The 72,089-nt window shown below is 50.9% G+C and overlaps 1 protein-coding gene across 1 annotated transcript; it reads left to right on the forward strand.

Annotated features, from left to right (window-relative positions):
- Nucleotides 1-33,792: 33,792 nt before the first annotated feature.
- On the forward strand, nt 33,793-57,933 carry LOC137306203 (C-X-C chemokine receptor type 3-like). Its single transcript, XM_067975300.1, has 2 exons — nt 33,793-33,873; nt 49,750-57,933. Exons 1-2 carry the CDS (start codon nt 33,835-33,837, stop codon nt 50,869-50,871), a joined length of 1,161 nt encoding a protein of 386 aa, XP_067831401.1. The 5' UTR covers nt 33,793-33,834; the 3' UTR covers nt 50,872-57,933.
- Nucleotides 57,934-72,089: the final 14,156 nt, after the last annotated feature.

The following is a 72,089-nucleotide window of genomic DNA, read 5'->3' on the forward strand; positions in this document are numbered from 1 at the left end:
TTAAATCTACATATAGATTGTTCAAACCAAATTAGCAATAATACTGTGGGGGAGGAACTCCTGGAGTGTGTACGTGATGGTTTTCTAGACCAATACATTGAGGAACTAACTAGAGAACAGGCGATCCGAGACTGGGTATTGTGCAATGAGAAAGGATTGATTAACAATCTTGTTGTGCGGGGTCCCTTAGGGAAGAGCGACCATAACATGATAGAATTCCTCATTAAGATGGAAAGTGAAGTAGTTGAATCCGAAACTAGGGTCCTGAATCTAAATAAAGGAAATTACGAAAGTATGAGGTGTGAGTTGGTTAGGATAGATTGGGGAACTTTACTAAAAGGGATGACAGTGGATAGGCAATGGCTAGTATTTAAAGAACGTGTACAGGAATTACAACAATTATTCATTCCTGTCTGGCGCAAAAATAAAACAGGAAAGGTGCTCAACCGTGGCTTACAAAAGAAATTAGGGATAGTATTAGATCCAAAGAGGAGACATATAAAATTGCCAGAAAAAGCGGCAAGCCTGAGGATTGGGAGCAGTTCAGAATTCAGCAAAGGAGAACAAAGAGATTGATTAAGAGGGGAAAAATAGAGTATGAGAGTAAACTAGCAGGGAACATAAAAACTGACCGTAAAAGCTTCTATAAATATGTCAAGAGAAAAAGATTAGTGAAGACAAATGTAGGTCCCCTACAGTCAGAAATGGGGGAAATTAAAATGGGGAACAAAGAAATGGCAGAACAATTAAACACATACTTTGGTTCTGTTTTCACAAAGGAGGACACAAATAACCTGCCAGAAATGTTAGGGAACCAAGGGTCTAGTGAGAGGGAGGAACTGAAGGAAACCAGTATTAGTAAAAAAATAGTGCTAGGGAAATTAATGGGGCTAAAGGCTGACAAATCCCCAGGGCCTGATAATCTACATCCCAGAGTACTAAAGGAAGTGGCCCTGGAAATAGTGGATGCATTGGTGATCATCTTCCAAAATTCTATAGACTCTGGAACAGTTCCTACAGATTGGAGGGTGGCAAATGTAACCCCACTATTTAAAAAAGGAGGGAGAGAAAAAACAGGGAATTACAGACCAGTTAGCCTAACATCAGTAGTGGGGAAAATGCTAGACTCTATTATAAAAGATGTGATAACAGAACACTTGGAGGGTATTAACGGGATTGGACAAAGTCAGCATGGGTTTATGAAAGGGAAATCATGCTCAACAAATCTACTGGAGTTTTTTGAGGATGTAACTAGTAGAATGGATAGGGGAGAACCAGTGGATGTGGTGTATTTGGATTTTCAGAAGGCTTTTGATAAGGTCCCACACAAGAGGTTAGTGTGCAAAATTAAAGCACATGGGATTGGGGGAATATACTGGCATGGATTGGTTGACAGACAGGAAACAGAGAGTAGGAATAAACGGGTCTTTTTCCGGGTGGCAGGCAGTGACTCGTGGGGTACCACAGGGATCAGAGCTTGGGCCCCAGCTATTCACAATATATATCAATGATTTGGATGAGGGAACGGAATGTAACATTTCCAAGTTTGCAGACGACACAAAGCTGGGGTGGAATGTGAGCTGTGAGGAAGATGCAAAGAGGCTCCAATGTGATTTAGACAAGTTGGGTGAGTGGGCAAGAACATGGCAGATGCAGTATAACGTGGATAAATGTGAGGTTATCCACTTTAGTTGTAAAAACAGAAAGGCAGATTATTATCTGAATGGTGATAGATTGGGAAAAGGGGAGGTGCAACGAGACCTGGGTGTCCTTGTACACCAGTCGCTGAAAGTGAGCATTCAGGTGCAGCAAGCAGTTAGGAAGGCGAATGGTATGTTGGCCTTCATTGCAAGAGGATTTGAGTACAGGAACAGGGATGTCTTACTGCAGTTATACAGGGCCTTGGTGAGACCACATCTGGAGTATTGTGTGCAGTTTTGGTCTCCTTATCAGTGGAAGGATGTCCTTGCCATGGAGGGAGTGCAACGAAGGTTTACCAGACTGATTCCTGGGATGGCAGGACTGACGAATGAGGAGAGATTGGGTCGACCAGGCCTATATTCACTAGAGTTTAGAAGAATGAGAGGTGATCTCATCGAAACATGTAAAATTCTAACAGGACGAGACAGACTAGATGCAGGGAGGATGTTCCCGATGACTGGGGAGTCCAGAACCAGGGGTCACAGTCTCAGGATACGGGGTATGCCATTTAGAACCGAGATGAGGAGAAATTTCTTCACTCAGAGGGTGGTGAACCTGTGGAATTCTCTACCACAGAAGGCAGTGGAGGCCAAGTCATTAGATGTATTCAAGAAGGAGATAGATATATTTCTTAATGCTAAAGGGATCAAGGGATATGGGGAAAAAGCAAGAACAGGGTACTGAGTTAGACGATCGGTCATGATCATTTTGAATGGCGGAGCAGGCCCGAAGGGCTGAATGGCCTACTCGTGCTCCTATTTTCTATGTTTCTATGCTTCTATGTCACTGTTGTAATGTAGGAAGCGGCAGACAATTTGAGCACAGCAAGATCCCACAAACAGCAACGTGATAATGACCAGATCATCGTTTTTTTTAGTGATGTTGGTTGAGGGATAAATATCGGCCCCAGGACACCGGGGAGAACTCCCTTTGCTCTTCTTCGAAATAGTGGCCGTGGGATCTGTTACCTGAGAGGGAGGATGGGGGGCCTGGGTTTAATGTCTTAGCGATTTGCCTGCCATCTCATAATGCAGCTGGAGCAGTGGGACAGCAGAGTGAAGGTGGTACAGGCTCGAGGTGGGAATGATTCCAGAATGTTCTCCACACAAAGCAAAGAGGGACATTTGGAATAGATTCTGTTGAGCAGCGGGGCAAAATCCTGGGAATCAATCAGGCGAAAGTCGGTGTTTGGAGAGGAATTGTAGGGTCTTTATGGATAGATGAGACGGAATGGGCTAAATAGTTCCCCCTAATCTCTGATCCTATAAGCAGCAGCTTCTGAAACATTGCAATCTTCGACAGCACCTCCCAAACCCGCCACCTCAACCACCGAGAAGGACAAGGGCAGCAGGCACATGGGAACAACACCACCTGCACGTTCCCCTCCGAGTCACACACCATCCCGACTTGGAAATATATCGGCCGTTCCTTCATCGTCGCTGGGTCAAAACCCTGGAACTCCCTTCCTAACAGCACTGTGGGAGAACCTTCACCACACGGACTGCAGCGGTTCAAGAAGGCGGCTCACCACCACCTTCTCAAGGGGCAATTAGGGATGGGCAATAAATGCCGGCCTCGCCAGCGACGCCCGCATCCCATGAATGAATTTTAAAAATGCAAACACATTATATATAACCCAGCTTTGAACCTGTCCAACTCAAACTGCCTTTGAACCAGGGAAATTATTAATCCACAGTTAAAATCACACAGTAACCTCCCAGTTTTCAATTGGCTTTTAATTTCATCAGAGGGCGCAGTTTGATAAAATTACATAAACCTGTCAATTAATCTCCCCGGTTAATTACAAACTGAAATTCTAACTTCTCATCCCCGCGATTAGCAGTTAAAACAGGGCACTGTTCCTTTAACAGTCAATGTTACTGGAACAATCACGTGTGACCTCTCTCCGACCCCATGCTGTGGGGGTCCCGTCTGACCCCATTACACGGAATGTGCAGCTCAGAAACGGGCCATTCAGCCCAATGGGTCTCTGCCGGTGTTTATACGCCACACGAGCCTCCTCCCGCTCTAATTTGCAGATGATACAAAGATGGGAGGGAAAGTAGAGAGTGAGGAGGACATAAAAAACCTGCAAGGGGATATAGACAGGCTGGGTGAGTGGGCGGAGATTTGGCAGATGCAATATAATATTGGAAAATGTGAGGTTTTGCACTTTGGCAGGAAAAATCAGAGAGCAAGTTATTTTCTTAATGGCGAGAGACTGGAAAGTACTGCAGTACAAAGGGATCTGGGAGTCCTAGTGCAAGAAACTCAAAAAGTTGGTATGCAGGTGCAGCAGGTGATCAAGAAAGCCAACGGAATGTTGGCTTTTATTGCTAGGGGGATAGAATATAAAAACAAGGAGGTATTGCTGCAGTTATATAAGGTATTGGTGAGACCGCACCTGGAATACTGCATACAGTTTTGGTCTTCATACTTAAGAAAAGACATACTTGCTCTCGAGGCAGTACAAAGAAGGTTCACTCGGTTAATCCCGGGGATGAGGGGGCGGACATATGAGGAGAGGTTGAGTAGATTGGGACACTACTCATTGGAGTTCAGAAGAATGAGAGGCGATCTTATTGAAACATATAAGATTGTGAAGGGTCTTGATCGGGTGGATGCAGTAAGGATGTTCCCAAAGATGGGTGAAACTAGAACTAGGGGGCATAATCTTAGAATAAGGGGCTGCTCTTTCAAAACTGAGATGAGGAGAAACTTCTTCACTCAGAGGGTGGTAGGTCTGTGGAATTTGCTGCCCCAGGAAGCTGTGGAAGCTACATCATTAGATAAATTTAAAACAGAAATAGACAGTTTCCTAGAAGTAAAGGGAATTAGGGGTTATGGGGAGCGGGCAGGAAATTGGACATGAAGCTGAGTTCGGATCGGTCAATGCCCTGTGGGTGGCGGAGAGGGCCCAGGGGCTATGTGGCCGGGTCCTGCTCCGACTTCTTGTGTTCTTTAGATTTGTGGTTGGGATCAGATCAGCCATGATCTTATTGAATGGCGGAGCAGGCTCGAGGGGCCGATTGGCCTACTCCTGCTCCAATTTCTTATGTTCTTATGTTCTTAATTACCTCATCCCACTCTGCCCCCACCGTTCTCCCCCTATTCCCTTCTTTCCCCCTTGTATGTATCAAACCTCCCCTTAAACGCTGTCTGGAGTGTGGAGGTGAGAAAGGCAGGGATGAGGGTCTCAGCAGCAGATGAGCTGAGGCAGGGGCGGAGACGGGCGATGTTACGGAGGTGGAAGTAGGCGGTCTTGGTGATGGAGCGGAGATGGGGTCAGAAGCTCATCCCGGGGTCAAATCGGACGCCAAGGTTGCGAACGGTCTGGTTCAGCCTCAGACAGCGGCCGGGGAGGGGGATGGAGTCGGGGGCTGGGGAACGGAGTTTGTGGCGGGGAACGAAGACAATGGCTTCAGTCTTCCCAATATTTAGTTGGAGGAAATATCTGCTCATCCAGTACTGGATGTCGGACAAGCAGTGCGACAAATCAGAAACAGTGGAGGGGGGGGGAGAGAGGTGGTGGTGAGGTTGAGCTGGGGGTGACCAGCGTCCATGTGGAACCTGACGTGTTTTCAGATGGTGTCACCGAGGGGCAGCATGTGGATGAGAAATAGGAGGGGGGCCGAGGATAGATCCTTGGGGGGACTCCAGAGGTTACAGTGCGGGAGCGGGAGGAGAAGCCATCGGAGGTGATTCTCCGGCTACGACTGGAGAGATAAGAATGGAACCAGGTGAGGGCAGTCCCTCCCGGCTGGACGACCGAGGAGGCGAGGCCTTGGAGGAGGATGGTGTGGTTGACCGTGTCAAAGGTCGGAGAGGCACCTTGGGGAAGATAATTTGTGATTTAGGTCAGTTTTGGCTGCTGAGAGAGGTCGGACGAGAGATCGGGGATTGAGAAAGGGAGCAAGGTGAGCGATGGGCTTGATGCTGGAAAGAGTTGAGACATTCTGGAGGGAAGGGAGGTTGGCATTTGACGAGGGTTCTTGTTTGAGGAGGTGTGGGGGGGGTGATGGCGATGGCTTTGAAGGGGGTGGGGGGCAGGGAAATATCGACGATGTCATCTCGAATGAGGCATCCAGTGTCCGGGGGGTGGGGGGGCGATTATACGCGACTACGAGTTCAGGAGCTGAGGGATGGCTTCAACTGGAGAAACTTCACTCGAGCAACATAGGAGCAGGAGCAGGCCATTCAGCCCCTCGAGCCTGTTCCGCCATTCAATGAGATCACGGTTGATCTGTATCTTAACTCCATCTACCCGCCTTTGCTCCATCTCCCTCGATACCCTCACCCAACAAAAATCTAACCATCTCAGTTTTGACGTTTCCAATTGACCCCCGGCCTCAACAGCTTTTTGGGGGAGAGAGTTCCAGATTCCCACTCCCCTTTGTGTGAAGAAGTGCTTCCCGACATCACCCCTGAACGGCCTGGCTCTAATTTTAAGGTTCTGCCCCCTTGTTCTGGACTCCCCCCACCAGAGGAAATAGTTTCTCTCTATCGACCCTGTCGAATCCCTTAAGAATTTTTAAGGCTTCGATTACATCACCCCTCAACCTTTTGTACTCAAGGCAATACAAGCCAGTTTCATGCGGCCGTTCCTCGTAATTTAACCCTTTAATCGCTTGAGAGCCAGTCGGATACTGTGATGGGGAGTGTGGGGGCCAGGGGAGGGGAGTGCGGAGATTGGTTGGCCTTCCTGGATCAGCGGGGAGGGAGCATTCAACGGTGAGTTCTTGTCCCAGCCAAGGGAGATGACCGACCAGGGTGAATCTCAGAGAGAGTCGGCCGAGCCAGCTCTGAGAGACACGGGTCAGCCTTTCCCCATTCTGACCTGCGTTGTGTTCCCAAGGTATGAAGGTTTCGGTGGCCAATTAGGTCCCTCACTATTGGCCGACGGTGGCATGGGAGCGCCCCCTGCTGGCTCGGAAACGGAATCGCACCATAGCGTTGGACCAAGCTCGGAAAGGAGGTGGTCACAAACGAAAGAAATTGCATTTCTATCGTGTCTTTCACGGAACCAAAGCACTTTGGAGCCAATGAAGCCCTTCTTTGGGAGCTGGTCACTGTTGTAATGCAGGAAACTGCAGTTGTACAGGGCCTCGGTGAGGCCACATCTGGAGTATGGTGTGCAGTTTTGGTCTCCTTATCTGAGGAAGGATGTCCTTGCCATGGAGGGAGTGCAACGAAGGTTCACCAGACTGATTCCTGGGATGGCAGGACTGATGTATGAGGAGAGATTGGGTCGACTAGGCCTACATTCACTAGAGTTTAGAAGAATGAGAGGTGATCTCATCGAAACATATAAAATTCTAACAGGACGAGACAGACTAGATGCAGGGAGGATGTTCCCGATGTCTGGGGAGTCCAGAACCAGGGGTCGCAGTCTCAGGGTTCGGGGTATGCCATTTAGAACCGAGATGAGGAGAAATTTCTTCACTCAGAGGGTGGTGAACCTGTGGAATTCTCTACCACAGAAGGCAGTGGAGGCCAAGTCATTAGATGTATTCAAGAAGGAGATAGATATATTTCTTAATGCTAAAGGGATCAAGGGATATGGGGAAAAAGCGGGAACAGGGTACTGAGTTAGACGATCGACCATGATCATTTTGAATGGCGGAGCAGGCCCGAAGGGCCGAATGGCCTACTCTTGCTCCTATTTTCTATGTTTCTATGAAACGTGGCAGCCAATTTGCGCACAGCAAGCTCCCACAAACAGCAACGTGATAATGACCAGATCATCTGTTTTTTTTTTAGTGATGTTGGTTTGAGGGATAAATACTGGGCCCAGGACACCGGGGGAGAACTCTTTTTCGAAATAGCGGCCGTGAGATTTTTTTTACGTCCAACTGAGAGGGCAGACGGGGCCCTCGATTTATTCTGGTGAATCTGCGCTGCGCCCCCTCCAAGGCCAATATATCCTTCATGAGGTGCGATGCCCAGAACTGAACCCAGTATCTCCAGGTGAGGGGGAAGAGGGTCTGATGTTAGCTCATCGGAGGATGAAAATACAAACTGTATAATATATATTTGTCCCACCTCCTTCTGCCCTCTCCATCCCCCAACCCATTTATATCCCTCCCCCATTGTATCAAGCACACTTGGGACTCCAAAAATAACTCAACCCAACACCAATTGGTCATCGCTCCTTGACACAGCAGGGGGCTCACACCATCACGAGCAGCCACGAGGTGTCGCTTGGGGAAAACGGAATTCGGGGAGGGGGGGGTGGAAGGGGAAGGAGAGGGGCGAGGTGAAGGAAGGGGCGAGGGGAGGGGGAGGACGCAGAACACAGCTGCCGAGCGGGAGCAGGAGCTTTGCGAAAACTCGGCCCTTTTTTGCCGCCGACATCCAGAGGCAGATCAAGGGGGACAGCACGGCATGTAAAACAGTCACAGCGATTTCGAAAAAGAAACTTCCGCCCACCTCGCGGCCAAATGACCTGCTTCTGAAAGGCAGTCGCTGCGCTGCAGACAGAAGTGGCAGCCATTCTGAGCACAGCAAGATCCCACAAGAAGCAAGCCCGTCCAATGAGAAGTCAATCTGTTTTTTTTGTTTTGGATGAGGGAGGGATGTTGGCCCCAGGAGACCGGGGAGAACTCCCCCACCCCTCCTCTTCTTCCAGTCGGGCCTTGGGATCTTTAACATTCACCTGGAGGGCCGATTGGCCTACTCCTGCTCCTATTTCTTATGAAAGGGCAGATTGGGATTAAGACCCCATTAGACGGACGTCCCTCAGCACCACAGACCATAAAAACAATTTATATTAGAGCTGCCTGTCGTGCATCGTTGGGTTTAGAAGCATAGAAAATAGGAGCAGGAGTAGGCCATTCGGCCCTTCGAGCCTGCTCCGCCATTCAATATGATCATGGCTGATCCTCTATCTCAATGCCGCATTCCTGCTCTCTCTCCCCATACCCCTTGATGCCTTTTGTGTCTAGAATTGACTGCGACGGTCACAGAAAGACCGAGACAGCCCAACTGAGCTGAATTGGCGGCAGAGAGACTTGTTTTTTTTTTGTCTTTATTAAAGAAACAAAACAGGAAGCTGTTTCACACCTCGATTGTCTTTCCCTGGTGCAGTTTCAAGCTGTTTAGAAGCTCGCCATACGCAAACAAACAGGTTTTGTCACGGCTCATGCCATACGGTTGGCGTCCGTACTCTGTCAGAATGAGGAATTGCCTCCAGACAGACTCGAGCCATCTTCGAGTTAGAGTCTCTGGTTCTACCCAACTACTGGATCAATAAACAAAAGGACTTGCATTTCATCACCTCAGCACATCACACCCGAAGACGTGCTTTCTCGAAGCGTAGTCACTGTTGTAATGCGGGAAACGCGGCAGCCAATTTGCGCACAGCAAGATCCCACAAACAGCAAAGCGATAAATGACCGGATCATCTGTTCGTAGTGATGTCGGTTGAGGGATAAATATCATTCCAGGACACCGGGGAGAACTCCCCCTCGAAATAGTGGCCATGGGGTCTTTTTATGCGGAAGACGGCACCTCCAACAGTGCGGCACTCCCTCGGTACTGGCACTGGGAGTGTCGGCCTGGATTATGGGGCTCGATCAAGGTCTCACATGAGGACCGCAATGCCACCAGTTTTCTTGTCCCGGGGAATTGCAGGCCAGGACACTCTGAGACGAGATCGTGTGATAACCCTGAGGGAATAGATTGTGCAGAGTTGGAGTTAGAAGTTAGGTAGACAAGGCAAAACCCAGAGGATTACGAGCAGACGAGACGACTGCAGTTGTGTACTGTATCCTATTCCGCTTTGGTCCGTCTGCTGCTGAAACCCTCATCCGTGCCTTTATGACCTCCAGACTCGACTATTCCAACACTCTCCTGCCCGGCCTCCCGTCCTGCACCCTCTGTAAACCCCAGCTCATCCAAAACTCTGCTGCGCCCCCCCCCGTATCCTAACTCGCACCAAGTCCCGTTCACCCATCACCCCTCCCTGTGCTCGCTGACCTACATCGGCTCCCGGTCTGGGAACACCTCGATTTTAAAATTCTCATCCTTGTGTTCAAATCCCTCCTCGCCCCCCCACCCTATCTCCAGCCCCTACAAACCCTCCGAGATCTCTGCGCTCCTCCAATTCTGGCCTCTTGCGCATCCCCCGATTTCCATCGCTCCACCATTGGCGGCCGTGCCTTCAGCTGCCTGGGCCCTGAGCTCTGGAATTCCCTCCCTGAACCTCTCCGTCTCTCTCTCCTCCTTTAAGACGCTCCTTAAAACCTACCTCTTTGACCAAGCTTTTGGTCACCTGTCCTAATATCTCCTTATGTGGCTCGATGTCAAATTCTGTTTGATAATCGCTCCTGCGAAGCGCCTTGGGAGGTGAAAGGCGCTATATAAATGCACATTGTTGTCGTCCTTTTACGCAGGGGCCATGTTCAGAGCTTTGTCTGGGTCCCCATCAGTTAGTCGGCTTCCGCACAATTGGGCATGTCAGCTTGTGGTGAATTGTGGGAGCTGGGTTACACTCTAGTCCTGTGTGGTTCAATATATGTGAAACAGCCACACACGCAGGGTTAGAGAGAGCCATGAAGGGACTTCCCCATCTCCAGATCGAAGAAATTATCTTAAAATCTTCACAGCCTTATTGTTCTTGGCGAGAAGGTGAACGGAATCTTCGAACAACATCGGAACATAACCACTATGTTACCGTACATGGGTACGGTAGCATAGTGGTTATGTTACTAGGCCTGGACTAAAATCCAGAGTCATGAGTTCAAATCCCGCCACGGCAGCTGGCGAATTTAAATTTAATTTTAAAAAAAATTCAATTAATTAAATAAAATCTGGAATTAAAATACTAGTATCAGTAATGGTGGCCATGAAACTACCGGATTGTCGTAAAAACCCATCTGGTTCACTAATGTCCTTTAGGGAAGGAAGCCTGCCGCCCTTACCCGGTCTGGCCTATATGTGACTCCAGACCCACAGCAATGTGGTTGATTCTTAATTGCCCTCTGAAATGGCCTCGCAAGCCACTCAGTTGTAAAATCTCGCTACGAAAAGTCATAATAAGAATAAAACCGGACGGACCACCCGGCATCGGACCACTAGGCACCGGACACGACAACGGCAAAACACCAAGCCCAGTCGACCCTGCAAGGTCCTCCTTACTAACATCTGGGGACTTGTGCCAAAATTGGGAGAGCTGTCCCACAGACCAGTCAAGCAACAGCCTGACATAGCCATACTCACAGAATCATATCTTCCAGCCAACGTCCCAGACTCTTCCATCACCATCCCTGGGTATGTCCTGTCCCACCGGCAGGACAGACCCACCAGAGGTGGCGGTACAGTGATATACAGTCAGGAGGGAGTGGCCCTGGGAGTCCTCAACATTGACTCTGGACCCCATGAAATCTCATGGCATCAGGTCAAACATGGGCAAGGAAACCTCCTGCTGATTACCACCTACCGTCCTCCCTCAGCTGATGAATCAGTCCTCCTCCATGTTGAGCACCACTTGGAGGAAGCACTGAGGGTAGTAAGGGCACAAAATGTACTCTGGGTGGGGGACTTCAATGCCCATCACCAAGAGTGGCTCGGTAGCACCACTACTGACCGAGCTGGCCGAGTCCTGAAGGACATAGCTGCTAGACTGGGCCTGCGGCAGGTGGTGAGCGAACCAACACGAGGGAAAAGCTTACTTGACCTCGTCCTCACCAATCTACCTGTCGCAAATGCATCTGTCCATGACAGTATTGGTAGGAGTGACCACCGCACAGTCCTCGTGGAGATGAAGTCCCGTCTTCGCACTGAGGACACCATCCAACGTGTTGTGTGGCACTACCACCGTGCTAAATGGGATAGACTCAGAACAGATCTAGCAGCTCAAAACTGGGCATCCATGAGGCGCTGTGGGCCATTAGCAGCAGCAGAATTGTATTCCAGCACAATCTGTAACCCCATGGCCCGGCATAATCCTCACTCTACCATTACCAACAAGACAGGGGATCAACCCTGGTTCAATGAGGAGTGTAGAAGAGCATGCCAGGAGCAGCACCAGGCGTACCTAAAAATGAGGTGCCAACCTGGTGAAGCTACAACTCAGGACTACATGCATGCTAAACAGCAGAAGCAACATGCTATAGACAGAGCTTAGCGATTCCACAACCAACGGATCAGATCAAAGCTCTGCAGCCCTGCCACATCCAGTCGTGAATGGTGGTGGACAATTAAACAACTAATGGGAGGAGGAGGCTCTGCAAACATCCCCATCCTCAATGATGGTGGAGTCCAGCACGTGAGTGCAAAAGACAAGGCTGAAGCGTTTGCAACCATCTTCAGCCAGAAGTGCCGAGTGGATGATCAATCTCGGCCTCCTCCCGATATCCCCACCATCACGGAAGCCAGTCTTCGGCCAATTCGATTCACTCCACGTGATATCAAGAAACGGCTGAGTGCACTGGATACAGCAAAGGCTATGGGCCCCGACAACATCCCAGCTGTAGTGCTGAAGACTTGTGCTCCAGAACTAGCTGCGCCTCGAGCCAAGCTGTTCCAGTACAGCTACAACACTGGCATCGACCCGACAATGTGGAAAATTGCCCAGGTACGTCCTGTCCACAAAAAGCAGGACAAATCCAATCCGGCCAATTACCGCCCCATCAGTCTACTCTCAATCATCAGCAAAGTGATGGAAGGTGTCGTCGACAGTGCTATCAAGCGGCACTTACTCACCAATAACCTGCTCACTGATGCTCAGTTTGGGTTCCGCCAGGACCACTCGGCTCCAGACCTCATTGCAGCCTTGGTCCAAACATGGACAAAAGAGCTGAATTCCAGAGGTGAGGTGAGAGTGACTGCCCTTGACATCAAGGCAGCATTTGACTGAGTGTGGCACCAAGGAGCCCTAGTAAAATTGAAAGTCAATGGGAATCAGGGGGAAAACTCTCCAGTGGCTGGAGTCATACCTAGCACAAAGGAAGATGGTAGTGGTTGTTGGAGGCCAATCATCTCAGCCCCAGGACATTGCTGCAGGAGTTCCTCAGGGCAGTGTCCTCGGCCCAACCATCTTCAGCTGCTTCATCAATGACCTTCCCTCCATCATAAGGTCAGAAATGGGGAATTTCGCTGATGACTGCACAGTGTTCAGTTCCATTCGCAACCCCTCAAATAATGAAGCAGTCCGAGCCCGCATGCAGCAAGACCTGGACAACATCCAGGCTTGGGCTGATAAGTGGCAAGTAACATTCGCGCCAGATAAGTGCCAGGCAATGACCATCTCCAACAAGAGAGAGTCTAACCACCTCCCCTTGACATTCAACGGCATTACCATCGCCGAATCCCCCACCATCAACATCCTGGGGGTCACCATCGACCAGAAACTTAACTGGACCAGCCATATAAATACAGTGGCTACGAGAGCCGTTCAGAGGCTGGGTATTCTGCGGCGAGTGACTCACCTCCTGACTCCCCAAAGCCTTTCCACCATCTACATGGCACAAGTCAGGAGTGTGATGGAATACTCTCCACTTGCCTGGATGAGTGCAGCTCCAACAACACTCAAGAAGCTCGACACCATCCAAGATAAAGCAGCCCGCTTGATTGGCACCCCATCCACCACCCTAAACATTCACTCCCTTCACCACCGGCGCACTGTGGCTGCAGTGTGTACCATCCACAGGATGCACTGCAGCAACTCGCCAAGGCTTCTTCGACAGCACCTCCCAAACCCGCGACCTCTACCACCGAGAAGGACAAGAGCAGCAGGCACATGGGAACAACACCACCTGCACGTTCCCCTCCAAGTCACACACCATCCCGACTTGGAAATATATCGGCCGTTCCTTCATCGTCGCTGGGTCAAAATCCTGGAACTCCCTTCCTAACAGCACTGTGGGAGAACCGTCACCACACGGACTGCAGCGGTTCAAGAAAGCGGCTCACCACCACCTTCTCAAGGGGCAATTAGGGATGGGCAATAAATGCCGGCCTCGCCAGCGACGCCCACATCCCATGAACGAATAAAAAAAAACAGGAGGAGGCCATTCAGCCCCTCGTGCCTGCTCCGCCATTTGATAAGATCATGGCTGGTCTGTGATCTAACTCCATATACCCGCCTTTGGCCCATATCCCTTAATACCTTTGGTTGCCTTAAAGCTATCTATCTCAGATTTAAATTTAGCAATTGAGCTAGTATCAATTGCTGTTTGCGGAAGAGAGTTCCAAACTTCTACCATCCTTTGTGTGTAGAAATGTTTTCTAATCTCGCTCCTGAAAGGTCTGGCTCTAATTTTTAGACTGTGCCCCCTACTCCTAGAATCCCCAACCAGCGGAAATAGTTTCTCTCTATCCACCCTATCTGTTCCTCTTTGTGTTTCTGCCCTGAACCGATCTTCAGCCAACAGGAGAACAGTGTTTACATCGAGCGAGTGTCGACTTCTGCCCATCCCCCAACCCACCATCGTCACTGCACCTCTTCCTGTGCTGGCCACATCCTACAGGGTTACTATGATGGGCTGGAGAGGGGTTAGGGCAGAGAGCAAGTCCCATTCTTGTTTTGCTCGGGGTGATTTACCTCACATCTCCTGAAAGTGCAGGACACCCCACTCTCCTTCCCACTTTTGCTGGGGCACCAGTTCCGCGGGCGACGCTCGCCTTTCTTTTCTCGCCTCCTTTCCCGGTGATTCGTCGGCGGGCTATTTGACTGCAGAGGGCATCGCGCCGCTCCCCCAGTCCTCCTTCGACCTCCGCCGGCTCCCGCTTTTCCAGCGAGGTCGCCGGAGGGCGATCGGGGAGCAGGAACACCTTACCGAAACACCCCTGCCCGCGCCCCCTCCCCCCTCTCCCCTCCTCCCCACCCCCCCGCCCCGCCCCGGCTTTCACCTCTCCCCAGGGTTCCAAGGGCACTGAGGCCAACCATTGCACAACGAACAACCGGAGATTCAGCCATCGGGGTGCCAACTGGAGATGAAAACTGAGACTTCCTTGTTCTGTTTGGGTCTGATACCCAGCCACGCCCCCCCCCACAGTCGAATAGCCCATTGATGGCTCACCCGGAAAGAATGCGTGGGGTATCCATATGCGGACAGCGCCCTCGGAACCATGCCCCAGTGAGGGGGGCGCGGGGGCACTGTATACTTCAGCTATTGAGGTGTTAATAGCACCAAGAGCAACGACAGGACAAACTAAGACACGGAATAGAATTGAAAAGCAGAGAAGTTATGTTAAACTTGTATCTAGCCTTGGTTTTTCAAATTCATTCATGGGATGTGGGCATCGCTGGCAAGGCTGGCATTTATTGCCCATCCCTAATTGCCCTCGAGAAGATGGTGGTGAGCCGCCTTCTTGAACCGCTGCAGTCCGTGTGGTGAAGGTTCTCCCACAGTGCTGTTAGGAAGGGAGTTCCAGGATTTGGACCCAGCGACGATGAAGGAACGGCCGATATATTTCCAAGTCGGGATGGTGTGTGACTCGGAGGGGAACGTGCAGGTGGTGTTGTTCCCATGTGCCTGCTGCCCTTGTCCTTCGAGGTGGTAGAGGTCGCGGGTTTGGGAGGTGCTGTCGAAGAAGCCTTGGCGAGTTGCTGCAGTGCATCCTGTGGATGGTACACACTGCAGCCACGGTGCGCCGGTGGTGAAGGGAGTGAATGTTTAGGGTGGTGGATGGGGTGCCAATCAAGCGGGCTGCTTTGTCCTGGATGGTGTCGAGCTTCTTGAGTGTTGTTGGAGCTGCACTCATCCAGGCAAGTGGAGAGTATTCCATCACACTCCTGACTTGTGCCTTGTGGATGGTGGAAAGGCTTTGGGGAGTCAGGAGGTGAGTCACTCACCGCAGAATACCCAGCCTCTGACCTGCTCTTGTAGCCACTGTATTTATATGGCTGGTCCAGTTAAGTTTCTGGTCAATGGTGACCCCCAGGATGTTGATGATGGGGGATTCAGCGATGGTAATGACATTGAATGTTAGACCACACTTGGAGCACTGTGAACAGTTCCGGTGTCCATATTACAAAAAGGATGTAGAGGCACTGGAGAAGGTGCAAAAAGATCAAATCAGCCATGATCTTATAGAATGGCGGAGCAGGCTCGAGGGGCCCATTGGCCTACTCCTGCTCCTATTTCTTACGTTCTTAAGATTCACAAGGACGATACCAGAACTGAGAGGATATATTTATCAGGAAAGGCTGAACAGGCTGGGGCTCTTTTCTCTAGAAAGGAGAAGGCTGAGGGGTGACCTGATAGAGGTCTTTAAGATTATGAAAGGGGTTTGATAGGGTAGACGTAGAGAAGATGTTTCCTCTTGTGGGGGAGACCAGAACTAGGGGGCCATAAATATAAGATAGTCACTAATAAATCCAATAGGGAATTCAGGAGAAACTTCTTTACCCAGAGAGTGGTGAGAATGTGGAACTCGCTCCCACAAGGAGTAGTTGAGGTGAATAGTGTAGATGGATTTAAGGGGAAGCTGGATAAACACATGAGGGAGAAAGGAATAGAAGGATATGCTGATAGGGTGAGATGAAGTAGGGAGGGAGGAGGCTCGTGTGGAGCATAAACACCGGCATGGACCAGATGGGCCGAATGGCCTGTTTCTGTGCAGTCAGTCCTATGCAAACCACATGCAAATTCTATGCAAATGCTATGTAAATTCTATGCAGATTATATGCGAATCGCGTGCAAATCTCGAGCCAGGAAACCAACCACAAGCCTGTAACAGAAAGAGTGCAGCTGCAGATTGTGCCCATGTAAGGCAGTCAGGGCCAAACGAACCACAGCCGCCCCCCCCACCGACCAGCCCCTCGCGCCATCTCACGGTGCGGGGGGAGCCCTGCCAGGACCCTTTGCCTTGAATCCACGTTCCCTCACCCCCTCCCAGCTTGCTACGTTCAGAGCAGGGGCGCCGAACCAGAAAGGATTAGAAAAAAAACCCAGTCCGCGCAGCCATCGGTGGAGGAGCAGGCCCCGGGCGACGATGCCCCCCGTGGTCGAACAGCCGGGCGGCGCACCGGCTCGCTTGCGAGCGGGCCTCTCGGGCGGAGCGCAGCGCCGGAGCCGCGGCCACCTCCGCGCCGCTAACGGGCGGGTTTCACGCCGCAGTGCCTCCGAGAAAACCCAGCGTCAGAAAGGTAACCTCCAGAGCTGAACCAAGCAGCGTCCGTTGGCCCAGGGAGTTTCCCTGACTCTGGCCCAGCCCAATCGCCATCCCACCTCTCAGTGAAAATGCTGTCCACGCACCTGGGATTGGCTGCTTTAATAGTTTGAGAAGGGACTGTCCCGATACTGTACTGCTGACTTGCTGTCTCTCACTTAGCTGCGCTGTGTCTTCCCTGAGAAAGAAACGGCATAAAAATAAGTAACTCGAAACCACGACAAGGCCAGAGCGGGGAAATTGCCTGCAGAGAGCGTAGCGTTTGTGTATGGATCGGGCTTGTTATTCTTAAGTCAGTGTGTGTCTAACAAAAGGGAGAGGCAAATCTTCACATCATCAAACTCAGTCAGACTGCAGAACAACTCACAGGCAGTAGTTTCCGAGTAAAGCTCCCTCTACACTGTCCCGTCAAACACTCCCAGGGCAGTTACAGGGGGTTAGATACAGAGTAAAGCTCCCTCTACACTGTCCCGTCAAACACTCCCAGGGCAGTTACAGGGGGTTAGATACAGAGTAAAGCTCCCTCTACACTGTCCCGTCAAACACTCCCAGGGCAGTTACAGGGGGTTAGATACAGAGTAAAGCTCCCTCTACACTGTCCCGTCAAACACTCCCAGGGCAGGTACAGCACGGGTTAGATACAGAGTAAAGCTCCCTCTACACTGTCCCGTCAAACACTCCCAGGGCAGGTACAGGGGGTAAGATACAGAGTAAAGCTCCCTCTACACTGTCCCATCAAACACTCCCAGGGCAGGTACAGGGTTAGATACAGAGTAAAGCTCCCTCTACACTGTCCCATCAAACACTCCCAGGGCAGGTACAGGGGGTTAGATACTGAGTAAAGCTCCCCCTACACTGTCCCATCAAACACTCCCAGGGCAGGTACAGGGGGTTAGATACAGAGTAAAGCTCCCTCTGCACTGTCCCATCAAACACTCCCAGGGCAGGTACAGGGTTAGATACAGAGTAAAGCTCCCTCTACACTGTCCCATCAAACACTCCCAGGGCAGGTACAGGGTTAGATACAGAGTAAAGCTCCCCCTACACTGTCCCATCAAACACTCCCAGGGCAGTTACAGCACGGGTTAGATACAGAGTAAAGCTCCCTCTACACTGTCCCATCAAACACTCCCAGGGCAGGTACAGGGTTAGATACAGAGTAAAGCTCCCTCTACACTGTCCCGTCAAACACTCCCAGGGCAGGTACAGGGTTAGATACAGAGTAAAGCTCCCTCCACACTGTCCCATCAAACACTCCCAGGGCAGGTACAGGGTTAGATACAGAGTAAAGCTCCCTCCACACTGTCCCATCAAACACTCCCAGGGCAGGTACAGGGTTAGATACAGAGTAAAGCTCCCTCTACACTGTCCCATCAAACACTCCCAGGGCAGTTACAGCACGGGTTAGATACAGAGTAAAGCTCCCTCTACACTGTCCCATCAAACACTCCCAGGGCAGGTACAGGGTTAGATACAGAGTAAAGCTCCCTCTACACTGTCCCGTCAAACACTCCCAGGGCAGGTACAGGATTAGATACAGAGTAAAGCTCCCTCCACACTGTCCCATCAAACACTCCCAGGGCAGGTACAGGGTTAGATACAGAGTAAAGCTCCCTCTACACTGTCCCATCAAACACTCCCAGGGCAGGTACAGGGTTAGATACAGAGTAAAGCTCCCTCTACACTGTCCCATCAAACACTCCCAGGGCAGGTACAGGGTTAGATACAGAGTAAAGCCCCCTCTATCGATGGATGATGACATCTCCTATTCCCCGACCAACACACAGCTTTGCTAATCTTCTCGCGCTGTATTCTCCGCCGAGCAGCATCAGGATGAAAGTGGGACATGTCAAAAGAAGTCCTCGCTCAAGACAGGGGGAGCACACACGATGGGGAACGAGTCTATTCTGATACTTACGCACTGGCTCGTCCAGACAACTGGGCACGGTCTTTTCGATAAACACGGTGTGGTGGGCCCATTCGGTGGGCCGAGGTAGCCAGCCGATTTGTCACCGGCAATGCGTGTCTGACATCTGTGGGGCATACAGGTCCGTATTGACTGGACCGTGGCTGATTATAGCTAAAACCCGGTCATCGACCAAGGGTTTAAAAGGTGACCCATTAACGGCAGCCTCTTTGGCCGCCCTTGACGGTCAGGGAGTTACCAACAGAATGCGGGGTCAGTTCCCTTTGTGTGGACCGTGCCTTTTCCGATAAAACACGGCCGCTGCCCGCCTGATAACGCATCCCGCAACAGTCTAAAGACATCGGGTGAAAGGGTTGGTCAAGGTGGCCTGCCTTTCCCCTCCTTTTATTTGCTGAACTGGGTTAGTTTGGGACTCTGTCCGTCGAGGTTTCACCTCGTCCTTAACCCCTATTAAAAGTTCATACAGGGGTGTGGCCAATTCGGCAAATCGAGGGATAAAATTCCGTCAGTATCTCACCAGGGCCAGAAATGACCTTAACGCTGTCTTGGAAACTGGCAGTGGCAGTCGCTAAATAATGTCCACCTTATCCTGGTCTGGGCTCTGTCCTGAATAATGTCCATCTTATCCTGGTCTGGGCTCTGTCCTGAATAATGTCCACCTTATCCTGGTCTGGGCTCTGTCCTGAATAATGTCCACCTTATCCTGGTCTGGGCTCTGTCCTGAATAATGTCCACCTTATCCTGGTCTGGGCTCTGTCCTGAATAATGTCCACCTTATCCTGGTCTGGGCTCTGTCCTGAATAATGTCCACCTTATCCTGGTCTGGGCTCTGTCCTGAATAATGTCCACCTTATCCTGGTCTGGGCTCTGTCCTGAATAATGTCCACCTTATCCTGGTCTGGGCTCTGTCCTGAATAATGTCCACCTTATCCTGGTCTGGGCTCTGTCCTGAATAATGTCCACCTTATCCTGGTCTGGGCTCTGTCCTGAATAATGTCCACCTTATCCTGGATTGGGGAAGTTGTGGTGAATGCTCCCATTCTAATAACACCCTGCTGTAACAAGGATGCGAGGGTGGCCTTTATGTACAGATGGCTTCCAGGAGGGATGGGATACTGTTCTTGCAAATGAATGTGGGGGAGTGGGGGCTCCATTTACACTCTCCCCTCCCTCGATCCGGACAATCGTGCTTACTATCCGCAAATACCGACATCCATTTTCACGTGACCCCGGTTCTGAACGTCTATAACAGCGTGGATCACAGGCCTGGTAAAGCCACCATGTTGGAACTCCACTGTCGACTTTGTCAGGGGGTGAACTCCCTTCGTTGACCGTCATGCAGGGCCAGGAGACGCTGGCCACGAGTTCACGGGTGGGGTTGGAGAGGCTGAGGGGCGAGTGGCCACCAACACTGTTCTGGTCTGTTCGGTCAAGGCCGTGAAAAGGGCTATTAACTAACCAATCTCTGGTCGGCAGAGGAGGGGATGGTTAGGCCCTGATTCCTGGCCTCTCCGACCCAATGCCTCGTTTCTAGGTTGTCTACAATCCCTCGCAAAATGTCCCGTCTTGCCTCAATTCAATGCCTGTGGGACGCATGCCTTCAATTTTGGCCGTCGGTCCCTTTCTCAGGTCCCCCTCCTCTAACTCGGGGTGCGCTCGTTTAAAGTCTCCCCGTGCCCGTGAATTATCCCTTTCTTTAACAGAGCCAAGCTCTCTGGCCGACACCAGCCGTGAATCGGGCTTTACCAGCTCTGATGCGTGCACCATTTTGACGTTCCCATCCTAGGGCCGCGATCCTACGCGTTGTGACGTTGATTGGCCCCTTCTCCTCATGACTCGGATTGTCGTCCGCGGAACGATAAGGGGCAGCCTGTCCTTCCAGTCCGCCCCGCCCCAGGCAGTCTCTGTCCATACCCTGACCCACGGTAACGGCTGAAACCGCGGCATTGTGGCGTTCCCAATTTGCCCTGTAGCTCGTAGACCTTGAGTTGACCAGGCGGTACCTCACATCATTGCTGGACATAATCGCCACGACTACATCTGCCCCACTCAACTAATCCAATTGCTTTTGAATGGCCCATCCTGGGGCAATATGACTCTGCTGGCAGCTGTACAATGTTGCCTGGACTCCTTTACGGTTATCCCTCCTGGACCAATGTCCCAGCAAGATTGGTCGGCCTTAGGACCTTATGCGAAACCAAAAAAATTACCACCGTTAGTCACATGCTGCTGCGATCGCCAGTTTGTAGGGTTCCTGCACTAATCCATTGATCGATATGCGATTCCAGCATGGTACTTTGGTGTTTTATTAATCTTTACACAACGGTCAGGTTGTGCGTTGGCTAAGCAGTTGCGAACAGTACAGTAACTCTCGCAATGAGGCTCTCTTTGATGCCACTTTTGAGGGCGGGCACAGGGAGTGGTATTGGCACAGGCCTCCCGATGGGGGTGAGGTGACCAGTAAGAGGCCGTGTGCCTTCCGAACAAAGGGAGACGAGTCCGCCTACTCCTTATCTCGACCTTTCACCCGCAGAAGAACGACTGAGAGGCCCTCAAGACGCCACATCATTCAGTCGGCCATTCCACAGCTCACAACTCCAGACGGGGACGGGGGGCTGCCTCTCCAACCTATCTGGTTCTGCTTTTCCCAAGGCTGGAGCCGGCAACTTTAGGCCTGAAATCGCACATCGCATGTCTGCTCTGAAGCTGACAACTCTAGGGCTGCACTGTCACGTTTAAGATTGACTTTTGGTGGTTTGGATAGTGAGTACATCTTGTGGCTAGAACTACATCTTATTGGTGCAGCTACTGCTACTGCTGCATTCGTAATTTCTGTTAATTATATTAGAATCAAAAATGCTTTGTTTCTCGTCTTGACAGTTATTGGCTTTGTAAAACACACTTGTGTAAGTTAACGACTGTACACTGTCTGATTAAGACAAAAGGCGATCGTTTCAAAACAGTGAAGGTTGCAAAGTTACATGCGGTTCACGAGGTCAAATTGTGCGAACGGTCGTCTATGCTTGATTAATAAACGAGTGACTACGCAAAAAGCACGAGATGAAGGTTTGACACGGAGTGATATAATCTATCATGACATCGTGTGAGAATACAAGATTTTCAATGGGCCAAGTGTCAAGAGACAATATTTATCAATCTCCCGGGGACCCCCTGTAAATACTGACACACTCCCGGGGACCCCCTGTAATTACTGACACACTCCCGGGGACCCCCTGTAATTACTGACACACTCCCGGGGACCCCCTGTAATTACTGACACACTCCCGGGGACCCCCCTGTAATTACTGACACACTCCCGGGGACCCCCCTGTAAATACTGACACACTCCCGGGGACCCCCCTGTAAATACTGACACACTCCCGGGGACCCCCTGTAATTACTGACACACTCCCGGGGACCCCCCTGTAAATACTGACACACTCCCGGGGACCCCCTGTAATTACTGACACACTCCCGGGGACCCCCCTGTAATTACTGACACACTCCCGGGGACCCCCTGTAAATACTGACACACTCCCGGGGACCCCCTGTAAATACTGACACACTCCCGGGGACCCCCTGTAAATACTGACACACTCCCGGGGACCAACTGTAAATACTGACACACTCCCGGGGACCCCCTGTAAATACTGACACACTCCCGTGGACCAACTGTAAATACTGACACACTCCCGGGGACCCCCTGTAAATACTGACACATTCCCGGGGACCCCCTGTAAATAGTGACACACTCCCGGGGACCCCCTGTAAATACTGACACACTCCCGGGGGCCCCCTGTAAATACTGACACACTCCCGGGGACCCCCTGTAAATAGTGACACACTCCCGGGGACCCCCTGTAAATACTGACACACTCCCGGGGACCCCCTGTAAATAGTGGCACACTCCCGGGGACCCCCTGTAATTACTGGCACACTCCCGGGGACCCCCTGTAAATACTGACACACTCCCGGAGACCCCCCTGTAATTACTGACACACTCCCGGGGACCCCCTGTAAATACTGACACACTCCCGGGAACCCCCTGTAAATACTGACACACTCCCACGGACCCCCTGTAAATACTGACACACTCCCGGGGGACCCCCTGTAAATACTGACACACTCCCGGAGACCCCCTGTAAATACTGACACACTCCCGGGGACCCCCTGTAAATAGTGACACACTCCCGGGGACCCCCTGTAAATAGTGACACACTCCCGGGGACCCCCTGTAAATACTGACACACTCCCGGGGACCCCCTGTAAATACTGACACACTCCCACGGACCCCCTGTAAATACTGACACACTCCCGGGGGACCCCCTGTAAATACTGACACACTCCCGGAGACTGAGCTGTACCGACCGGGAAGATCCCACTCTCCGCGTTTAGTTTCTGCTTCCAGTTTCTCTCTGCCCACTCCCCTCTCCCACTCCCAGGCCGTCGGTGTTCGTGATGGGGCCCGGGAAGGGGAGGGCGAGGAGCACTATTGCACCCGGGCCCGAGAAAGTCAAAGAACTAGGCCGGGCTCCCGATCCTGCTCACTATTTTTGTGTTTGGGATCGGGCTGAGCCTTTTTGAGGCTCTGGGACCAGTACTGAATGAAGTGTAGCCATTTGGAGATTTGCCCATCGTCCTCTGTAGATAGAGGGGGTAGGGGGAGGTGGGTGTGTGGAGATGGTACCGACACGGCTTACAAGTATGCAGGTGTCTCTTTGCTGCGTCGTGAACCAGCCTCTGACCACACAGGCGATGCTTTTACAACTCCCCTTCACCACAACACACAGCGTGCACAGTGCTGAGTGTTCCCTTGCAGGCCAGGTTGAAACACGAGACGTAACGACGCTGGTGAGATATACATCTCAGCCAAAAAAAAAAGTAGCAGTGCGATTTCTCTGCAAGTTATCAATGATCAGGGTTCCTGTTCACATCCAGCTAACTCAGGTATCAGCAGAAGGTGTGAATTACTGTGTGGATTGCTTCTGCTAGACGATTAAAGGTCAGGTTATTTGAAACATCCCCTCCTCTTACTTCTGTAAACAATTTTACAACACCAAGTTATAGTCCAGCAATTTTATTTTAAATTCACAAGCTTTCGGAGATTTTCTCCTTCCTCAGGCAAATGTTTCGAAACATTTGCCTGAGGAAGGAGAAAATCTCCGAAAGCTTGTGAATTTAAAATAAAATTGCTGGACTATAACTTGGTGTTGTAAAATTGTTTACAATTGTCAACCCCAGTCCATCACCGGCATCTCCACATCATCCTCTTACTTCATTTGGGTCTCCTCTTTGTAAATGGTTTTATTTCTCTCTTGATTCCAAGCTCACCGTCGACTCGAAGGAGACTTATAGTTTTCTGCGGCATTAAATGGTGGTGACCACTGGGTGGTCTCGTCAAACGGTAATTAGCCCCTTTCCAGGTCGCCCATCCAGAAAGACCCGACACTTCCCCCAAGTCATAACGTCCAACTATCTCGTGACTGATTCCAGGGGCTTTACCTCCATTCCTCAACCCAGAGTCCATCCCATCTCTCACTCACACCCCTACCCCAGAGTCCATCCCATCCCTCACTCACTCCTCAACCTCAGAGTCCATCCCATCTCTCACTCACTCCCCTACCCCAGAGTCCATCCCATCCCTCACTCACTCCTCTCCCTCAGAGTCCATCCCATCTCTCACTCACTCCTCAACCCAGAGTCCATCCCATCTCTCACTCACTCCTCAACCTCAGAGTCCATCCCATCTCTCACTCACACCCCTACCCCAGAGTCCATCCCATCTCTCACTCACTCCTCAACCTCAGAGTCCATCCCATCTCTCACTCACTCCTCAACCCAGAGTCCATCCCATCTCTCACTCACTCCTCTCCCTCAGAGTCCATCCCATCTCTCACTCACTCCCCTACCCCAGAGTCCATCCCATCTCTCACTCACTCCTCAACCCAGAGTCCATCCCATCTCTCACTCACTCCCCTACCCCAGAGTCCATCCCATCTCTCACTCACTCCTCAACCTCAGAGTCCATCCCATCTCTCACTCACTCCTCTACCCCAGAGTCCATCCCATCTCTCACTCACTCCTCAACCCAGAGTCCATCCCATCTCTCACTCACTCCTCAACCCAGAGTCCATCCCATCTCTCACTCACTCCTCAACCCAGAGTCCATCCCATCCCTCACTCACTCCTCAACCTCAGAGTCCATCCCATCCCTCACTCACTCCTCAACCCAGAGTCCATCCCATCTCTCACTCACTCCCCTACCCCAGAGTCCATCCCATCTCTCACTCACTCCCCTACCCCAGAGTCCATCCCATCTCTCACTCACTCCTCAACCCAGAGTCCATCCCATCTCTCACTCACTCCTCAACCCAGAGTCCATCCCATCCCTCACTCACTCCTCAACCTCAGAGTCCATCCCATCCCTCACTCACTCCTCAACCCAGAGTCCATCCCATCTCTCACTCACTCCCCTACCCCAGAGTCCATCCCATCTCTCACTCACTCCTCAACCCAGAGTCCATCCCATCTCTCACTCACTCCCCTACCCCAGAGTCCATCCCATCTCTCACTCACTCCTCAACCCAGAGTCCATCCCATCTCTCACTCACTCCCCTACCCCAGAGTCCATCCCATCTCTCACTCACTCCTCTACCCCAGAGTCCATCCCATCTCTCACTCACTCCTCAACCCAGAGTCCATCCCATCTCTCACTCACTCCTCAACCCAGAGTCCATCCCATCTCTCACTCACTCCTCAACCCAGAGTCCATCCCATCCCTCACTCACTCCTCAACCCAGAGTCCATCCCATCTCTCACTCACTCCTCAACCCAGAGTCCATCCCATCTCTCACTCACTCCTCAACCCAGAGTCCATCCCATCTCTCACTCACTCCTCAACCCAGAGTCCATCCCATCTCTCACTCACTCCTCTACCCCAGAGTCCATCCCATCTCTCACTCACTCCCCTACCCCAGAGTCCATCCCATCCCTCACTCACTCCTCTACCTCAGAGTCCATCCCATCTCTCACTCACTCCCCTACCTCAGAGTCTATCCCATCTCTCACTCACTCCTCAACCCAGAGTCCATCCCATCTCTCACTCACTCCCCTACCCCAGAGTCCATCCCATCTCTCACTCACTCCCCTACCTCAGAGTCCATCCCATCTCTCACTCACACCCCTACCCCAGAGTCCATCCCATCTCTCACTCACTCCTCTCCCTCAGAGTCCATCCCATCTCTCACTCACTCCTCAACCCAGAGTCCATCCCATCTCTCACTCACTCCCCTACCTCAGAGTCCATCCCATCTCTCACTCACACCCCTACCCCAGAGTCCATCCCATCTCTCACTCACTCCTCAACCCAGAGTCCATCCCATCTCTCACTCACTCCCCTACCCCAGAGTCCATCCCATCCCTCACTCACTCCTCTACCTCAGAGTCCATCCCATCTCTCACTCACACCCCTACCTCAGAGTCCATCCCATCTCTCACTCACTCCTCAACCCAGAGTCCATCCCATCTCTCACTCACTCCTCAACCCAGAGTCCATCCCATCCCTCACTCACTCCTCAACCCAGAGTCCATCCCATCTCTCACTCACTCCTCAACCCAGAGTCCATCCCATCTCTCACTCACTCCTCAACCTCAGAGTCCATCCCATCTCTCACTCACTCCTCAACCCAGAGTCCATCCCATCTCTCACTCACTCCTCAACCCAGAGTCCATCCCATCTCTCACTCACTCCTCAACCCAGAGTCCATCCCATCTCTCACTCGCTCCCCTACCCCAGAGTCCATCCCATCTCTCACTCACTCCCCTACCTCAGAGTCCATCCCATCTCTCACTCACACCCCTACCCCAGAGTCCATCCCATCTCTCACTCATTCCTCAACCCAGAGTCCATCCCATCTCTCACTCACTCCCCTACCCCAGAGTCCATCCCATCTCTCACTCATTCCTCAACCCAGAGTCCATCCCATATCTCTGACATTCCTCTACTGCAGAGTCCTTTCTATGTCTCTGTCACTCCCCTACCCAGTGTCCATCCCATGTCTCTATCAGTCCTTTACCCCTGACTTACTCAGGGGTTCATAATCTCCGTTGTTTACACCACTGGCCAACGGAAGGTGACACAGCTCTGTCAAAAACCAGTGCAAGGAGTAAATCATCACACGCATGCGTCCATTCGGGTCCTGCCCCTAACACTACGACCTACCTGAAGTTAAAGAGGTTCAAGTCTCTTAGTGTCCACCAGGGTGGAAACAATGTCGTTCAACCTCTTGAATCTCTTACGATGTACTTACTTTCTAATTGAAGGGTGAAAGGATGGCTCTTCAGAGAGATAAGATCAGCCAGGGGCTCCTGCTCGTAATTACCATCCATTAAACCCTTCCCTCAACTCCCCCCACCCTCCCCTCCCGGGTGGAGGACGGATCAGATTCGCCCGCGATGCACATCACAGTCAAACAGCCCGCTCGGGGCCCAAAGCTCATGCTGGCAGAAGGGACCTTGTAGGATGACTGGTACAATGAGAGGACACTAGAGAGACAAACGAAACACTACAGTCTGAGGGAGAATCTAAGTTCTAGTCATAACACACTTTAGGAAGGAAGTCAAGGCCTTGGAGAGGGTGCAGAGGAGATTTACCAGAATGGTCCCAGGGATGAGGGACTTCAGTTCTGTGGAGAGACTGGAGAAGCTGGGGCTGTTCTCCTTAGAGCAGAGAAGGTTACGGGGAGATTTAATAGAGGCGATCGAAATTTTGAAGGGTTTTGATGGAGCAAATAAGGAGAAACTGTTTCCAGTGGCAGGAGGGTCGGTAACCAGAGGACACAGATTTAAGATAATTGGCAAAAGAGGGGGGAGGAAGAGGAGAATTATTTTTACGCAGCGAGTTGTTCTGATCTGGAATGCGCTGCCTGAAAGGGCGGTGGAAGCAGATTCAATAATAACTTTCAAAAGGGGAATTGGATAAATATTTGAAGGGGAAAAATTTTCAGGGCTACGGGGAAAAGAGCAGGGGGGGGGAGTGGGACTAATTGGATAGCTCTTTCAAAGAGCCAGCACAGGCACGATGGGCCGAATGGCCTCCTTCTGTGCGGTATCACTCGAAGATTCTGTCTCAGTGATAGAGGGGGACTGCGATCTGTTGGCTGATGCACTGATTGAGGTGTAATTCCTCCGTTAAACCTCAAAGGTCTTATCTCCTATCGAGAACCCAGATAATCTTCAACAACTCTCTGTCGCCCTGTTTGAGGTTGTCTCCTTCAGATTGATAACGGCAATCGCAATTTAGTAATGATTTACAAGGCAGCTCGAATCAGTCAGCAGGAGATTAAATCAGTCGAAAAATTCACAAGACTGTAAGAGGCGCTCGGCCAAACCTTACCTTCCTGTGAAAAAAAAGGTTTGTTGCATCTCTAACCAAGTAGCATTTGCTCCTCCAATGGGCCCAGTGGAGAAAGCACCGGTCAGTGTGGTGTTGAGCTATTCAACCAGGAAAGTCCTAGTGTCCACCGGCCTGCGTTGAGTTAGCTGATCATCTACAGGAGGAAGGAGGGGAGGGGAGAGGCCGGGCAGTCAGGGCCACTGAAATTGGCCTCACGTGGGCACTCCTGCTTGGAAGGGAGCCGCGCGCAGTCTCAGGCGAGGGCGCCAAGCCTTCGGTGCTCGGATAGCCTGCCGTCCAGGAGATCTCAGACGAAGGGTGGCCATTGGACATGGCTGGGGACGCCCTCCGCAGGCCAATAGCCTGGCGAGTGACCCCAGCAAGAGAGAGCGCCTTTGGGCAGGGAGAAGGTAAGAGTTTGTTGTTTTCAGATGAGCCATGCCCTGTGGTTCTGAGGTCCATGGATTAATTATTTGCAGCAGGTCGTACCATGACATGGAAATAATCTCGATAGGGCTACGTCACGGCCATGCGGTTTCATGACTCTCACCAATTACAATTCTCAAACCATCGACTCGTGTGATTGATGCATCTCGCAAGTGTAAACATTATCATTGAATCTGCTTCCACTACCCTCTCAGACGGTGCCTTCCAGGTCATAAATCCATGGTTAGGCCTCAGCTGGAGCATTGTGTCCAATTCTGGGCACCGCACTTTAGGAAGGATGTCAAGGCCTTGGAGAGGGCGCGGAGGAGATTTACCAGAATGGCCCCAGGGATGAGGGACTTCAGTTATGTGGAGAGACTGGAGAAGCTGGGATTGTTCTCCTTAGAGCAGAGAAGGTTAAGGAGAGATTTAATAGAGGCGATCGAAATTTTGAAGGGTTTTGATGGAGTAAATAAGGAGAAACTGTTTCCAGTGGCAGGAGGGTCGGTAACCAGAGGACACAGATTTAAGATAATTGGCAAAGGAACCAGAGGGGGAGATGAGGAGAATGTTTTTTACGCAGCGAGTTGTTCTGATCTGGAATGCGCTGCCTGAAAGGGAGCAGATTCAATAATAACTTTCAAAAGGGGAATTGGATAAATACTTGAAGGGGAAAAATTTGCAGGGCTATGGGGAAAGAGCAGGGGGGGAGGATAACGAAGGAAAGAATAGGGCCTATTAGAGACCAAAAAGCTAACCCATGTGTGGAGGCGGAAGATGTGGGTATGGTTCTTAATGAATACTTTGTATCTGTCTTCACAAAAGAGGGGGATGATGCAGAGATTGTAGTTAAGGAGGAGGAGTGTGAAAAATAGTGGGAGAGGAAGTATTAAAGGGTTTAGCATCTTTGAAAGTAGATAAATCGCCAGGCCCGGATAAAGTGGGCTGTTAAGAGAAGCAAGGGAGGAAATAGCAGAGACTCTGACCATCATTTTCCAGAGGGACCTTGGAGTGCATGTCCACAGATCCCTGAAGGTAGCAGGACAGGTAGATAAGGTGGTTAAGAAGGCATACGGGATACTTTCCTTTATTAGCTGAGGCGCAGAATATAAGAGCAGGGAGGTTATGCTGGAACTGTATAAAACACTGGTTAGGCCACAGCTTGAGTACTGAGTACAGGTCTGGTCACCACATTACAGGAAAGATGTGATTGCACTAGAGAGGGTACAGAGGAGATTTACGAGGATGTTGCCAGGGCTGGAGAATTTTAGCTATGAGGAAAGATTGGATAGGCTGGGGTTGTTTTCTTTGGAACAGAGGAGGCTGAGGGGAGATTTAATTGAGGTGTATAAAATTATGTGGGGCCTAGATAGAGTGGATAGGAAGGACCTATTTCCATGAGCAGAGGGGTCAATAACCAGGGGGCATAGATTTAAAGTGATTGGTAGAAGGATTAGAGGGGAGCTGAGGAGAAATTTTATCCCCCAGAGGGTGGTGGGGGTCTGGAACTCACTGCCTGAGAGGGTGGGAGAGGCAGAAACCCTCAACTCATTTAAAAAGTACTTGGACGTGCACCTGAAGAGCCGTAACCCACAGGGCTACGGACCAAGTGCTGGAAAGTGGGATTAGGCTGGGTGGGTCTTTTTCGGCCAGCACGGACACGATGAGCCGAATGGCCTCCTTCTGTACCGTAAATTTCTGCGATTCTATGAAAGAGCAGGGCGGGGGGGGGGGGGAGTGGGAGCAATTGGATAAGCTCTTTCAAAGAGCCGGCACAGGCACGATGGGCCGAATGGCCTCCGTCTGTGTTTCTATGATTCTGCTAATTTTGCACGATTGTTTTTGATGATTAAACGACAGAGAGAGAGAGACAGAGAGAGTGAGCGAAGAAAATTGTATCTCTCTCTCTCTCCCTTCTATCCGTGAATCATCCGACTTTTAAGAAAATGGTGGGGGATTCAGTGTATTCCAACAGATTCACAAGTGTTGGTGGTGGTATGTCTGGAACCTGGGTTTTAACGCAGCCCCGTCTCTCCTCCGTCTGTAGGTTGTAAAGACCCTCTCTGAATTGCCCACAGTGAAACTGTACGTGTTAGCAACGCACTGGGAAATCAAATGTTTGTAACGACTCTGGTACCTGGGCCCCTTCATGTTTGTCAGAACAGGTCTATTGTTACGAATTTATTCGACTGTTTACGTGTGTCAGCTGTGGCTCAGTGAGGAGCATTTTGCCTCTGAGTCCAGAAGGTCGTGGGTTCGAGCCCCCACTCCCGAGATTTGAGCACTAAATCGAGGCCGACACTCCTGCCCTGTCGGAGGTGCCGTCTTTCAGATGGGACGTTAAACCGAGGCCCCCGTCTGCTCTCTCAGGCGGGTGTAAAAGACCCCACGGCCGCTATTGGAAGAAGAGCAGGGGGAGTTCTCTCCGGTGTCCTGGGACAATATTTACCCCTCTTGATTTGATTGGCACCCCGTCCACCACCCTAAACATTCACTCCCTTCACCACCGGCGCACCGTGGCTGCAGTGTGTACCGTCCACAGGATGCACTGCAGCAACTCGCCAAGGCTTCTTCGACAGCACCTCCCAAACCCACGACCTCTACCACCTAGAAGGACAAGAGCAGCAGGCACATGGGAACAACACCACCAGCACGTTCCCCTCCAAGTCACACACCATCCCGACTTGGAGATATATCGGCCGTTCCTTCATCGTCGCTGGGTCAAAATCCTGGAACTCCCTCCCTAACAGCACTGTGGGAGAACCTTCACCACACGGACTGCAGCGGTTCAAGAAGGCGGCTCACCACCACCTTCTCAAGGGGCAATTAGGGATGGGCAATAAATGCCGGCCTCGCCAGCGACGCCCACATCCCATGAACGAGTAAAACAAAAACAATATCACCAAAACAAGTTATCTGGTCATTTATCACATCGCTGTTTGTGGGATCTTGCTGTGCGCAAATTGGCGTCTCCTACATTACAACACTTCAAAAGTATTTTATCGGCTGCAAGGTGCTTTGGGAATGTCCTAAGGCTGTGAAAGATGCGATCGAAATAGATGGCATTTCTTCCTGTTACATTTAATTATAAGGTTTAGTTCTGACACAGGATATGCAAATACAGCATTTGAACACGATATCAAAAATTAGGTTTCATGGGCACTGCCCCCGTGATATAAAGTTGGCGGGACTGGATATTGGCTGGCGACTAGAATCGTTTCTGTTGTGTGTCACGACTGTTAATAGTACGATTCATATCATTTGGTGTTAATTGTATTCAGGTCGTGGGTATGGATTGGAGACTCTCTTGTATCCTTTCTGTATGAGAGCTTAGCTAGGGTATGGTGAGTGTATAAGGGGAAATATCTGTGAACAAAGGCCCAGAAACAACTAAAGACCAGGCTCTAGTCTTCTATCCTTCACCACCTGGCTATTTTTTTTCATTCGTTCATGGGATGTGGGCGTCGCTGGCGAGGCCGGCATTTATTGCCCATCCCTAATTGCCCCTTGAGAAGGTGGTGGTGAGCCGCCTTCTTGAACCGCTGCAGTCCGTGTGGTGAAGATTCTCCCACAGTGCTGTTAGGAAGGGAGTTCCAGGATTTTGACCCAGCGACGATGAAGGAACGGCGATATATTTCCAAGTCGGGATGGTGTGTGACTCGGAGGGGAACGTGCTGGTGGTGTTGTTCCCATGTGCCTGCTTCTCTTGTCCTTCTAGGTGGTAGAGGTCGCGGGTTTGGGAGGTGCTGTCGAAGAAGCCTTGGCGAGTTGCTGCAGTGCATCCTGTGGATGGTACACACTGCAGCCACAGTGCGCCGGTGGTGAAGGGAGTGAATGCTTAGGGTGGTGGATGGGGTGCCAATCAAGCGGGCTGCTTTGTCCTGGATGGTGTCGAGCTTCTTGAGTGTTGTTGGAGCTGCACTCATCCAGGCAAGTGGAGAGTTTTCCATCACACTCCTGACTTGTGCCTTGTAGCTGGTGGAAAGGCTTTGGGGAGTCAGGAGGTGAGTCACTCGCCGCAGAATACCCAGCCTCTGACCTGCTCTTGCAGCCACAGTATTTATATGGCTGGTCCAGTTAAGTTTCTGGTCAATGGTGACCCCCAATTTTAACAACTATAACAACAACTTGCATTTATATAGCGCCTTTAACAGAGTAAAACGTCCCGAGGGGCTTCACAGGAGCGATTATCAAACAAAATTTGGCACCGAGCCACATAAGGAGATATTAGGACAGGTGACCAAAAGCTGGGTCAAAGGGGGAGGTTTTAAGGAGCGTCTTAAACGAGGAGAGAGAGAGGCGGAGAGGTTTAGGGAGGGAATTCCAGAGCTCAGGGCCCAGGCAGCTGAAGGCACGGCCGCCAATGGTGGAGCGATGGAAATCGGGGGATGCGCAAGAGGCCCGAATCGGAGGAGGGCAGAGATCTCGGAAAAGATTGGAGAGTTACGCACCAAAATACAACTTACTCTCGGGATTTCTGCCATCTTTTATGCCAGCTTAAGATTCAATTTGCCCGGATCAGGGCCCCGCCCACAAAACTGGCTGCGCCCCCCCAGGTCGACCTTCCAAGATTCCGCCAAAAAATGCTGGTTCGGGAAAGTTCTTTAAACTGTGCTCGTTCCCTTTGGCGTCCAGGCAGCAGTCGGCACGTTTTAAAAGGTTTTACACAACAAAAAAAGACCAAGAAAGTCGCATTTTAAATCCAGTAACTCACAGGACACGCTTATTAAAAATGCTTACTCTTGTTAATTTTCAGCCTCATTAATAAAACTGCACCTTTTAGTGGAAAGGAACGATTGAGATTTATTACAGGCGCTGGTCCTTGGAAGATTTTTACATTCCTGCAATTATGTAACTTCTTGTGGAATTTTGAAGCTGAATCTGACCAGCAATCTCCAGCCGGTTTTGGATGCGATTTTTCGATGACGCCCTGACACAGAAACTCAAGCCCCCGCTGGAAGTTAAGACCCCAGGCCGGGCAGGAAGCGAAAAACTTTTTTTAAAAAATAAAGCAAGAATGTAATTTAAAGGGAGGGAGAGTGGCAGACCTAGGGGAAGGGGGCTACACTCCAAATCAATTCAACCAAAAAAATCTGCTTCTCAACCACAAATGCGTATTTTTTTTTTTGCAGACGATTCAGCCTCGTCGCCTACTCTGAAACCGAGCCATCAAACAATTGAAGTTTCCACTTCCCCAGTCCACAAACCTCTGTCTCAGTAAAGGGACAGCCTTGTATATAGAGGAGGCATTTACGAATCAGCTGCATTGATGGCAGATATGGTTAATTCTGAAGACTCATTCTACATGGTAAGTTTGAACCTTCTTGCGTGACAGTAATTTTTAAAATTTGTTATAATGATATTATGAATAACTTGCAGTCTTTCGAAGAGTTATTTATCTTTAAACAGGCGCTAACTTTCTCTCCCCATGGTTTATGTCGATACCATTGGATCCTGATTGGTAGCTAATTTTAATTTTCCTGCTTTCAAATTTTCCTGTAAAATCCATCATTGAGAAGAAATTGAAATCTGTGGTAGATTGTTGAGTTAAAATGAAATACCGATTTGAATTAAATTCACACAAGTTCAGAAAGCCAAGTCTCTCCTCAGTTTCGAATTCTGTAATGACTGTATTCACCGATTTTGCTCCAGACTTCGCTGGTTTGGTTTGGTATTTGTTTAGTGAGTTGGAGTTTTAAAATGTAATGATGTCGGCAGTTGCTGCTCACATAATTCGCTCTCCATCCCTGGACATAAGCACATGAGGGTATAAAGCCTCGTACTTGCCTCCCCGGTTGTGAATCTAGCGACGTTGATTAAAGAAATCGGCCAACTTTGAAGGTCAGCTGATTTTTTTACAACAGCCGATCCGAAACGTCAGGGCGGCTAATTCACAATCGAACCCACGGATTCTTAAGGTACGCCCATCAGGTCAAACAAGCCACAGCTTCCCTGATAGACCAATCCCACTGACTCACCTTCTGACCACATCCCTCAGTCCCACCGTCTCACCAAATCGCCTCAATCCCACCGTCTCACCAAATCCCTCACTCCCTTTTCTCTCTCTCTCTCTCGCTCCAGAAACACATTCAATTGTCCCTTCGATTTTGTTTGCGCTCTCTCCTTCAATGCCCTCCCTTGGTGACTTAGTCTTCAACTTGTTTGGATGAATAAATTTACTCCTTACTCCAAACCTCCTCCATCCTTAACCCACAGCCCCTGGGATTTGAATTCTTCGCCCCCGTTGAATTGTTCGTCTGCCTCAATTCCGTCGAGGGTCACTTTGAAGCCTCCTCCTTTCCAGGGACAAGATGTCTCATTTTATTGATGTTGATTGAGGCCCACGGTCATCTCTGTTGGCCTCCTCTACCTGCTCTGAGGGCCGAGATATCTCTCCTTGGACAAGAGGACAATGTACGGAGCTCTCTGCTGCTGACGTTCCTTGCGAGCGAGTTTCAAATATTTTTCTGCAAGTGACATATAAAAAAGGTTCCCTCCAGAGCAGAACGTAGTCTCCAGATGGGATCTGATTAGTGGTTCACAGTAACAATCAAATCTCTTCCTCTGTTAATGCAGCCCAGTATCTTGTTCACCTAATCACTACAGTTGAGCACAATGCTGATACTTTCACTGATTCACACACTGCAGTACCTATCATCTCCCGGTGAGCACAGTGCAGTCGGGAGATCCAGATTTTTGACCCAGTGGCCGTGAAGGAACGGCCGATCTATCTCCAGGTTTGGATAGCGTGTGTGTAACTTGGAGGAGAACATGCAGGTGATGGTGATACATAGAATTACATACAGCACAGAAACAGGCCATTTGGCCCAACTGGTCCATGCTGGTGTTTATGCTCCACACGAGCCTCCTCCCTCCCTACTTCATCTCACCCTATCAGCCTATCCTTCTATTCCTTTCTCCCTCATGTGTTTATCTAGCATCACAAAGAAATGGCAGAACAATTAAACACATACTTTGGTTCTGTTTTCACAAAGGAGGACACAAATAACTCCAAGAAATGTTAGGGAACCAAGGGTCTAGTGAGAGGGGAGAACTGAAGGAAACCAGTATTAGTAAAAAAATAGTGCTAGGGAAATTAATGGGGCTAAAGGCTGACAAATCCCCAGGGCCTGATAATCTACATCCCAGAGTACTAAAGGAAGTGGCCCTGGAAATAGTGGATGCATTGGTGATCATCTTCCAAAATTCTACAGACTCTGGAACAGTTTCAACAGATTGGAGGGTGGCAAATGTAACCCCACTATTTAAAAAAGGAGGGAGAGAAAAAACAGGGAATTACAGACCAGTTAGCCTAACATCAGTAGTGGGGAAAATGCTAGAGTCTATTATAAATGATGTGATAACAGAACACTTGAAGGCATTAACGGGATTGGACAAAGTCAGCATGGGTTTATGAAAGGGAAATCATGCTTAACAAATCTACTGGTGTTTTTTGAGGATGTAACTAGTAGAACAGATAGGGGAGATCCAGTGGATGTGGTGTATTTGGATTTTCAGAAGGCTTTTGATAAGGTCCCACACAAGAGGTTAGTGTGCAAAATTAAAGCACATGGGATTGGGGGGAATATACTGGCATGGATTGAAAATTGGTTGACAGACAGGATCAGAGAGTAGGGTGGCAGGCAGTGACTCGTGGGGTACCGCAGGGATCAGTGCTTGGGCCCCAGCTATTCACAATATATATCAATGATTTGGATGAGGGAACGGAATGTAACATTTCCAAGTTTGCAGACGACACAAAGCTGGGGTGGAATGTGAGCTGTGAGGAGGATGCAAAGAGGCTCCAATGTGATTTAGACAAGTTGGGTGAGTGGGCAAGAACATGGCAGATGCAGTATAACATGGATAAATGTGAGGTTATCCACTTTGGTTGTAAAAACAGAAAGGCAGATTATTATCTGAATGGTGATAGATTGGGAAAAGGGGAGGTGCAACGAGACCTGGGTGTCCTTGTACACCAGTCGCTGAAAGCGAGCATTCAGGTGCAGCAAGCAGTTAGGAAGGTGAATGGTATGTTGGCCTTCATTGCAAGAGGATTTGAGTACAGGAACAGGGATGTCTTACTGCAGTTGTACAGGGCCTTGGTGAGACCACATTTGGAGTATTGTGTGCAGTTTTGGTCTCCTTACCTGAGGAAGGATGTCCTTGCCATGGAGGGAGTGCAACGAAGGTCTACCAGACTGATTCCTGGGATGGCAGGACTGACGAATGAGGAGAGATTGGATCGACTAGGTCTATATTCACTAGAGTTTAGAAGAATGGGAGGTGATCTCATCGAAACATATAAAATTCTAACAGGACTAGACAGACTAGATGCAGGGAGGATGTTCCCGATGACTGGGGAGTCCAGAACCAGGGGTCACAGTCTCAGGGATACGGGGTATGCCATTTAGAACCGAGATGAGGAGAAATTTCTTCACTCAGAGGGTGGTGAACCTGTGGAATTCTCTACCACAGAAGGCAGTGGAGGCCAAGTCATTAGATGTATTCAAGAAGGAGATAGATATATTTCTTAATGCTAAAGGGATCAAGGGATATGGGGAAAAAGCGGGAACAGGGTACTGAGTTAGACGATCGGCCATGATCATTTTGAGTGGCGGAGCAGGCCCGAAGGGCCGAATGGCCTACTCTTGCTCCTATTTCCTATGTTTCTATCACCTTAAATCCATCTGTGTTATTTGCCTCAACTACTCCTTGTGATAGCGAGTTCCACATTCTCACCACTCTCTGGGTAAAGAAGTTTCTCCTGAATTCCCTATTGGATTTATTAGTGACTATCTTATATTTACGGCCTGAATGATATCGATTCAGCCACTCGTTATAGATCTCTCCCACTTCTCATTTCAATTGAAGTCAATGGAATCTAAGAGGCAGCTGAATTGTGAGCGTCCATTTACACGACCATTAAAGTCAAAATCATTCCCTATAATCCCCACCTCTCTCTCCTCGTGTTCAAATCCCTCCATGGCCTCCTCGCCCCCCCTCCCTATCTCTGTAACCTCCTCCAGCCCCCACGACCCTCCGAGATCTCTGCGCTCCTCCAACTCTGGCCTCTTGCGCATCCCCCGATTTCCATCGCTCCACCATTGGCGGCCGTGCCTTCAGCCGCCTGGGCCCTAAGCTCTGGAATTCCCTCCCTAAACCTCTCCGCCTCTCTCTCTCGTCCTTTAAAACCTACCTCTTTGACTGAACTTTTGGTCGCCTGTCCTAATATCTCTTTACGTGTCTCGGTGTCAAATCCTGTTTGATAATCACTCCTGTGAAGTGCCTTGGGACGTTTTACTATGTTAAAGGCGCTATATAAATGCAAAATGTGGTTGTTTTGTACCTGAAAAATGGGCACAAAGTTTACCAATGTTTACCACCATGCCTTTAAGTGGTGCTGAGGCATAGTGGTTGTAAAATTAGACTCTTACTCGATTTACCCAATCTTAAAGCACAAAGATAAACTTGGAAAGGGCGGAGAGAGACAGAGAGAATGGCCAACACTGCTCGCTATTTCCCCAACATACAATTCGCTCCCTCGTCCCTCGGGAACATCCTCCCTTACTCCGTCTCCCAAGCTACAGCTCCTGCAGAATTGCGCCCTCCTTCTCACACCTCACCCCCAGATTAAACCAACCAACGCTCAGGAACGGCCTGGTGTTCCTGCTTGCTTTCCACCCCGAAATCAGGGCAATCCGGGCGGGATTGACCCCAAGTCGGGCGAAATTTAAGACGTAGGCCGATGACGCCCCCGTTCGCACTTTACGCTCGAGCTGTTGCGCTGATTTCAAAAGTCAATCCGCTCGAAGCAGCTTCGAGAAATTGTGGAAGATGACAGCCTGAGCAGGGCAAGGCGATGTGGCTTTAAGAAACCTTTCCAGGCAATTGAGATCAATCGGGAATAACGCCCGACCTGGAAGGTTAAAAGGCAGAGAAAATTGCTCAGCTGAGGGAGGTCGGAGAGAAAGGATTGGCGATTTGTTTGCTGGAAAAAAAAATCCTGCTCGTTATTTTGGTCATCCCTGCGTTTAAAGATGCAGCAGCTGCGGGTTAGCAGACCTCACTTGTTTTGGACACTAAACTCTCGTCTGCGTGTCGAAGTGACCACTAAGACCCGAGCCTGCTTCTGCCTGTTACGAACAATACGATGAGTCTTACAGCGCAGAGGGAGGCCATTCACGGGCAAAGAGCTCTCTGCAGCAAGGGTGCAGAATCGTACAACAGCGTTGAGTTTCTGAAAAAAAAAACCTTGGTTCTACGGTAAATGGGGATGTGGGTTAGCTGTTATAAGAAGTACGTAGAGTCAGGAGAGGTGTGAAAACCACTGGTTGTGAACAGGTCAGAGATGAGTTTCAACATAACGAAGACACTCAAAAAGGAACTTTTATCATGCAATGGGTTTCGGCCATTTTAAGTTGTTTTTGTTCGCGCATCATGGAACATTCTGTTCTCCATTTTTCTCTTGTCGCTGTGAGGGGGAGAACGAGGGGGGTGGATAGATTGGCCCACCCGGCCACGCGGTCCTGCATCAAACAGAGTAGCAAGATCCCCCTCGCCCTGTCTCCGACCTGTGCCCTGTTTGTAAATACAGCATCAGCTGAGATTAGCTATCAGCCGGAAACTCGACTAAACTACCCAATCCCCCGGGTTAGCAGGGCCTCAGAGCGGTGTGGGAGGGAAATTGGCCAGAGTAAGAGAGAGAGAGAGAGAGAGAACGAGAGAACGAGAGGAAGGAAGTCAGAACTTGCATTTATATAGCGCCTTTCACGACCTCAGGACGTCCCAAAGCGCTTTACAGCCGATTAAGTACTTTTTTTGAAGTGCAGTCACTGTTGGAATGTAGGAAACGCGGCAGCCAGTTTGCGCACAGCTAGATCCCACAAACAGCAATGTGATAACCCGTTTTTGCGTGATGTTAGTTAAGGGATAAACATCGGCCCCAGGACACCGGGGAGAACTCCCCCCTGCTCTTCTTCGAAATAGTGGCCGTGGGATCTTTTACATCCACCTGGGAGGGGCAGACGGGGGCCCTCGGTTTAACGACCCATCCGAAAGACGGCACCTCCGACAGTGCGGCGCTCCCTCAGAACCGGCACTGGGAGCGTCGGCCTGGATTTTAGGTTCAAGTCTCTGGAGTGTGACTTGAAACCTGAGAGTTAGGGGACTAGAGAGATGGATTTAGATGGGAGAGTTCGGGTACTAGAGGGATGGGCTTCGATGGGAGAGTTAGGGGACTGGAGGGATGGGCTTCGATGGGAGAGTTAGGGGACTGGAGGGATGGGCTTCGATGGGAGAGTTAGGGGACTGGAGGGATGGGCTTCGATGGGAGAGTTAGGGGACTGGAGGGATGGGCTTCGATGGGAGAGTTAGGGTACTGGAGGGATGGGCTTCGATGGGAGAGTTAGGGGACTGGAGGCATGGGCTTCGATGGGGGAGTTAGGGGACTGGAGGGATGGGCTTCGATGGGAGAGTTAGGGGACTGGAGGGATGGGCTTCGATGGGAGAGTTAGGGGACTGGAGGGATGGGCTTCGATGGGAGAGTTGGGGGACTGGAGGGATGGGCTTCGATGGGAGAGTTAGGGGACTGGAGGGATGGGCTTCGATGGGAGAGTTAGGGGACTGGAGGCATGGGCTTCGATGGGGGAGTTAGGGGACTGGAGGGATGGGCTTCGATGGGAGAGTTAGGGGACTGGAGGGATGGGCTTCGATGGGAGAGTTAGGGTACTGGAGGGATGGGCTTCGATGGGAGAGTTAGGGGACTGGAGGGATGGGCTTCGATGGGAGAGTTGGGGGACTGGAGGGATGGGCTTCGATGGGAGAGTTAGGGGACTGGAGGGATGGGCTTCGATGGGAGAGTTGGGGGACTGGAGGGATGGGCTTCGATGGGAGAGTTAGGGGACTGGAGGGATGGGCTTCGATGGGAGAGTTGGGGGACTGGAGGGATGGGCTTCGATGGGGGAGTTAGGGGACTGGAGGGATGGGCTTCGATGGGAGAGTTAGGGGACTGGAGGGATGGGCTTCGATGGGAGAGTTGGGGGACTGGAGGGATGGGCTTCGATGGGAGGGTTAGGGGACTGGAGGGATGGGCTTCGATGGGAGAGTTAGGGGACTGGAGGGATGGGCTTCGATGGGAGAGTTGGGGGACTGGAGGGATGGGCTTCGATGGGAGAGTTAGGGGACTGGAGGGATGGGCTTTGATGGGAGAGTTAGGGGACTGGAGGGATGGGCTTCGATGGGAGAGTTAGGGGACTGGAGGGATGGGCTTCGATGGGAGAGTTAGGGGACTGGAGGGATGGGCTTCGATGGGAGAGTTGGGGGACTGGAGGGATGGGCTTCGATGGGGGAGTTAGGGGACTGGAGGGATGGGCTTCGATGGGAGAGTTAGGGGACTGGAGGGATGGGCTTCGATGGGGGAGTTAGGGGACTGGAGGGATGGGCTTCGATGGGAGAGTTGGGGGACTGGAGGGATGGGACACATGGGAGAGTTAGGGGACTGGAGGGATGGGCTTCAATGGGAGAGTTAGGGGACTGGAGGGATGGGCTTCGATGGGAGAGTTCGGGTACTAGAGGGATGGGCTTCGATGGGAGAGTTAGGGGACTGGAGGGATGGGCTTCGATGGGAGAGTTAGGGGACTGGAGGGATGGGCTTCGATGGGAGAGTTAGGGGACTGGAGGGATGGGCTTCGATGGGAGAGTTAGGGGACTGGAGGGATGGGCTTCGATGGGGGAGTTAGGGGACTGGAGGGATGGGATTCGATGGGAGAGTTAGGGGACTGGAGGGATGGGCTTCGATGGGAGAGTTGAGGTACTGGAGGGATGGGCTTCGATGGGAGAGTTAGGGTACTGGAGGGATGGGCTTCGATGGGAGAGTTGGGGGACTGGAGGGATGGGCTTCGATGGGAGAGTTAGGGTACTGGAGGGATGGGCTTCGATGGGAGAGTTGGGGGACTGGAGGGATGGGCTTCGATGGGAGAGTTGGGGTACTGGAGGGATGGGCTTCGATGGGAGAGTTGGGGGACTGGAGGGATGGGCTTCGATGGGAGAGTTAGGGGACTGGAGGGATGGGCTTCGATGGGAGAGTTAGGGGACTGGAGGGATGGGCTTCGATGGGGGAGTTAGGGGACTGGAGGGATGGGATTCGATGGGAGAGTTAGGGGACTGGAGGGATGGGCTTCGATGGGAGAGTTGAGGTACTGGAGGGATGGGCTTCGATGGGAGAGTTAGGGTACTGGAGGGATGGGCTTCGATGGGAGAGTTGGGGGACTGGAGGGATGGGCTTCGATGGGAGAGTTAGGGTACTGGAGGGATGGGCTTCGATGGGAGAGTTGGGGGACTGGAGGGATGGGCTTCGATGGGAGAGTTGGGGTACTGGAGGGATGGGCTTCGATGGGAGAGTTGGGGGACTGGAGGGATGGGCTTCGATGGGAGAGTTGGGGGACTGGAGGGATGGGCTTCGATGGGAGAGTTAGGGGACTGGAGGGATGGGCTTTGATGGGAGAGTTAGGGGACTGGAGGGATGGGCTTCGATGGGAGAGTTAGGGGACTGGAGGGATGGGCTTCGATGGGAGAGTTAGGGGACTGGAGGGATGGGCTTCGATGGGAGAGTTAGGGGACTGGAGGGATGGGCTTCGATGGGAGAGTTGGGGGACTGGAGGGATGGGCTTCGATGGGAGAGTTAGGGGACTGGAGGGATGGGCTTCGATGGGAGAGTTAGGGGACTGGAGGGATGGGCTTCGATGGGGGAGTTAGGGGACTGGAGGGATGGGCTTCGATGGGAGAGTTGGGGGACTGGAGGGATGGGACACATGGGAGAGTTAGGGGACTGGAGGGATGGGCTTCAATGGGAGAGTTAGGGGACTGGAGGGATGGGCTTCGATGGGAGAGTTAGGGGACTGGAGGGATGGGCTTCAATGGGAGAGTTAGGGGACTGGAGGGATGGGCTTCGATGGGGGAGTTAGGGGACTGGAGGGATGGGCTTCGATGGGAGAGTTAGGGGACTGGAGGGATGGGCTTCGATGGGGGAGTTAGGGGACTGGAGGGATGGGCTTCGATGGGAGAGTTGGGGTATTGGGGGGATGGGTTTCGATGGGAGAGTTAGGGACTGGAGGGATGGGCTTCGATGGGGGAGTTAGGGGACTGGAGGGATGGGCTTCGATGGGAGAGTTAGGGGACTGGAGGGATGGGCTTCGATGGGAGAGTTGGGGACTGGAGGGATGGGCTTCGATGGGAGAGTTAGGGGACTGGAGGGATGGGCTTCGATGGGAGAGTTGGGGTATTGGGGGGATGGGTTTCGATGGGAGAGTTAGGGGACTGGAGGGATGGGCTTCGATGGGAGAGTTAGGGGACTGGAGGGATGGGCTTCGATGGGAGAGTTAGGGGACTGGAGGGATGGGCTTCGATGGGGGAGTTAGGGGACTGGAGGGATGGGCTTCGATGGGAGAGTTAGGGGACTGGAGGGATGGGCTTCGATGGGGGAGTTAGGGGACTGGAGGGATGGGCTTCGATGGGGGAGTTGGGGGACTGGAGGGATGGGGCACATGGGAGAGTTAGGGGACTGGAAGGATGGGCTTCGATGGGGGAGTTAGGGTACTGGAGGGATGGGCTTCAATGGGAGAGTTAGGGGACTGGAGGGATGGGCTTCGATGGGGGAGTTAGGGGACTGGAGGGATGGGCTTCGATGGGAGAGTTAGGGGACTGGAGGGATGGGCTTCGATGGGGGAGTTAGGGGACTGGAGGGATGGGCTTCGATGGGAGAGTTAGGGGACTGGAGGGATGGGCTTCGATGGGAGAGTTCGGGGACTGGAGGGATGGGCTTCGATGGGAGAGTTAGGGGACTGGAGGGATGGGCTTCGATGGGAGAGTTGGGGACTGGAGGGATGGGCTTCGATGGGAGAGTTAGGGGACTGGAGGGATGGGCTTCGATGGGAGAGTTGGGGATTGGAGGGATGGGCTTCGATGGGAGAGTTAGGGGACTGGAGGGATGGGCTTCGATGGGAGAGTTAGGGGACTGGAGAGATGGGTTTTGATGGGAGAGTTAGGGGACTGGAGGGATGGGCTTCGATGGGAGAGTTAGGGTACTGGAGGGATGGGCTTCGATGGGAGAGTTAGGGTACTGGAGGGATGGGCTTCGATGGGAGAGTTGGGGTATTGGGGGGATGGGTTTCGATGGGAGAGTTAGGGGACTGGAGGGATGGGCTTCGATGGGAGAGTTGGGGTACTGGAGGGATGGGCTTCGATGGGAGAGTTAGGGGACTGGAGGGATGGGCTTCGATGGGAGAGTTAGGGGACTGGAGGGATGTGCTTCGATGGGAGAGTTAGGGGACTGGAGGGATGGGCTTCGATGGGAGAGTTAGGGGACTGGAGGGATGGGCTTCGATGGGAGAGTTAGGGGACTGGAGGGATGGGCTTCGATGGGAGAGTTAGGGGACTGGAGGGATGGGCTTCGATGGGAGAGTTAGGGGACTGGAGGGATGGGCTTCGATGGGAGAGTTAGGGACTGGAGGGATGGGCTTCGATGGGAGAGTTGGGGTATTGGGGGGATGGGTTTCGATGGGAGAGTTAGGGGACTGGAGGGATGGGCTTCGATGGGAGAGTTAGGGGACTGGAGGGATGGGCTTCGATGGGAGAGTTAGGGGACTGGAGGGATGGGCTTCGATGGGAGAGTTAGGGGACTGGAGGGATGGGCTTCGATGGGAGAGTTCGGGGACTGGAGGGATGGGCTTCGATGGGAGAGTTAGGGGACTGGAGGGATGGGCTTCGATGGGAGAGTTGGGGGACTGGAGGGATGGGCTTCGATGGGAGAGTTAGGGGACTGGAGGGATGGACTTCGATGGGGGAGTTAGGGGACTGGAGGGATGGGCTTCGATGGGAGAGTTGGGGGACTGGAGGGATGGGCTTCGATGGGAGAGTTAGGGGACTGGAGGGATGGGCTTCGATGGGAGAGTTAGGGACTGGAGGGATGGGCTTCGATGGGAGAGTTAGGGGACTGGAGGGATGGGCTTCGATGGGAGAGTTAGGGGACTGGAGGGATGGGCTTCGATGGGAGAGTTAGGGGACTGGAGGGATGGGCTTCGATGGGAGAGTTAGGGGACTGGAGGGATGGGCTTCGATGGGAGAGTTAGGGGACTGGAGGGATGGGCTTCGATGGGAGAGTTAGGGGACTGGAGGGATGGGCTTCGACAATCATGTACAATGGCGTAGCATGTTTGCATGATATCCTTCTGTCCAGCGTTAATCCGTTTATTATGAACAGGTTAGCACCTCGTTTAAAATATCACTCGGAGGAATATCACACAAACGCACAAATTGTTCATGTGCTAATCTTGGAAACCGTTATGTCGCGTCTTGAGTCTAACATCCCACAGCTGTGGTGGTCTCACCATTTTAACCCTGCTGAGGAAGTGTGCATTATTTTCAAAGTCTCGTTCCTCTTTCACTCTCCTCTCTCATTATTCAATAGTGCAGGACATCAACAAGTTTCATGATGATAGGAGAGAAAAAGTAGTAATTTAGGTAATAGCAATTCATTTGACACCAAGCTTGGGTTTTTTGAGGGAGGAGAGGAGTCCCACAGTTCGGAGCTCCTGAGGACGACTGAGAGTGGGAGATGACACGATGAGTCTTCATTTCAACACAGCGAGGACACAGGGAAGGACGAAGAGTTCGTCCCCCTCCCTATCTCTGTAACCTCCTCCAACCCTACAACCCTCCGAGATCTCTGCGCTCCTCCAATTCTGGCCTCTTGCGCATCCCCCGATTTCCATCGCTCCACCATTGGCGGCCGTGCCTTCAGCCGTCTCGGCCCTAAGCTCTGGAATTCCCTCCCTAAACCTCTCCGCCTCTCTCTCCTCCTTTAAGACGCTCCTTAAAACCCGCCTTTTGGCTTTTGGTCACCTGTCCTAATATCTCCTTATGTGGCTCGGTGTCAAATTTTGTCTGACTTACCCTCCTGTGAAGCGCCTTGGGACGTTTTACTACGTTAAAGGCGCTATATAAATGCAAGACTTCGTTGTTGCAGGGTAGGGGAGTTTGGGACTTTTGGAGGACAAAAGAGGAGAGTTCAAGGTCACGGGGAGAGACGAGGTAGGTTGTGACAGAGCCAGAGAGATTGGAGAGTGGAGAAGATGACTAGCTCATTCTTAAAACAAAACTGGCGAGAGGGTCAAAGCTGGACTCTGGGGATGGTTATCAGTGAGGTGATGGAGCGATGGGTGGAAATGTCCCATTGCCAGGTAGAAGCCTCCTTCATTTTGATGAACGCCGTAAGCCCTGTTGGCTGTACTCTATTATGGATGAGATATCACAGTGACAATGGCTCAGAGTGGTCTCTTCATTGGGACCCCATTAAAAAAGTGACCGTCCTCTCTCATCCTCGCTGTTACCAAAGTCCCTCCATCGGCCCGAATGGTGAGTCCGCTTTCTGAAGCTTTTCGCTCCTCGGCTCCTGAATGTTTCTCTTTGTCGTTCTCCACGTCGGACGGTGGGGGGGTGGACGGTGAGCTATTTGACCACATGGGACATCGCGGCCCGATATTGGCTCATCCCGCAGGGTGAAGTTGCCCAAACCCTTCCACCTCCCCCGGGGAGACGGGCCGGGCCGGCCGTTTTTCTAAGTGCTCGGGGAATTCGCCTAAGCTAACGAGCTATCATTTAAAAACCGTGCGAATGAGCAGCAGCCGAGGCAGGAAACTTCGAGCCACCAAAACCAAGGTCTACCTCAAAGTGTGAATTCCATAGACGCTGACTTGCAGAAAACTGACGGGCAGCTTTTGCATATCAGAATAACCAGGAGATACACACTCCACCTGATGAATCATTTCTTCAGTTCTGTGCCTCTTCATTGCCTCTAAATTTGAAAAGAAAGAATTTGCATTTGTGTAGTCCCTTTCAATGGAATCACTGTTGTAACGTACGAAACCCAGCAGCCAGTTTGCACACAGCAAGCTCCAGCCAACGGCCAACGTGATAATCTATTTTTAGAGGTTGGTTGAGGGATAAATATTGGCTCAGGACATCGGGGAGAACTCCCCCCCCTGCTCTTCTTCGAAATAGTGGCCGTGGGATCTTTTATATCCCACCTGGAGAAGGTGCAAAGAAGATTCACAAGGATGATACCAGAACTGAGAGCTTATAACTATCAGGAAAGGCTGAACAGGTTGGGGCTCTTTTCTCCAGAAAAGAGAAGACTGAGGGGTGACCTGATAGGGGTCTTTAAGATTATGAAAGGGTTCGATAGGGTAGACGGAGAGAAGATGTTTCCACTTGTGGGGGAGACCAGAACTAGGGGTCCATAAATATAAGATAGTCAGTAATAAATCCAACGGGGAATTCAGGAGAAACTTCTTTACCCAGAGAGTGGTGAGAATGTGGAACTCGCTCCCACAAGGAGTAGTTGAGGTGAATAGTGTAGATGGATTTAAGGGGAAGCTGGATAAACACATGAGGGAGAAAGGAATAGAAGGATATGGGGATAGGGTGAGATGGAGTAGGGAGGGAGGAGGCTCGTGTGGAGCATAAACACCGGGATAGACCAGTTGGGCCGAATGGCCTGTTTCTGTGCGGTAGTTTCGATGTAACTTGATGATAGAGGTTTTTTTCTTTGCCCTCTAATCTCTGAGCATGTCAGCCGTGGCTCAGTGAGTCGCACTCTCACCTCTGAGTTAGAAGGTCATGGGTTTGAGCCCTAATTCAGGCCGACACTCCCAGTTGATTGTTGTGGGATCTTGCCATGCACAAAATGGCAGCTGTGTTTACCTATGCACTTCAGTGTTGTTCATTTCTTTTAAGACACTTTGGGATTTGATAATATTCTGTACAAATACAAGTCTTTCTGTCTGTTACAATCTTTGCCTGTCTATTTTAATAATTTTGATGCAGTATTCCTCTGAACTTTGAACTTTGCTCTCTCGTTCCTGCCTTCCACCCTCTTATGCACTCTCCCTCCTCTTCACTTCATCCTCACTGTGTTGAAATCAAGATTTGTCGCACCCTCTCCTGCTCTAACTCGTTCTTCCTCAGCGTCTCCAAACTGTGGGACTCTTCCCCTCCCTCAGTCTCCCCTCCAAACTGTGTGACTCTTCTCCTCCCTCAGTCTCCCCTCCAAACTGTGGGACTCTTCTCCTCCCTCAGTCTCCCCTCCAAACTGTGGGACTCCTCCCCTCCCTCAGTCTCCAAACTGTGGGACTCCTCCCCTCCCTCAGTCTCCAAACTGTGGGACTCCTCACCTCCAAACTGTGGGACCTCCCCTCCCTCAGTCTCCCCTCCAAACTGTAGGACTCTTCACCTCCAAACTGTGGGACCTCCCCTCCCTCAGTCTCCCCCCAATCTGTGGGACTCCTCCCCTCCCTCAGTCTCCCCTCCAAACTGTAGGACTCTTCACCTCCAAACTGTGGGACCTCCCCTCCCTCAGTCTCCCCCCAATCTGTGGGACTCCTCCCCTCCCTCAGTCTCCCCTCCAAACTGTAGGACTCTTCACCTCCAAACTGTGGGACTCCTCCCCTCCCTCAGTCTCCCCTCCAAACTGTAGGACTCCTCCCCTCCCTCGGTCTCCAAACTGTGGGACTCCTCACCTCCAAATTGTGGGACTCCTCCTGTCCCTCAGTCTCCCCCCCCAATCTGTGGGACTCCTCCCCTCCCTCAGTCTCCAAACTGAGAGAGCCCCCTCCCCTCCCTCAGTCTCCCCTTCCTCCTACAACCTGCAGGTACATTAAAACCCAAACCCTCCGTACTTGGAAAAAAGATATCAGGTCAGCCCGGTGAAGATTTACAAGGCGCCACATCCTGCAATTTTTCCCAATGGTTGGAGAATGTCTCGCCCAAAGACCACGGCCGATATAGAACATTCAACGGGCTGAGGTTAGAAAGAAAAATCTTTGTTCGTTGGGTCCTGCAGAGAAGATTGAGATAGGAGTTGTACTACTTTGATGTGGTCTCACATTGGGTGGAGTTGGCTCACAGGCTTTTTTGCAGAGTGACAAAAATATGAACAACAGCCCGAAAGATGGTGGGTCAAAGGTTTTAAGAGGGACCCGTCTTCGAGTGTTGCTTTCATTGGGGGGGTGGGTGGGTAGCGCAAAGAAAGAAACTTTCAGCCATTGGCGTACTGTTTGAAGTTAGTCGCTGTTGTAACGTAGGAAACACAGCAGCCAATTTGCGCACAGCAAGATCCCACGAACTGCCAACGTGATAATCTGTTTTAGTTGTTTGAGGGAGAAATATTGGCCAAGGCACCGGGGAGAACTCCCCCCTTGCTCTTCTTCCAATAGTGACCGTGGGATCTTTTACGTCCCACCTGAGCGGGGCAGACCAGGGATGGGAGGGCCTCGGTTTAAGGCCTCATCCGAAAGACGGCACCTCCGACAGTGCAGGGCTCCCTCTGCACTGGGGGAGCGTCGGCCTGGATTTGGAGCGAGGCTTCGCACCCACGATCTTCTGGCCCAGAGAAGAGACTCACGGCTGAGGCTGGCAATCAAGTCCGTCGTAATCTTGGTCCATTCCGTAAGACTCCAAACTATTGCACCTTCTCCCACATACCTCTTAAATAAAGTCAGGGCGAATTACAAGGGCTGAATCGAGGAGCTTTCGCAGTCAGAACGAACGACTATTTCCGTTCCCTTCCTGCCGCCCTGTGATTCTTGTTGCTGTGGAATATGGGTGATCATATAGACGCAGCCTTTGGGTTTCCAACAAAAGAACTGGCCAAAGACTTCGATTTTCGAACAATATTTTAGCGCCACTGACGATCGAGAGAGTTTTTGAAAGAAAGAACTTGCATTTATATAGCGCCTTTCACGACCTCAGGACGTCCCAAAGTGCTTTACAGCCAATGAGGTACTTTTTGAAGTGTAGTCACTGTTGTAATGTAGGAAACGCGGCAGCCAATTTGCGCACAGCAAGATCCCACAAACAGCAACGTGATAAATGACCAGATCATCTGTTTTTTAGTGGTGTTGTTCAAGAGATAAATTTTGGCCCGAATGTCCATTTTAGTCTTGATTACGCTCCTGTGAAGCACCTTGGGATGTGTTACTAAGTTAGTGGCCTGCTATAGATGCCAGTTGTAGTGATTGCAAGATTTTCAATTTGTTATGGATTGATATTCCAGATTGTGGTTTTCTCCTGATTTTTTTTTTAAATTTTGAATTTAATTTTAGCTAATGTGCTGTTTATTCTCTTGCAGGATTTCTATAATGACAATAGATCTCTGTTTGACCTTCTGAACTTGAACTATAGCTTTGATTATTTCCCAAATGACAGCTCCGATCCATGTGACACCAGTGTTCTCTGTCCCGTCGAGCCCTGCGATGCCATGCAGAGCAAATCGTTCAACCAAATCTTCTTCCCCGTCTTGTACTCTGCCATTTTCGTCGTGGGGCTGCTTGGGAATGGGATGGTGGTGCTGGTCCTCATGAGGAACATGCGAATGCTGGCTGTCACAGAGACCTATATCCTCCACTTGGCCATTGCTGATGTTCTCATGGTCCTCAGCATGCCCTTCTGGGCAGTCGAGGAAGCCAGAGGCTGGATCTTTGGGACGGTGGCCTGCAAGTTTATTGGCGCTATCTTCAACATCAACTTCTACAGCAGCATCTATCTTCTGTTCTGCATAAGCATTGACCGTTATGTGTCCATTGTGCATGCGGTTCAGATGTATAAAAGACAACGGTCTCACACAGCGTACGTCGTCTGCCTTGTCGTGTGGTGCATCTGCTTGCTTTTCGCCATTCCTGATTTCATATACCTGAAGCCGAAATATTATAATGGCTCTTTCCAGTGTGTACACAATTATAGGGCGGAAAGCTCCAAGGCTTGGATCATGGCCTCCCGATTCTTCTATCACGTCACTGGTTTCCTTATCCCCTTGGTGGTGATGTCGTACTGTTACCTCAACATCATCAGGACTCTCAATCGATCCCAAAACCTACAGCGGAAAAAGGAAAGCAAAGCCATTAAGGTCATTGTGGTGGTGGTTGCTGCCTTCTTCATCTGCTGGACGCCTTACAACATCGTCATGTTCCTGGACACTCTGAACAGGCTGGGTGCCTTGCAGAGGGACTGCGACATGGAGACTCAACTGGACGTCACTCACTCCATCACGGGATGCCTGGGCTACCTCCACTGCTGCCTCAACCCTTTCCTGTACGCCTTCGTCGGGATGAAGTTCAGGAGACACCTGCTGAAGATGCTGAGGGACGGGGGCTGCGTCAGCCAGGAGTTCGCCAGGAAGTGCGCTGGACCAAGCCGCAGGCAGTCCATCATGTCCGTGTCGGAGTCGGGAGACACGTCCTATTCTGGATTCTGAACGTTGCATTAAACCGGAGTCCAAAGCTTCCAGCCGCGGAGGAGATTTACCGGATTGACACTGGGGATGAGGGATTTCAGTCATGTGGAGAGACTGGAGAAGCTGGGATTGTTCTCCTCAGAGCAGAGAAGGTTAAGGGGAGATTTAATAGAGGCGTTCAAAATCATGAAGGGTTTTGATAGAGTAAATAAGGAGAAACTGTTTCCAGTGGCAGGAGGGTCGGTAACCAGAGGGCACAGATTTAAGATAATCGGCAAAAGAACCAGAGGGGGAGATGAGGAGAATGTTTTTTACGCAGTGAGTTGTTCTGATCTGGAATGCGCTGCCTGAAAGGGCGGTGGAAGCAGATTCAATAATAACTTTCAAAAGGGAATTGGATAAATACTTGAAGGGGAAAAATTTGCAGGACTACAGGGGAAAGAGCAGGGAGTGGAGTGGGATTGATTGGATAGCTCTCTCAAAGAGCCGGCATAGGCACGATGGGCTGAATGGCCTCCTTCTGTGTTGTAAGATTCTCTGATTCTTAGGGAGAGAGCCCCCCAAGAAATCTTTCAGCAGTCATTCACAATGGATGTGACCCTGGCTCGATTTCTATAGTGAGGGAAGATATTTGCCCAACTGGTCTATCCCGGTGTTTATGCTCCACACGAGCCTCCTCCCTCCCTACTCCATCTCACCCTCTCACCATATCCTTCTATTCCTTTCTCCCTCATGTGTTTATCCAGCTTCCCCTTAAATCCATCTACACTATTCACCTCAACTACTCCTTGTGGGAGCGAGTTCCACATTCTCACCACTCTCTGGGTAAAGAAGTTTCTCCTGAATTCCCTATTGGATTTATTAGTGACTATCTTATATTTATGGCCCCCTAGTTCTGGTCTCCCCCACAAGTGGAAACATCTTCTCTACGTCTACCCTATCAAACCCCTTCATAATCTTAAAGACCTCTATCAGGTCACCCCTCAGCCTTCTCTTTCCTGTTCAGCCTCTCCTGATAAGGATATCCTCTCAAAAGCAAAATACTGCGGATGCTGGAAGTCTGATATAAAAACAGAAGATGCCGGAGAAGGTCAGCAAGTGAGGCGGCCTCTGTGGAGAAAGAAACAGAGTTAACGGTTCAGGCCGATGAACCTTCGTCCGATCTGGATGATGTTAAAGTGTTAACAGTTTTCCAGCAAGTACAGAGCGAGGGAAAAGGGGAGGAAAGTACAAGGGGAGGTCTGTGATAGGGTAGTGGGCAGGAGTGATTAAATGACAAGAGGGATGATGGTGTAAGGCAAAGAGGGTGGTAATGGGACAGGTTAAGAAACAAAAGATGGGCCTAGAGGAGCTGTAAATGGCAACATCAGAACCATTACCAGCACCCGCTGATCCAGAAAAGAATGCGAGCAGTAGTTATGATCTGAAGTTATTGAAATCAGTGTTGAGTCTAGAAGGTTGTAAAGTGCCTAATTCGAAAGATGAGGTGCTGTTCCTCGAGCTTCATTGGAAGAGAGTAAGAGGCCGAGGGCAGAGTGAGAGTGGGACGGGGAATTAAAATGGCAAGCGGCCGGCAGGTCAGGGGTCACGTTTGCGGACAGAGCGGAGGGTGTTCAGCAAAGCCATCGCCCACTCTGCGTTTGTTCTCCTCAATGGAGAGGAGAGACCGCATCGTGAGCAGCGGATACAGTATAGTAAATTAGAAGCAGTACAAGTAAATCGCTGTTTCACCTGGCAGGAGTGTTTGGGGTTCTGGATGGCGGGAGGCGGTTAAAGGGCAGGTGTTGTATCTCCTGCGCTCACACGGGAAGGTGCCGTGGGGAGGAGAGCGGGCGTTGGGGGCGATGAAAGAGTGGACCAGGGCGGAGGGAGCGGTCCCTTCGAAATGCTGGGAGGGGAAGATGTGTTTGGTGGTGGGATCGCGCTGGAGGTGGAGGAAATGGCGGAGGATGATACGTTGAATGTGGAGGCTGGTGGAGGTGGAAGGTGAAGACGAGGGGAGACCCTATCATGGTTCTGGGAGGGAGAGGGAAGGGGTGAGGGCAGAAGTGCGGGAAATAGGACGGACACGGTCGAGGGCCCCGTCAACTACAGTGGAGGGGAATCCTCGATCGAGGAAAAAGGAAGACCTATCAGAAACGCTGGTGTGGAAGGTGGCATCGTCAGAGCAGATGCGACGAGAAACTGGGAGAAGGGAATAGAGTCCTTACAGGCAGCGGGATGGGAGGAAGTGCAATCAAGGCAGCTGTGGGGGTCGGTGGGCTTATAATAAATATCAGTTGACAGCCTATCCCCAGAAATGGAGATAGAGAAGTCGAGGAAGGGAAGAGTCGGAGATGGACCATGTGAAGCCGAGGGAAGGGTGGAAATTGGAAGCAAAGTTGATGAAATTTTCCAGTTCAGGAAACGGCCCCGAAACAGTCATCAACCTATTGGAAAAAAAGAGGTGAGGGCGGGGACCTGAGTAGGACTGGAACAGGGAATGTTCCACTTTGCCCATAAAAAGGGCAGGCATAGCTGGGACCCATAGTTCCTCAATTTCTTTTCTGTACTTACTTAAAAACTTTTAAATCTTTTAACATCTTCCAGTTGGGATGACAGGTCACCGACCTGAAACTTTAACTGTTTCTTTCTCCCCAGATGTTGCCTGACTTGCTGAGATTCTCCAGTAGATCCTCTCAGTTCTGGTATCATCCTTGTGAAACTGTTTTGCACCTTCTCCAATGCCTCTGTACCCTTTTTATATGACGGAGGCCAGAACTGTGCACAGTACTCCAAGTGTGTGGTCTAACCAAGGTTCGACACAAGTTTAACATTAACTGGAGATGGTGAAAGCAGATAGTACTGATTCATTCAAATGCAAATTAGGTAGATTTGTTTCAGAAGATAACATTTTGGGATATATTTTATGAATAATTGGAGACAGGACATCTGGCAACAGGCTCGGGAGGAACGGGTGACTTTAGACCTATGGTTCCCAAAGCTCCCCACCCCTGGGGGTTTTCCTCGTCTCATGTCTGGGTCTGTTGTACACTCACTGATTGCTATGATCAGTCAGCAACTCCAAAATCATTGTATCGGGGTGGTAGAAGACACACTAGACAGACCTGGTCTGTCTTCGTCCAGCAATTTCCTATGTTCATATGTCACTGCGATTTATTTACTGAATTCCAACTAATACTTTTCCATTTGTCTGTTCCCCAAATCCCTTGTTGTGGGAACTTCCACTGGAATCAGTCATTTCCGATTGCCTGGCGTGCTACTTCCATTATTCACGCGGGCGAGCGTCAGCATGCTGCCCAACTATGGAGGGCATCGCGCCCAGACGTTGTTTGCTGTTTGATCCTCTGGAGCAAGAGAGTAGGGTCCTTTCACCTCCTTAGTGCAGGACCTGAGACCAATGTCAGTGTGTCTAGTGAGATTAACTAACGGAGTAAAGCCCAGGGATTGAAGTTAACACTTCCCAAAACTGTGAGGCTTTATTTCGTGCCTTTGGAACAACCCCAGTGTTATACAGTGACAGACCTGTACCCACCAGTACTGTACCCCAGTATTATACAGTGACAGACCTGTACCCACCAGTACTGTACCCCAGTGTTATACAGTGACAGACCTGTACCCACCAGTACTGTACCCCAGTGTTATACAGTGACAGACCTGTACCCACCAGTACTGTACCCCAGTGTTATACAGTGACAGACCTGTACCCACCAGTACTGTACCCCAGTGTTATACAGTGACAGACCTGTACCCACCAGTGCTGTACCCCAGTGTTATACAGTGACAGACCTGTACCCACCAGTGCTGTACTCCAGTGTTATACAGTGACAGACCTGTACCCACCAGTGCTATACCCCAGTGTTATACAGTGACAGACCTGTACCCACCAGTGCTGTACCCCAGTGTTATACAGTGACAGACCTGTACACACCAGTACTGTACCCCAGTGTTATACAGTGACAGACCTGTACCCACCAGTGCTGTACCCCAGTGTTATACAGTGACAGACCTGTACCCACCAGTGCTATAACCCAGTGTTATACAGTGACAGACCTGTACCCACCAGTACTGTACCCCAGTTACACAGTGACAGACCTGTACCCACCAGTACTGTACCCCAGTGTTATACAGTGACAGACCTGTACCCACCAGTGCTGTACCCCAGTGTTATACAGTGACAGACCTGTACCCACCAGTACTGTACCCCAGTGTTATACAGTGACAGACCTGTACCCACCAGTGCTGTACCCCAGTGTTATACAGTGACAGATCTACACCCACCAGTGCTGTACCCCAGTGTTATACAGTGACAGACCTGTACCCACCAGTGCTGTGCCCCAGTGTTATACAGTGACAGACCTGTACCCACCAGTGCTGTGCCCCAGTGTTATACAATGACAGACCTGTACCCACCAGTGCTATACCCCAGTGTTATACAGTGACAGACCTGTACCCACCAGTGCTGTGCCCCAGTGTTATACAGTGACAGACCTGTACCCACCAGTGCTGTACCCCAGTGTTATACAATGACAGACCTGTACCCACCAGTACTGTCCCCCAGTTATACAGTGACAGACCTGTACCCACCAGTACTGTACCCCAGTGTTATACAGTGACAGACCTGTACCCACCAGTATTGTACCCCAGTATTATACAGTGACAGACCTGTACCCACCATACTGTACCCCAGTATTATAGTGACAGACCTGTACCCACCATACTGTACCCCAGTGTTATACAGTGACAGACCTGTGTCCCCCAGTACTGTACCCCAGTGTTATACAGTGACAGACCTGTACCCACCATACTGTACCCCAGTATTATACAGTGACAGACCTGTACCCACCAGTATTGTACCCCAGTGTTATACAGTGACAGACCTGTACCCACCATACTGTACCCCAGTATTATACAGTGACAGACCTGTACCCACCAGTACTGTACCCCAGTGTTATACAGTGACAGACCTGTACCCACCAGTACTGTACCCCAGTGTTATACAGTGACAGACCTGTACCCACCAGTGCTGTACCCCAGTATTATACAGTGACAGACCTGTACCCACCAGTACTGTACCCCAGTGTTATCCAGTGACAGACCTGTACCCACCTGTACTGTACCCCAGTGTTATACAGTGACAGACCTGTACCCACCTGTACTGTACCCCAGTGTTATACAGTGACAGACCTGTACCCACCAGTACTGTACCCCAGTTATACAGTGACAGACCTGTACCCACCTGTACTGTACCCCAGTGTTATCCAGTGACAGACCTGTACCCACCAGTACTGTACCCCAGTTATACAGTGACAGACCTGTACCCACCAGTACTGTACCCCAGTTATACAGTGACAGACCTGTACCCACCTGTACTGTACTCCATCTGTTTTTTAGTGATGTTGGCTGAGAGATAAACGTCAGCTCAGGACACCGGGGAGAACTCCCCCTGCTCTTCTTCCAATAGCGGACATGGGATCTTCTACCTCTACCCGAGAGGGGCAGACGGGGCCTCGGTTTAATGTCTCATCCGAAAGACGGCACCTCCGACAGTGCAGCACTCCCTCAGTACTGGCACTGGGAGAGTCAGACTAGATTACGTGCTCAAATGTCCGGAGTGGGACTTGAAACCACAACCTTATGACTCAGGGTGAAAGAATGCTATCCACTGAGCCAAGCTGACATCCCAAAACACTCCTTCACAGCCGTGAAGTACTTTTGAAGTGTTGCAGTGTAGGCACCACAACATGCAGCTTTTAAAATATTACGACAGGGCACTTGAAAATGCGCAATGTATTATTCCACTGCTCAGGTGGATCTGGCTGATCCTTTTACGAGCATAAAAGGTCTAAATGCTGTAAGTAGGCACATACTGGGGTTAATCGGAAGTTATTTGCCGTCACTGAGGGAAAGAAAGGAATAATTTGCATTTATATAGCACCTTTCACATCCTCAGGACAGCCCAAAGTGCTTCACAGCCAATGAGGTGCCTTTGAAGTGTAGTCACTCGCTTTGTGGGGAAAATGTCCCAGCCAATTCATAGATTGGCGACTGCTTGTAAATCCCTGACTCCACATCAGAAGAAACCAGCAGAAAAATATTTGCTTTCCTTGTTTTTTTAAGTACAATTTTTTTTTCCAGAGATTTTCCACTTATTCATAAGTCTGATATCAGTTCTGTTGTGATTCGTTGCTGTTTTATAAACACAAGGTCTGAGCCAATCAGGTGCAGGCTTGACAGATTTTTGTGTGCGTGACAGTTTCAAGTGTGACAGACATGTAAAATTCAAGACTTTTCTTTAATATGTAGTATGTGTTAAGAAATCATGTTTGCAGCTTGATATTAATTTTAGTAAACTGTGCAATTGTTCTTTACTTTATATAGGGAGGTAGCTGCACATTTATTAATGTCTTTTATTTGTGCCTCATTATCATAATTTATGCAGGTGAAGACAGGATATCCAAGCACAGGCAGACCTATAGTTGAACTGCCCTATGTGAGATATTGTATGATATCATCGGAAAACTAGTTTAACGATACAGAAGTTAGAATTCATATCTTTGCATTATGAGAATGTATTGTGTGCAATAGAGGCTAAGAGACAGTTTAGATTACGTCATTAGGAAGCCGTAAGGGAGTTCTAAATAAGCTGGAGTTGTCAGGTTAATGCAAGTTAAGAAGCATCAAAGGGTTTGTGTAAAGTATTATAGCTAGTTTGGAGTCAACATGTCTGCATTTCAGCTGTTATCATTCTGTTAAGGTGTGACGTTTACAACCCTGTAAAATTGTCCTATCTTCTGCACAATAACACTTGCATTCCAGTCAGAATGGAATGTATGTCGTGCGACACTATCATCAACTTGGGTAGTGGCAGAAGATACATAAAGATCACATGACAATAATCTCAGAATTGACAGGTTCAGAGCAAGTCTCACTTTCATTAATTCTGTGGTATTTCACGCTGAGAACTCACTTGGATTGGTTGGTATTGTGCAGATCCGATGGATATCCTACTAGTGAGTATATAGACGTATAACTTGCTTGTACTTTCTGTTGCTATTAATAAAACCAACAAGTTGATTTGTCTCTGGTGTCCGAACGTAAATAATTTGGATTATTCTACTCAGTGAATATAACAACCTACCTTCATGAGAGGAGGCCGAGAAAGTATTTTTTAGACTCTAGCACGGGGCAACCTCCACAACGGACCCCCAACAGACACATCCCGATCGCAAAACACGGCACAGAAAACCTGATTGAGGTGTGCAAGAAACATTCGTTACAGGAGGAGGAATGGGCAGAGTTACAAAGAAACACCCTCGAAGCCGTCAGCTGCAACAAACTGCACAAGGGCCAACTCAAGATTGTACATTTCACGTCCCCCACACAGGAGATACATCCAGGTGACCACCTGGAGCGGCTGTAACCAAAAGGGACCCCCACCGTGGCTCAGCGAGCAGCACTCTCGCCTCTGAGTCAGAAGGTCATGGGTTCAAGACCCACTCCAGCACAAACTCCAGGCCGACACTCCCGGTGCCAGCACTGAGGGAGTGCTGCACTGTTGGAGGTGCCGTCTTTCAGATGAAACTTTAAACCGAGGCCCTATCTACCCACTCAGGTGGACGTAAAAGATCCTCATGGCTGCTATTTTGTAAGAAGAGCAGGGGAGTTCTCCCCAGTGTCCTGGCTCAATATTTATCCCTCAACCAACATCACTAAAAAACAGACCTGGTCATTACCATGTTGCTGTTTGTGGGATCTTGCTGTGCACAAATTAGCTGCCGTGTTTCCTACATTACAACAGTGACAGTGACACACAGTCAACAAGGAAAAAGGTGAAGAAAGGGAAATCCCAAAGTGAACAGGTCAGGCAGCTGGTTAAAATGGTGGTCGGGGGAGAGCAGGTTCAGCTGCGTTCCTGACCAGCAAAGTTTCACCAAACGCACCACCACCCTCTCCAATAACCAGCTCCTCATCATCAAACCACGGTCACCCTCTCCAATACCAGCTCCTCATCATCAAACCACCCTCACCCTCTCCAATACCATCTCCTCATCATCAAACCACCCTCACCCTCTCCAATACCATCTCCTCATCATCAAACCACCCTCACCCTCTCCAATACCAGCTCCTCATCATCAAACCACGGTCACCCCCTCCAATACCATCTCCTCATCATCAAACCACCCTCACCGTCTCCAATACCAGCTCCTCATCATCAAACCACCCTCACCCTCTCCAATACCAGCTCCTCATCATCAAACCACGGTCACCCTCTCCAATACCAGCTCCTCATCATCAAACCACCCTCACCCTCTCCAATAACCAGCTCCTCATCATCAAACCACGGTCACCCTCTCCAATACCAGCTCCTCATCATCAAACCACCCTCACCCTCTCCAATACCATCTCCTCATCATCAAACCACCCTCACCCTCTCCAATACCATCTCCTCATCATCAAACCACCCTCACCCTCTCCAATACCAGCTCCTCATCATCAAACCACGGTCACCCCCTCCAATACCATCTCCTCATCATCAAACCACCCTCACCGTCTCCAATACCAGCTCCTCATCATCAAACCACCCTCACCCTCTCCAATACCAGCTCCTCATCATCAAACCACCCTCACCGTCTCCAATACCAGCTCCTCATCATCAAACCACCCTCACCCCCTCCAATACCAGCTCCTCATCATCAAACCACCCTCACCCTCTCCAATACCATCTCCTCATCATCAAACCACCCTCACCCTCTCCAATACCAGCTCCTCATCATCAAACCACCCTCACCCTCTCCAATACCATCTCCTCATCATCAAACCACCCTCACCCTCTCCAATACCAGCTCCTCATCATCAAACCACGGTCACCCTCTCCAATACCATCTCCTCATCATCAAACCACCCTCACTGTCTCCAATACCAGCTCCTCATCATCAAACCACCCTCACCCTCTCCAATACCAGCTCCTCATCATCAAACCACCCTCACCCTCTCCAATACCAGCTCCTCATCATCAAACCACCCTCACCCCCTCCAATACCAGCTCCTCATCATCAAACCACCCTCACCCTCTCCAATACCATCTCCTCATCATCAAACCACCCTCACCCTCTCCAATACCAGCTCCTCATCATCAAACCACCCTCACCCTCTCTAATACCATCTCCTCATCATCAAACCACCCTCACCCTCTCCAATACCAGCTCCTCATCATCAAACCACCCTCACCCCCTCCAATACCAGCTCCTCATCATCAAACCACCCTCACCCTCTCCAATACCATCTCCTCATCATCAAACCACCCTCACCCTCTCCAATACCAGCTCCTCATCATCAAACCATCCTCACCCTCTCCAATACCAGCTCATCATCACCAAACCATCCTCACCCTCTCCAATACCAGTTCCTCATCATCAAACCACCCTCACCCTCTCCAATACCAGCTCATCATCACCAAACCATCCTCACCCTCTCCAATACCAGTTCCTCATCATCAAACCACCCTCACCCCCTCCAATACCAGTTCCTCATCATCAAACCATCCTCACCCCCTCCAATACCAGCTCCTCATCATCAAACCATCCTCACCCTCTCCAATACCAGCTCATCATCACCAAACCACCCTCACCCTCTCCAATACCAGCTCCTCATCATCAAACCATCCTCACCCTCTCCAATACCAGCTCATCATCACCAAACCATCCTCACCCTCTCCAATACCAGCTCCTCATCATCAAACCACCCTCACCCCCTCCAATACCAGCTCCTCATCATCAAACCACCCTCACCCTCTCCAATAACCAGCTCCTCATCATGAAACCACCCTCACCCCCTCCAATAACCAGCTCCTCATCATCAAACCACCCTCACCCTCTCCAATACCAGTTGAAATAGGGAGAATGGACGGTAATGAAGGGGAGAGGAAAAGGGGGAAGTAGTTGGTCATGGAAGGGAGAAGGAGGGGGGGGAGTGGGTCGGTCAAAATATCCAGAGCGGGCAACCCGACCCCAACCCGACCCCATTCCTGCCCCTTTAAATTTTCATAATTCAGGCCGTGGACGAGGCGCCCACTGAAGGTAGGCCGGAGTCTAATTAATGAACCAAAGTCACGGCCTGATGCGTCATGGGCGCCGTGACCTAAATTTAGCAGAGAGCGAGGGAGGGGAGACCCGAGCTATGGGGTTCCCGGCAGCTGATTCAAGGCCGGCTCCCCCAAAGTAAGCGGCTCTTTCAGGACTCCTTGTGGGCCAGGAGGAGAAGGAGAGCTCCCACCCCCCTGGCCCCTCAAGGAAACCTTCGGCCTCACTCCCATCTCCCAATTGCTGGCCCGTAACTTCCTTCCCTCCCGCCCGCTGTCCATTTAGCCGGCTGCCGGGGAGGAAGAGGTCCTACAATAGGTTAACAAGGCCCTGCCGTCCAGGGCCTCCACATCCCTGGCCTTGCCTGGTTCTTCACCCACCAGATGACCCCCTCACCATCAACAACCTGGGGGTCACCATTGACCAGAAACTTAACTGGACCAGCCATATAAATACTGTGGCTACAAGAGCAGGTCAGAGGCTGGGTATTCTGCGGCGAGTGACTCACCTCCTGATTCCCAAAAGCCTTTCCACCATCCACAAGGCACAAGTCAGGAGTGTGATGGAACACTCTCCACTTGCCTGGATGAGTGCAGCTCCAACAACACTCAAGAAGCTCGACACCATCCAAGACAAAGCAGCCCGCTTGATTGGCACCCCATCCACCACCCTAAACATTCACTCCCTTCACCACCGGCGCACAGTGGCTGCAGTGTGCACCATCCACAGGATGCACTGCAGCAACTCGCCAAGGCTTCTTCGACAGCACCTCCCAAACCCGCGACCTCTACCACCTAGAAGGACAAGGGCAGCAGGCGCATGGGAACAACACCACCTGCACGTTCCCCTCCAAGTCACACACCATCCCGACTTGGAAATATATCGGCCGTTCCTTCATCGTTGCTGGGTCAAAATCCTGGAACTCCCTTCCTAACAGCACTGTGGGAGAACCTTCACCACACGGACTGCAGCGGTTCAAGAAGGCGGCTCACCACCACCTTCTCAAGGGCAATTAGGGATGGGCAATAAATGCCGGCCTTGCCAGCGACGCCCACATCCCATGAACGAATAATAAAAAAAAGGATGAGGGGCTGTGGGCCTGAGGACATTTGCTCCTTGTCACCTCTGTCTCCAGTCCCAGACAGCAAACCACCTTACACAGTCAGTCTGCGCTCTGTGTAACCAGGAAAGCATTATTAGACCAAGTAGGTGGTCTTTTAAACATATCAAGACAGGCTTGTACTATTTACGGTTCAGATGCAAACGCACTAAGAACCAGAGAAAGACTTCCGTTTCTATAGGGTCTTTCAAGTCCTCAGGACGTCCCAAAGCACTGGCACAGCCAATGAAGTATTTTTTTGGACGTGTGGTCACTGTTATAACGTAGGGAAACGCAGCAGCCAATTTGCGCACAGCAAGATCCCACAAACAGCAATGAAACAAATAACCAGATAATCTGTTCTTTTAGGTGTTGGTTGAGGGTTAAGTGTCAGGCCAGGACACCGGGGAGAACTCCCCCCCTGCTCTTCTTCCAATAGCGGCCGTGGGATCTTTTACGTCCCACCCGAGAGGGGCAGACGGGGGCCCTCGGTTTAACGTCTCATCCGAAAGACGGCGCCTCCGACAGTGCGGCGCTCCCTCGGTACTGGCACCGGGAGTGCCCGCCTGGATTTTGTGCTCATTTCTACTGGAGTGGGGGCTCGAACCCAGGGCCCATCGGGGAGAGTGAGACCGACAGGTGGCAGGAGACTGAAACAGCTGGAAATGTCGGTCAACCTCTATCAACATCTGGGTGAGGCCGCATGGCGTTTGAGGTGGAACTCTCCATTCCAACGAAGGGCATCTCCCGACAAACTAACCTCATTCAGTTTTTATTCATCCCGAATCACTGTGAATCATAGAATCTTTCAAATGTACAGGGCGGACCATTCAGCCCATCGGACCTGAGTCAGTGCTGGCCCCTCATGGGACCCTCTGCTCTAATCTCATGACCCTGCTCCTTTCAAAAACAACAATTTGCATTTATATAGCGCCTTTAACGTAGTAAAACGTCCCGAGGGGCTTCACAGGAGCGATTATCAAACAAAAATTTAACACCGAGCCACATGAGGAGATATTAGGGACAGGTGACCAAAAGCTTGGTCAAAGAGGTAGGTTTTAAGGAGCGTCTTAAAGGAGGAGAGAGAGGCGGAGAGGTTTAGGGAGGGAATTCCAGAGCTCGGGGCCCAGGCAGCTGAAGGCACGGCCGCCAATGGTGGAGCGATGGAAATCGGGGGATGCGCAAGAGGCCAGAATCGGAGGAGGGCAGAGATGTTTGAAACACCCCCTTACATTCAAGCTCCCATGTCTGAACGCTGAGATTGAAAGGTAAGAAGTCATAAATTCCCATCCCAGCTTCAAGCGGTTTGAACACGTAACGGAGGAATTCACGTCCAGGGTCAAAGGGCATCAAGTTCACGCCCAGGTGGAAATTTCCACCTCTTAAAGGAGACAGGCAGAAAAGTTGTGCACCAGAAGTGAAAAAAGTTCAATACTTTTTAACTGTGCATATTTAAGTCGATATTTCTAATTGCTGACTGTTAAAATGAGTCTGTTTCATCTCATTTTTGGTAGAACGTGGAGCTGAGGTTCACACACAGGCTGTCACTGCTCTCTGGTGGCAGAGACCATCAACAGCAGTAATCTTTGAATCATCGAAAATAGGAGCAGGAGTAGGCCATTCGGCCCTTCGAGCCTGCTCCGCCATTCAATATGATCATGGCTGATCCTCTATCTCAATACCATATTCCCGCTCTCTCCCCATACCCCTTTGATGCCTTTTGTGTCTTGAAATCTATCCGGCTCCTTCTTAAATATATTCAGTGACTTGGCCTCCACAGCCTTCTGTGGTAGAGAATTCCACAGGTTCACCACCCTCTGAGTGAAGAAATTTCTCCTCATCTCAGTCCTAAATGTCCTACCCCGTATCCTGAGACTGTGACCCCTCGTTCTGGACCCCCCAGCCAGGGGAAACATCCTCCCTGCATCCAGTCTGTCCAACCCTGTCAGAATTTTAGATGTTTCAATGAGATCCCCTCTCATTCTTAAAAACTCGAGTGAATACAGGCCGAGTCGATCCAATCTCTCCTCATACGACAGTCCTGCCATCCCAGGAATCAGTCGTTGCGCTCCCTCTATGGCAAGTATATCCTTTCTTAGGTAAGGAGACCAAAACTGTGCACAATACTCCAGGTGTGGTCTCACCAAGGCCCTGTATAACTGCAGTAAGACATCCCTGCTCCTGTGAATGTGTTTGTGTGTGTGAACTTCATAACTGCGAACTCCCCCTGCTCTTCTTCGAAATAGTGGCCGTGGGATCTTTAACATCCACCTGAGAGGGGCAGACAGGGGGCCTCGGTTTAACGTCTCATCCGAAAGACGGCACCTCCGACAGTGCAGCACTCCCTCAGAACTGGGCACCAGGGATCGTCGGCCTGGAGTTTGCACTCAAGGTCTCTGGAGTGGGGGTCTCCCAGCCCACGATCTTCTGACTCAGAGGCGAGAGAGGGAGCTGCCCACTGAGCCAATTAGAAGACAAATAGTCCATCTGGGTGACCAATCGTGGGGTGAAACTGCCCTCTTCGAGAGAGGAATGCAATTAAATATGTGCAGGTCGCACTTGCAAGTATATGGGTGGAGGGAGAGGAGGGGGAGAGAAAGAAAGCCAGTTCATCTCATGCATGTTTCTTCTGACCCGGAAGCTGGGAATTTCCAGTCTTTTCTCTGGAAAAGCAATTGGCCGCCATTTCACCTCAACGGCCTCAAATGGACTGTGGCGGCTTAGCAGCAGAATAATACACGGTCTAACATGGTCTGACTCCCCTCGTCATCGAACACCTCCTCCCAATTGTCACAAGCAAAGCCATGGGAGGTCCAGCCGTTTTCGAAAAAAAAGGGAAATTGACGAACCCTTTTCTGAAAGATGTTTTCGAAACCAAGTCCCTTCAATAGGAAGTTAAGCTTTTCACACCTTTGCACCGCTATTATGTCATTTTCTGCTCTCTTTCGCGCTCTCCCTCTCTCTATCTCTGATAAACAACTTCAATCTGGGTCACTATATTGGGCCAATTTTCCAGTATCCATCAAACCGTGCCCCAGAGTGAGTCGACACCTTCAAGAGAGTGTTAGGAGAAATATTAGCCAATATACACAGAATTACACAGAAACAGGCCATTCGGCCCAACTGGTCTATCCCGGTGTTTATGCTCCACACGAGCCTCCTCCCTCCCTACTCCATCTCACCCTATCACCATATCCTTCTATTCCTTTCTCCCTCATGTGTTTATCCAGCTTCCCCTTAAATCCATCTCCACTATTCACCTCAACTACTCCTTGTGGGAGCGAGTTCCACATTCTCACCACTCTCTGGGTAAAGAAGTTTCTCCTGAATTCCCGATTGGATTTATTAGTGACGATCTTATATTTATGGTCCTCTAGTTCTGGTCTCCCCACAAGTGGAAACATTTTCTCTCCGTCTACCCTATCGAACCCCTTCATAATCTTAAAGACCTCTATCAGGTCACCCCTCAGTCTTCTCTTTTCTAGAGAAAAGAGGCCCAGCCTGTTCAGCCTTTCCTGATAGTTATAACCTCTCAGTTCTGGGATCATCCTAGTAAATCTTTTTTCCACCTTCTCCAGTGCCTCTATATCCTTTCCTATGGAGACCAGAACTGTGCACAGTACTCCAAGTGTTGTCTAACCAAGGTATGTGGAGACCAGAACTGTGCACAGTGCTCCAAGTGTTGTCTAACCAAGGTATGTGGAGACCAGAACATTGCACAGTGCTCCAAGTGTGGTCTAACCCAGGTATATGGAGACCAGAACTGTGCACAGTGCTCCAAGTGTGGTCTAACCCAGGTATATGGAGACTAGAACTGTGCACAGTGCTCCAAGTGTGGTCTAACCCAGATATATGGAGACCAGAACTGTGCACAGTGCTCCAAGTGTGGTCTAACCAAGGTATATGGAGACCAGAACTGTGCACAGTGCTCCAAGTGTGGTCTAACCAAGGTTCTATACAAGTTTAACATAACTTCCCTGCTTTTCAATTCTATCCCTCTAGAAACGAATTCCAGGGCTTAGTTTGCAAGTAGAAAAATAAGACTCATAAATTACTAATGATAAGGAGATTGCGGCCTCTTTAAATAGCTCTCGAGCAGTCCATTCCAGTGTGCAAACTCGCATAATGATTCATGCTTAAAAGAACACAATGGGCCTTGTTTACTTTAAGTCAAAATCCTATCTTTTGCCATCAAGAATTGGTTTCAACTCTGAGCAAGAAAGATGTGGTACCAAGGGAGGTCAGGTCGTGAACTGGGGGAAGGGGTTTCTGGGAATTCAGACCGCAGCCCACCACCGAGAGAGAGAGAGAGAGAAAGAGATAGAGAGGAGGGGGAAAGAGAGAGAGAGAGAGAGTGAAAGAGAAAGAGAAAGAGAACGCGAGGGAGAGAGAGAGGGAGAAAGAGAAAGAGATAGAGAGGAGGGGGAAAGAGAGAGAGTGAAAGAGAAAGAGAAAGAGAGAGAGAGGGAGAAAGGGAGAGAGAGGGAGAGGGACAGAGAGAGGGACGGAGAGAGGGCCGCAGAGAGAGAGAGGGAGGGTGAGGGAGAGAGAGAGAGAGGGAGAGAGGAAGAGAGAGAGGGAGGGAGGGAGAGAGGGGGAGGGAGAGACAGAGAGACAGAGGGAGAGAGAGGGAGAAGGAGAGAAAGACAGATGGAGAGAGAGAGGGAGACTGAGAGAGAAGGAGGGAGAGAGAGAGAGGGACAGAGAGAGGGAGAGAGAGAGAGGGAGGGAGAGACAGACAGACAGACACAGAGGGAGATAGAGGGAGAAGGAGATAGCGAGAGGCACAGAGGGAGCGAGGGAGAGAGGGAGAGATAGAAAGGGGGAAAGAGAGGGAGAAAGCCAGAGAGGGAGGGAGAGAGAGAGAGAAGGAGTGAGGGTGAGAGAAAGAGAAAGAGACAGAGAGGGAGAGAGGGAGAGGGAGAGGGAGGGAAAGAGAGAGAGAGAGGGAGAGAGACTGTGGCAGTGACCATCACCTGACCCAGTCCGTCACTCTCTCTCTCTCCCTCTCCCTCTCTCTTTCTCTCCCTCTCTCTCTCTCTGTCTCTGTCTCTTTCTCCCCCTCTCTCTCCCTCTCTCTCTCTCTCCCTCTCCCTCTCTCTCTCTCTCCCTCCCTCTCTCTCTCTCCCTCTCTCTCTCTCTCCCTCGCCCTCTCCCTCTCCCTCTCTCTCTCTCCCTCTTCATCTCCCTCTCTCTCTCTCCCCCTCTCTCTCTCTCTCTCTCTCAGGTCTATTTTTATCGAGTGCCCTGGACTGACCTTTCGAAATGAATCACTGAGACTGTTTTTTCCTTTAACCTTCTATCATTCTTTGTCGACACTCCTTATCTGACCGATCGTTAATTGAGATTAAACCCAAAACAGTGACCCAAATGGAATGCTTTTACACAGCAGTTCCGACTCGCTGTATGTTTACGTCTGACAGGAAACTTGAACGAATATTTTCTGCTGTCGGCTTCTGGTAGATAATCAGCAAAAAAAAACGTTAAAAAAAAATAAAGGGGGGTGGGGGGGATTTTAACTCCACAGGACGGGCGGGAGAGTCGCCGGGAAGGGTTGGGGGAGGGGTTAGATCGGGAAATATGTGAACCCTGACCCTAGCCGGCCATCATCGCACCTACTTGCCCTCTCGCAAACCTTCTGCCACGATTGGCCGTCTTCCCCAACCCCCTCCCAATCCCACGATGTCTCCCTGTCCCGCTCCTTCCCCCCACTCTCCCCGAGTGCCTTGCTCCTCAGGGACGCTCCGCGGCTGCGGCCTACTACCGCAGGCTTTCCCCTCGCGGGAAACGGACTAAAAAATAAAGAACGTGTTAATGAGGCTCCTGCCGTTAAATTCGGCAAAATCTCTGCATTTCATCAACACCTCCCCTACTTACAAATTGGACTGGAGACTTGTTTCGTGTAGAGCCTCGAGAGACGAGACCCTTTACTGGCTCAATCTGCGCCCCCTCCAACTCTGGCCTCTTGCGCATCCCCCCGATTTCCATCGCTCCACCATTGGCGGCCGTGCCTTCAGCTGCCTGGGGCCCGAGCTCTGGAATTCCCTCCCTAAACCTCTCCGCCTCTCTCTCTCCTCCTTTAAGACGGCATTGGTTTCCAATCCACTCTCAAATATCGCACCTGGCCCACTACGTCAAACGCTCCCCGCCCTTTTGAGCAGAACGATGTGCGTCGGTCTGAAATTTACTCAACGTTGGGTCCAATCTGGAGCTAAAATTCTCCACCGACTTTATTTCCACCTTTTCGAATACTTAATTTACTTAAATCACCTCACCCGCTTCTCTAATCTTCCCTCGCAGTCTGCTCCCCCTCTCCACTTGGAGTCACCGTAGGGGAGCTGTTGACCCTACTTTCAACTGACTTTCGGATGAGACGTTAAACCGAGGCCCCCCCCGTCTGCCCCTCTCAGGTGGGACGTAAAAGATCCCACGGCCACTATTGGAAGATGAGCAGGGGGGGAGTTCTCCCCGGTGTCCTGGGGCCGATATTTATCCCTCAACCAACATCATGAAGAAAACAGATGATCTGGGTCATTATCGCGTCACTGTTTGTGGGATCTTGCTGTGCGCAAATTGGCTGCCGCGTTTCCTACATTACAACAGTGACTGCACTTCAAAAAGTACTTCATTGGCTGTAAAGAGCTTTGGGACATCCTGAGGTTGTGAAAGGCGCTATATAAATGCAAGTTCGTTCTTTGTTCAATCAACTCGCTGTTCACCAGCCAGCTTTTGGTTGAAGAGACAAAATGAAATCCTCTCTCGGAGATTCAGTTTCCCCAAAGGCCACTGATAACTCCACGTTCGGTTGCCTTGAGGAAAGTCATCAGCGGAGGCTCCCTGTCACGTCAGGTAATCTGTTTTTAGTGAGCGATAAATACTGGCCCCAGGACACCGGGGAGAACTCCCCCCTGCTCTTCTTCGAAATAGCGAGCAGCGAGATCTTTCACGTCCCACCTGAGAGGGGCAGACGGGGGCCTTTATCGCCGTTGGAGCTTACTTGTGTTCTCAAGTCCAATCTGTACGAGAATTGTTTTTCGGAGAAAGATTCTGTTTCCAGAAAATGGCTGTTTTGTAACCACCGTTATCGCAAAGGAACAAAGTTTTGATCGCGACTGAACCGAAGGGGTGTGGCTGTGAGAAACTCTTCAACACACAACTCAGCTGACTGATTAACCTGTGAGCTTTCAGGACGTTATCAGTTAGCGGCTGCCTGACAACCACCAGACCACAAAGGGCACTGCGACTCGGGACAACTGAAGCAGAAAGAAGTCGAGAACTTGCATTTATATAGCGCCTTTCACAACCTCAGGACGTCCCAAAGCGCTTTACAGCCAATGAAGTACTTTTTGAAGTGTAATGTGGGAAACGCAGCAGCCAATCTGCGCACAGCAAGATCCCACAAACAGCAACGTGATAAATGAATCTGTTTTTTTAGTGATGTTGGTTGAGGGGTAAATATTGGGCCCCAGGGGAGAACTCGCCCTGCTCTCCTTCAAGAGAGTGGCCGTGGGATCTTTTACATCCCATCAAAAGAGGGCAGACCGGGCCTCGGTTTAACGTCTCAGCAGAAAGACGGCATCTCCGACAGTGCAGCACTCCCTCGGTACCGGCACTGGGGAGTGTCGGCTGAGATTATGGGGCTCAAGTCTCTGGAGTGGGGGCTCGAACCCACGACCTTCATGACTCAAAGGCGAGAGTGAGTCCCACTGAGCCATGGCGGACACTTGGCACATGGAATTTTCTTGCCTCTAGACTTTGTTGGGGTTCACTCTCTGACTGGGTATCACCTCACAGATCAGGAAGGGGCCTGAATGGCAGACGTTAATTGTGTTTCAGTTGATCTCAGCATCTTGTGCTAGGAATTTTTTAGTTATCAGTCTCAGGATGTGGGCGTCGCTGGCGAGGCCGGCATTTATTGCCCATCCCTGGTTGCCCCTTGAGAAGGTGGTGGTGAGCCGCCTTCTTGAACCGCTGCAGTCCATGTGGTGAAGGTTCTCCCACAGTGCTGTTAGGAAGGGAGTTCCAGGATTTTGACCCAGCGACGATGAAGGAACGGCCAACATATGTCAACAACAACAACTTGCATTTATATAGCGCCTTTAACGTAGTAAAACGTCCCAAGACGCTTCACAGGAGTGATTATCAAATAAAATTTGATACCGAGCCACACAAGGAGATATTAGGACAGGTGACCAAAAGCTTGGTCAGAGGTAGGTTTTAAGGGGCGTCTTAAAGGAGGAGAGAGAGAGGCGGAGAGGTTTAGGGAGGGAATTCCAGAGCTTCGGGCCCAAGCAGCTGAAGGCACGGCCGCCAATGGTGGAGCGATGGAAATCGGGGGATGCGCAAGAGGCCAGAATTGGAGGAGCGCAGAGATCTCGGAGGGTCGTAGGGCTGGAGGAGGTTACAGAGATAGGGAGGGGACTAGGACATGGAGGGATTTGAACACGAGGATGAGAATTTTAAAATCAAGGCGTTCCTGGGCAGGGAGCCAATGGAGGTCAGCCAGCCCAGGGGGGTGATGGGTGAACGGGACTTGGTGCGAGTTAGGATACGGGGGCAGCAGAGTTTTGGATGAGCTGAAGTTTACGGAGGGTGGGAGATGGGAGGCCGGCCAGGAGAGCATTGGAATAGTCGAGTCTGGAGGTAACAAAGGCAGGGATGAGGGTCTCAGCAGCAGATGGGGTGAGGCAGGAGCGGAGACGGGCGATGTTAGGGAGGGGGGAAGTAGGCGGTCTTGGTGATGGAGCGGAGATGGGGTCAGAGGCTCATCTCGGGGTCAAATAGGACGCCAAGGTTGCGAACGGTCTGATTCAGCCTCAGACAGTGGCCGGGGAGAGGGATGGAGTCGGGGGCGAGGGGAACGGAGTTTAAGGCGGGGAACGAAGACAAATGGCTTCGATCTTCCCAATATTTAGTCGGAGGAAGTTTCTGCTCATCCAGCACTGGATGTCGGACAAGCAGTGCGACAAATCAGAAGACAGTGGAGGGGTGGAGAGAGGTGGTGGTGAGGTTGAGCTGGGGGTGACCAGCGTCCATGTGGAACCTGACGTGTTTTCAGATGGTGTCACCGAGGGGCAGCATGTGGATGAGAAATAGGAGGGGGGCCGAGGATAGATCCTTGGGGGGACTCCAGAGGTAACGGTGCGGGAGGGAGTGGGTGTTTAAGGTGGGGGAGGGAGCGGGTGTTTAGGGTGGGGGAGGGAGCGGGTGTTTAAGGTGGGGGGAGGAGTGGGTGTTTAGGGTGGGGGAGGGAGTGGGTGTTTAAGGTGGGGAGGGAGTGGGTTGTTTAAGGGTGGGGGAGGGAGTGGGTATTTAAGGTGGGGGAGGGAGTGGGTGTTTAGGGTGGGGAAGGGAGCGGGTGTTTAAGGTGGGGGAGGGAGTGGGTGTTTAGGGTGGGGGAGGGAGTGGGTGTTTAGGGTGGGGGAGGGAGTGGGTGTTTAAGGTGGGGAAGGAGCGGGTGTTTAGGGTGGGGGAGGGAGCGGTGTTTAGGGTGGGGGAGGGAGCGGGGGTGTTTAAGGTGGGGGAGGGAGCGGGTGTTTAAGGTGGGGAAGGAGCGGGTGTTTAGGGTGGGGGAGGGAGCGGGTGTTTAAGGTGGGGGAGGGAGCGTTGTTTAGGTGTGGGGGAGGAGCGGGTGTTTAAGGTGGGGGAGGGAGCGGGTGTTTACGGTGGGGGAGGGAGTGGGTGTTAAGGTGGGGGAGGAGCGGGTTGTTTAAGGTGGGGAGGAGCGGGTGTTTAAGGTGGGGGAGGGAGCGGGTGTTTAAGGTGGGGAGGAGCGGGTGTTAGGGTGGGGAGGGAGCGGGTGTTTACGGTGGGGGAGGAGCGGGTGTTTACGGTGGGGGAGGGAGCGGGTGTTTAGGGTGGGGAGGGAGCGGGTGTTTACGGTGGGGGAGGGAGCGGGTGTTTACGGTGGGGGAGGGAGCGGGTGTTTAGGGTGGGGGAGGGAGCGGGTGTTTAGGGTGGGGGAGGGAGCGGGTGTTTAAGGTGGGGGAGGGAGCGGGTGTTTAGGGTGGGGAAGGGAGCGGGTGTTTACGGTGCGGGAGGGAGCGGGTGTTTAGGGT

The sequence above is a fragment of the Heptranchias perlo genome, chromosome 42, assembly GCF_035084215.1.
Source record: "Heptranchias perlo isolate sHepPer1 chromosome 42, sHepPer1.hap1, whole genome shotgun sequence".
Classification (NCBI taxonomy): Eukaryota; Metazoa; Chordata; class Chondrichthyes; order Hexanchiformes; family Hexanchidae; genus Heptranchias; species Heptranchias perlo.

Coding starts and splice junctions, on each gene's coding strand:
- LOC137306203 (XM_067975300.1), top strand. CDS start 33,835: ATGGCAGATATGGTTAATTCTGAAGACTCATTCTACATG. Junction 33,874..49,749: donor CTGAAGACTCATTCTACATG/GTAAGTTTGAAC, acceptor ATTCTCTTGCAG/GATTTCTATAATGACAATAG.